The sequence below is a fragment of the Scardinius erythrophthalmus genome, assembly GCF_964197995.2.
Source record: "Scardinius erythrophthalmus genome assembly, chromosome: 6".
Taxonomy (NCBI): Eukaryota; Metazoa; Chordata; class Actinopteri; order Cypriniformes; family Leuciscidae; genus Scardinius; species Scardinius erythrophthalmus.
The window spans coordinates 46,881,200-46,953,288 of record NC_138226.1 but is presented as its reverse complement, the minus strand read 5'-3'; the positions used below and the strand labels follow the sequence as shown (position 1 = coordinate 46,953,288).

General features: G+C 40.2%; 2 protein-coding genes and 1 pseudogene across 3 annotated transcripts; 1 reads left to right on the top strand and 2 right to left on the bottom strand.

The window, feature by feature from the left end:
- Window positions 1–30,533: 30,533 nt before the first annotated feature.
- Window positions 30,534–32,161, top strand: LOC308692991 (fish-egg lectin-like). Its single transcript, XM_081369671.1, has 6 exons — window positions 30,534–30,614; window positions 30,712–30,773; window positions 30,926–31,153; window positions 31,271–31,482; window positions 31,692–31,816; window positions 31,916–32,161. Exons 2-6 carry the CDS (start codon window positions 30,716–30,718, stop codon window positions 32,058–32,060), a joined length of 768 nt encoding a protein of 255 aa, XP_081225797.1. The 5' UTR covers window positions 30,534–30,614; window positions 30,712–30,715; the 3' UTR covers window positions 32,061–32,161.
- A 2,434-nt stretch (window positions 32,162–34,595) lies between these two features.
- On the bottom strand, window positions 34,596–57,614 carry LOC308692126 (V-type proton ATPase 116 kDa subunit a 2-like). The gene is made up of 12 exons (XM_081367884.1): window positions 57,372–57,614; window positions 56,923–57,099; window positions 54,732–54,810; window positions 54,242–54,339; window positions 52,951–53,088; window positions 51,469–51,566; window positions 51,213–51,339; window positions 50,901–50,983; window positions 47,109–47,202; window positions 46,707–46,919; window positions 46,421–46,571; window positions 34,596–34,917 (listed from the first exon to the last, which is right to left on the bottom strand). Exons 2-12 carry the CDS (start codon window positions 57,037–57,039, stop codon window positions 34,796–34,798), a joined length of 1,320 nt encoding a protein of 439 aa, XP_081224010.1. The 5' UTR covers window positions 57,040–57,099; window positions 57,372–57,614; the 3' UTR covers window positions 34,596–34,795.
- Window positions 57,615–60,184: 2,570 nt separating this feature from the next.
- On the bottom strand, window positions 60,185–62,849 carry LOC308691895 (NF-kappa-B inhibitor-like protein 1; annotated as a pseudogene). The gene is made up of 4 exons: window positions 62,576–62,849; window positions 62,385–62,497; window positions 62,142–62,250; window positions 60,185–60,773 (listed from the first exon to the last, which is right to left on the bottom strand). The product of its transcript is annotated as an NF-kappa-B inhibitor-like protein 1 (transcript).
- Between the last annotated feature and the right edge of the window lie 9,240 nt (window positions 62,850–72,089).

The following is a 72,089-nucleotide window of genomic DNA, read 5'->3' as shown; positions in this document are numbered from 1 at the left end:
TTTAAAGGTCCCGTTGCATGCGATTCCATGTTTCAAACTTTAGTTAGTGTGTAATGTTGCTGTTAGAGCATAAATAATATCTGTAAAATTATAAAGCTCAAAGTTCAATGCTAAGCGAGATATTTTATTTAACCCTCTGGAGTCTGAGCGGTTTTCTGGGCCCTTGAGATGTTCTGACATGCCCTGACATTTGTGCTTTTTTCAGTTGCTTATAAACATATTAATGGCAAAGGTGTAAATTCACTCTATAAAGCACAAACAGGGCTACCATAATATGTGAGCCACGTGTATGTACATGTTTTAATTTTTGAGAGAATAATGTTTATGCGTGGATATTGAAAAAACTAAAAACTAAAATTTCTGAAATAAGGCCACAAAACACATAGTAAATATGTGTCAATAAGACTTTTGACCAATGGATGTCGTCGCCTATAGTTTTTTCTTCAAAATTATGTGAAAATAGTCTTGCTTTATCGTTCAAATAAAACCATACATTGATTTAAATTGATGTAAAACAGGTTTTGCTTGGAAAGCCAATATGCGAGGAGGCGTGAACGAGGAGTGGTTTTCACCTGAATTACCACTCACTCTGCATAATGACTCTGTATAATGATGAGCCATTCACACAGGTGTGAAACTGGCTGAGCCACAATGCTTGGACAAAAGATATTTAGAAGAAGACTTATATTGACCATTTAAGATTTTGCTTACATCTATCTTGTACATATGTTGTGCTATTTTATTAAAAAGGTAATAAAAAACAATAATTACAATTTCAACAATATTTCAAGTGTACTCTTTCTTTGTAAAAAAAGAGAAAGATTATAGGCCTACATTTTATCTATGTATTCATTACTTTGAAAATAGCCAACATTGGAACAGCTAACATCTTAGTTGATGACTTTATTTTTGACAAAAATATTAGGCTATTTTATATATAGAAATTGCTAAACAAAAGCTTATTTGACGAGGCAGTATATTCTACAGTAAAAACTGTACCCAAATCTACTAAACAAAATGTTGTCTTTCATATTTCGCCTGACTGTAAAGTTGTTTTCATGAAATATTAGGGCATATAAATGTTAATTTGCAGTTTACGTTGCTTATACAAATAGCCAACATTTTATTTCAACATATTTCAGTCGATTTTTACTCATCTCAGTATAGCAATACAGTTTGCTAAAACATCATTATTCGTTGACGATAGGCTTATTTACTTTAAATCCAGGAAAGTTGTTAATGAAAAAAATATTAAAATTAAGATACAATTGATACAAAACGAAATTCGTTTTAAAGAAAGGATTTGTACTTTTTGTTTTGAGGTCTCTGTGAAAGTTTGAAAGTCTTTTAGTGTTTTTTTTTAGAGCTCGCGTCCATAATGGAGAAAAAACAGAGCGCATGCCGTTCATTCGTCAATAAACAGAAACCCGAGAAGGAAAAACTTACTAGTATTCCTCAGCTCGTATTCCTCGTATTCCTCATTATTCCTCACAGCGCTGCAAGACGGTGTAAGCAAGTAATGTTCTGAATAAACTTGTGTTTTGGTTTTCTCGAGCTGATGGGGGCGTTCACAGGATTGCGCGGATTACCTCAGCCATTTGCGTTTGAATAGCGCGCGCTCTCCGTGGGCGGAGTCACATTACATTTGAATTAGCTCTAATTAGGTCGACTGGAATCGCTCTCTTTTAATACAGATTTCACAAGATGAGAATATTTGTTTTTTATATAAATTACTTCATTTAAAAGAAGAGATTTCAAGCTGCATAAAGACATATATCACGTGTATGTGTGAGAAGTATTCACTGAGTTATGGTTCATTTTCGGACGCGTTTCAGAATGGACTACACGGACAGAGAGAAGGCAGAACTCGCTTCGTGTTTATTTTTCTTTATTTGTCGAAAAGCACAACACTATGTTTTTATTGTGAGTATACACAAAAATAATACACATTTAACAGAATCGATTGATGTATAGAACTCCTGTGGAAAATCAAAGTCAACAGAGTATTCATGAGTTTCTTTTACACTGATAAAAAAAAAGCGAGCTGGTATCGCCGGCGATACCGTCGACCTCAGGGGGTTAACAGAAGTTGACTACAAAAAACGGCTCGATTGGACTACACCCCTCTACATCCTGCTTTAGTGATGTCACCAGAACCGTTTCTTGACTAACCTCCGCCCACAGGAATGCTCCCTCAACTCTACTGGCTACTTGCGCACTTCTTATAACTTAGGCTACTGTGTTTACTCAGCTCTTACGGTGATTTTCTGAAGTAAAACTGACGCTTCATCTTTTGTGTGATGTACAATAAACTTTATTAAACTCATCAGTACATGTTTGATCATCATTCGGACCTGGTCTGAAACAGCAGACTTGTAGGCTATTAATAAATAATGGATACATAGCCTACAAGCAGATGACAAATACGTTATAATAACCGTAATTTAACTACTAAACCATACCTGTTTCATCTCTATACAGCACTCTGACTCTGTAGGCATTATTGTCCGACTCGAAATGAACGCCGTTACTGAGAGTTTCTGATATTATCATCATTCCGTGAGATGAATTTTTCCTGACAGACTGAGCGCGAGCTCTTGAAGCTCCGCCCCCTGTGTCGTCCAGCAGCACCTCATTTGCATTTAAAGGGCACACACTGGAACAGCTCGTTTTTCTGAGCCCCCAAAAAATGTCAATTTAAACATGCTGTAAAAAATTATCTGTTGGGTATTTTGAGCTCAAACTTCACATACACACTCTGGGGACATCAGAGACTTATTTTACATCTTGTGAAAAGGGGCATAAAACGGGACCTTTAAGCTTTTGGATACTGCGTGTTTGGATACGACGGATAGGCAGTTGGCTCTAACTGCATGCACTGACTTAACTTATGTCTCGATGAAGTCCGCTCTGAAGAGAATATTTGGCGGAAAAACTAGCGCGGCAGCACAAAGTATTAGCCAGGAGTCCGTGTTTGTGACAGAGCAGCGACGGCAAAAAAGTAAGTCCTGGCAGCAAAGCGCTCATCAGAAAACTCCACAGCCCAGTACAAACCCGCTAGATAAGTACGGACGGCGATCGAAATGTGCAGTGTGCCAAAGTACATATCACTGGGTCAAAGATTGTCCGCATAAAGGTGAGAGTGTTAAGATTACAGAAGATAAAACTGACATGGAAGAGTGTAATATTACTCTGTACACCAAAGAATCACCGACAGATGCAGAAATATTCATGACCGAATGTTTTGGCTCAGCAATAATAGACACTGCTTGTACTAGGACAGTCTGTGGACAAGAGTGGCTTGACAACTACAGTACTGTGTTACAGAAGAAAAGTGTAAAGATGATGAAAGAAACAGAAGCAGAAAGTCACAGGCCTTTCAAGTTTGGAGATGGAAAAGTAGTTTACTCAGGAAAAAGAGTCAAGATTCCTGCAAAGATTGGCAACATGAAGTGTAATATTGAAACAGAAGTGGTACCTGTAAACATCCCCCTGCTTTTGAGTAAGACATCATTAAAAAGGGCAGGGACCGTTCTGGACATGGAAAATGACAGCGCAGTAATGTTCAACCAGCCGGTCAAACTAGATTTTACAAGCTCTGGACATTATTGTGTGAATATTGTGGACAATGACAATAAAAATCCTGCTCACTCTGATCAGATATTAACGGTTGAAGATGAAATATTGTCAATCACAGACAAGATGAACACAAGTGAGAAGATGAAAGTTTTGGAAAAGCTTCATAAACAGTTCAGGCATGCCTCTGCAGACAAACTACTAAGACTGATGAATAATTCTGGCAACAAGGACGCAGAATGCCCCAGCCTGTTGCAAAAGACCATAAACCAATGTGAAGCGTGTCAGAAATACTGTAGAACCAAACCAAAACCTGCTGTCGGATTACCACTGGCATCTACGTATAATGAAACAGTTGCTCTAGATTTGCACGAGCTTGAGCCAGGGGTCTGGTACCTACACATTATTGACCAGTTTACTCGTTTTAGTGCTGGTAGTGTCCTCACCACCAAGAGGGCTTCTGAAATTGTCAAGCGTTTTATCCACGATTGGATCAGTGTACATGGCCCACCGCAAAAGCTATTCAGTGACCATGGTGGCGAGTTTAATAATGAAGAAGTGAGAGACATGGCCGAGAACTTTAATATTGAAGTCAAGACAACACCTGCCTACAGCCCCTGGAGCAATGGACTGTTGGAGCGCCATAATCAAACCCTAACTGAGATCATAATGAAAGTGAAAGCTAGTACTGAATGTGACTGGAGCACTGCAATGGACTGGGCCTTGATGGCAAAGAACTGTATGCAAAGTGTCCATGAGTACAGTCCACATCAGCTGGTGTTCGGGCAGAATCCTAATCTGCCCTCAGTGTTAATTGACAAAGCACCGGCTCTAGAGGGGACTACCAAGAGTGAATGGGTTGCTAAGCACATTTCAGCCCTGCATGCTGCAAAAAAGGCTTTTACAGAAGCTGAATGTTCTGAGAGGATACGGAGAGCTCTAAAGAAACAGTTACGGCCCACTGACGAGCGATACGAACCTGGAGATAAGGTTTATTACAAACGAGTGGACTGTCCAGAATGGAAAGGGCCTGGAGTGGTCATTGGACAGGATAGTGCAGTTGTTTTTGTCAGACATGGAGGCACCTGTGTCAGAGTGCACCAACTTAGGTTAAGAAAAGTTACTCACGAAAATGAAGAGCCTCAGATTGTCTCTGAGGAGAATAATCAAGGACAACGTACAGTGGACATCATTGAAGAAGAGACAAATGTAGAAAATGCAGAGAATGATCCTTTACCTGCTTTTGAAAATGCAGAAGCAGAGAGACCAGACATTGGAAACGTTAACATAAAGACTGGACAAATTGTGACATTTAGAAACCAAGCAAGTGGTGTTTCACAAACAGCAAAGGTGCTAGGACGTGCTGGAAAAGCCACTGGAAAATATAAGAACTGGTATAACTTGGAGCTACTTGAGCCTGCAGAGGTAGCTGGTAACAGTGAATCAGCAGATCTGTCACAATTAGAGGATCTTCGTGTCCAGAAAGAGGTTCCAAATTCGGATACACATGAGGATGTTTTTGTGACTAAGGATGTGTCTTTTGATGAAGCAAAAGAAAAGGAAATACAAAATTGGAGACAGAACGATGTGTTTGAAGAAGTTGAGGACAAAGGACAAAAGTGCGTCTCCAATCGATGGGTGTGCACTTTGAAAGAGACTGAAAATGGATTAGTTCCCAAAGCAAGACTTGTTGCACGAGGATTTGAGGAGCTACAAGTTTCTGAGCTGCAAAAGGACTCACCGACTTGTGCCTCAGAGTCACTGAGACTTCTAGTGGCAGTGTTATGTCAAAGACAATGGGAACTTCACTCAATGGACATAAAATCTGCCTTCCTACAAGGCATGGAGCTGTCCAGAGACACTTTTATCAAACCACCACTGGAGGCCAATGGCACAGGGACACTTTGGAAACTAAGAAAATGTGTGTATGGTTTAGCTGATGCCTCATTGTATTGGTATAACAGAGTTAAAAGCATTATGACTGAAGCAGGAGGTATTGTGTCTAAGGTTGACCCTGCAGTTTTTTACTGGCTTGATGAGGACGCGAAGGTAACTGGTGTACTTGCTTGTCACGTTGATGATTTCATATGGGGAGGTTCACAGCTGTTTTCAGAGTGTCATACCTTACCTTAGGTTAAAGTTCAATGTAGGTTGTGAAGCTCACAATAACTTTTCCTATGTGGGTGTGGATTTTGTGACTTTGGGCAAGAAGGTACAAATACACCAAATGACATACATTCAGCACCTGCAGCCCATACATATCACGCCTTCACGAGCAGCAGAGTCCGCTTCACCTCTCACAGAAGAGGAGAGAGAACAACTTAGGTCAAAGATAGGTCTACTTCTGTGGGTTGCGAGACAGAGCAGGCCTGATGTCATGTTTGATGCAAGTAATTTGGCATCTTGTCTCAAACAAGCTACAGTACAGAACATTAATGAAGCTAACAGGGTAGTCTGTAAACTCAAGACCAAGTCAGTTCAGTTGAATTTTCAACAGCTTGGGAAAGACAGTAACTTAAAGATGGTTACATTCACTGATGCATCGTTTGCAAATCTTTCATATGGGGGTACTCAAGGTGGGTACCTCATCGTTTTGATGGGTGAAAATGGGCAGTTCTCTCCAGGCCCGGTTCTAGAACCAAATCACTGAGGGTGCTTCTGAATATAGTGAGGGTGCTGCTTACATAATCGTAGGAAATAACTCAGTCATCAGTCTGAAACATAGTATCTCAAAATTGGGGATGTTATATACAACAATACTGCTGTAATTGCTGTTATGTTAAACAGTATACGATCTGGCAGTAAATTATAAAATAGCATGTAAGCAAGCAGTAATCTTCACTTTGCAAAACATTAGAACATGCCACACACATAGTCTACCTACACTGTGATAATACCATTGTTGTAATCAGCTTCAAGGTCAATTGAACACTCACAGAATGGCCAAAAGTCACTGCCTTACACACGTCTCTCTCCATGACGGTGAGAGACACATTTTTACATAACAAGGCAGAAAATGTACCAAGAACATCCAACCTAACTTGAACATAAACACACGTAACTTTACTAACACAAACCCCAACCATATTCCTGTAATAACGCATAAATCAACTCCCAACAAACAATTACCCATAATGCACTAGCGCTGACTGCCGGGTCTGTACAATATGACAACCATGACAACACATCAACACCCAATCAGTCATTCATTGTTAGCGTTATGCATAAACATATTGATAAAGCACTTCTGCAGTAACGTTATTACACCAAGGTATTGCTGCTATATTCTTTATGACAACTCCAATAACAACGACAAGCAGTTCAAAACAATTGACAGCAAAAGACCAAGAAGCTGCGCTAGCTTAACGTTACACAACACACATAACGTTACACAAAATACTTATTGAGCATGCTACAATTATTAATAATAATACTTACAGGTTGTGATTCGGAGGAGGAGGAAGAAGCTAATCCAAATATATTCAGTACTGTAACCTTCCTTCAAACGGCTTGCTTGAGCCATTTTCTTATGTCCATGATGATTAAAAATGGATCGACACTCATTTTTACGTTACCTAAAGCCCCGTCTCAGAAAGTCAGCTAACAAAATTTCTGAGCGGGAAGCACGCACGCAAGCAAAGTGGGCAATTAAAGAGACAGCTTCACCTTTTGCGTATCGCGATCACGAAAGTACAACTACTACAATGCATTAAACATGAAAGCATAACGAAATAATTTATTTAATATATATATATATTTGTTTAATTTTATTAATTAATTTATTTTGTGTAGGCTATCCTATTATAGGCAAGAGTGTGAAATCCGTCTGTGTTTTATTTTCGGCAAAATCTCGTTTATGTGTGCTATTAATAATTTTTCATCTGAGGGTGCTTTCACTTTTATTTGAGGGTGCTTAGCACCCTCAAGCACCCCCGTAGAACCGGGCCTGGTTCTCTCCTATTTCATGGCAATCTAAGAGAATTAAGAGAGCTGTCAGAAGCACTCTTGCAGGTGAAACGCTTGCTATGTCTGAGGGGATTGATAATGCAATTTTTTTGTCAACTCTGTTTTCTGAACTGAATGCTGGTTGTACTGCTTCTCCTGTACCCATAATCTGTGTCACCGATAATTTCTCTCTTGTTGATGCACTGAAGTCTACTAAGTTTGTTGCTGAGAAAAGACTGCGTTTGGAAATCAGTTCGATAAAAGAACTGATCCAAACTAAGAGGGTTGATCAAGTGTTATGGTCTGAAACAAAAGATCAACTTGCAGACTGTCTTACAAAAAAGGGAGCTTCCTCATACTCACTTCTTAGGGCTCTCTATGAAGGATGCTGGACTGTTAAATGAACTCAAGCATGAGTCCCCCCCCCCCCCCTTACTAATAACCTTTTATGTTATATTGTTGTTCTTATTTAATACACTATGACAGGTTAGCTGGTCGTTTTTTTTTCTCTTTAGAGAGAGGGAGATTGTTACTCCTGTGTGTTATGTTAACGGCATATCTTGCCATAAGGGGGCACTGTTGCGGGGGAAGTGTGGGGTGTTTTCCCCTCTTCGGGGGAGCGAAGAAGAGTTACTTGTGTTTTGGTTGTTCCTGTGTGTGCATTGACTGTTCCTGTGTGTGCATGGAAGTGATGGAATAAAAATGTGATTGAACTAAATGTGAAGATATCTTTTGAGCTAACAGCGGAGACGGTTATGGATTTTATAAAATTTTGTGTGGACAATGTTATACCTCAAAAAGAAATAATTATGTATCCTAACAATAAACCATATATAACTAAGGAGGTTAAAGACTGTATCAACCGTAAGAAACTGGCATTTAAGAACCAGGACAGAGCACAACTGAAAATCGTGCAAGCTGAGCTAAATCGTTTGCTCAGGAAAGCCAAGAGGAGACATAAAGAACTAATCGAACAGAGTTTTAGAGAAAAGAAATCAAAAAATCTATGGGACACGATGAAGGCAATCATGAATATGACACCGGCTCAAAAACGTATCAGCACTTCAGATGACCTGCAAAGAGCAAATGAACTGAATGACTTTTATCTGAGATTTGAAACTCGGGACTTCTCTTTGGAAGGGAAGAATATTTTAGAGACAATTTCTGTCACAGAGCAGGATGTAAGGCTGGTGATAGAACCCAAGGCGGTGAGATTGCATTTTAAAAACTTGTGTACTAAGAAGGCAACGGGACCGGATGGAATATCCACATTTTTGTTAAAGACGTGCAGATGAGCTGACAGCTGCATGGTTTCCAATCTTTCAAAAATCAGTACTGTAGATTCGCACGTCATACCCACTCTGTGGAAGAAATCAGTAATTACACCGGTACCTAAAAAACCATGCCCAAAGGTGAATAATGATTTCAGGCCTGTGGCGCTAACTTCTATTGTTATGAAATGTTTTGAGAGGATAATGGTGTCATTCCTTAAACAAGATGTTGGTGCATTTTTGGATCCGTATCAGTTTGCTTATAGGCCGGGGAGCGGCATAAGCGATGCTATCAATAGCATTTCACATCTGGTCAGTAAACACCCCGAAGACCCCAAAGCCTATGCACGTATTTTATTTGTTGATTTTAGTTCGGCTTTTAACACTCTACAGCCTTATATGCTTATTCAGAAACTGAAACACATGAATGTTAATTCTTTTTATTCTTAACTGGTATTTTTCATTTTTAACAAACCGTACTCAACAGGTTAAAGTGAATAATGCTCTTACGGAGCCCAGGCCAATCAGCACTGGTGTCCCGCCGAGCTGTGTCACCTTGCCAGCCCTTTTTACATTATATACTAACGATTGCCTTAGACTCATACTGATAATTACATTATTAAATTTTCAGATGATACAGCAATCCTTGGCCTCATGCATAAATATAAAAGTCCAGCCACGTATCATACAGAAATTGAGGAATTTGTTCAGTGGTGCGATGATAATTATCTTGTGCTAAACGTAACTAAGACTCAGGAGATGGTGTTTGACCCAAAAGCCATAGGCGATACCAGGCCTGTAGTAATTAACAATGTACCTATTACTCAGGTTAGCTCTTACAAGTACCTGGGTGTACATATTGATAATGCACTGACCTGGAAGGACCATGTAAATACTGTTTGTTTCAGACTCCAGCAGAGGATGCATTTTTTACGGAGACTTCGATTGTATGGAGTAGAACAAAAATGTATGTTGTTGTATTTTAAAGTACGGTGTTACAAGCTGGTATGGTAACCTGACAGTACAATAAATCACAGATCGCTCGTCAAGTAAAGACAGCTATGAAGATTATGGGTGTCAAAAACTATCTGCCCCCCCCCCCCCCCCCCCAGAAAATCTATGAGCAGTCGGTTATCAGACAGGCACAAAAAAAAAAAAAGTTTCTGACCCGACCCACATCCTTCATCCAGAATTTCAGCTTTTACCATCTGGTAGAAGATTTAGAGTTCCTAAATGTAGGCTAAACCGTTATAAAAATTATTTTTTACCTATGTCTATTAAGCTCATTAACTCTAATATGTAGGTGTGTGTAATATGTTCTTCTTGCAATCTGTAGGCTTTTTTGGGGTGTGCAATATGTTGGTTCTTGAGGTGTGTGATTTGTGCGATTTGTAGGCCATAGAAAATGTGCAATATGTTAATTGAGTCTGTAGGCCAGATAGAGTGTGCAATACATAAGTTGTGTATCTTAGGGGTACTATGAGTGTGCAGTATGCCAATTGTGTATTATATAGGCCTTGTGGAATATATTAGTTGTGTATTTATGGGTACTATGGAGTGGGCAGTATGCCAGTTGTGTATTTTATGGCCTTAGGGAGAGTGCAATATGTTGGTTGTGTATTTTTTTGGGTGCTATGGAGTATGCAATATGTCAATTTTGTATTTTTGTAGGCCATATGGAGAGTGTGCAATATATCAGTTGTGTGTTTTTGTGTGCAATATGGCAGTTTTTAATTAAGTAACAGTTTTAAAGTTTTATAAGTGCCAATGGAAGGCGTTAATGTGTCTACTACTATACATACGTACCTATTTAAACGTATATGAGAGAATGCTTGGGAGAGGATGCGCTAAGGAAATGTTCATTCTTTTTTGTACAGTGTCTTTTTGTGTTGTCTTTGTAAAGCTACGGAACGGACAGAGTCCAAAACAAATTTCCCTTCGGGGACAATAAAGTATATCTCATCATCTCATCTCATCTCATCTCATCATAAATAGGAGAAGGATCTACCGCCAGCAGTCGATTTTGATATTCTAGGTATTATCAACTGGCCGGAATTTTGAGATCGCAATAGACGTGAAGGACTATAATGCGTTAAGAGCTCGCTCAAGTACTGCGGAGCTAAACCATTTAGTGCTTTGTAAGTGATCAGCAATATTTAAAAATGTATGCGATGTTTAATAGGCAGCCAGTGCAGTTTTGACAGAACCGGGCTAATATGGTCATACTTCCTGGTTCTGGTAAGAACTCGAGCTGCTGCGTTTTGGACCAGCTGTAGTTTGTTTATTAAGCGTGCAGGGCAACCACCCAGTAGAGCATTACAATAATCTAGCCTTGAGGTCATGAACGCATGAACTAATTGTTCCGCATTTGTCAATGAGAGCATATGGCGTAATTTAGATATATTTTTAAGATGGAAAAATGCGGTTTTACAGATACTAGACACGTGACTTTCAAATGAAAGATTGGTATCAAAGAGCACACCCAGGTTCCTAACCGACGACGAAGACTTAACAGAGCAGCCATCAAGTGTTAGACAGTATTCTAGGTTATTACGTGAGGAAGTTTTTTGTCCAATAATTAGAATCTCTGTTTTTTCAGAATTAAGTAGTAAGAAATTATGAGTCATCCAATTTTTTATATCAGCTATGCATTCCATTAATTTTGTGAATTGGTAAGTTTCGTTAGGTTTTGAAGAAATATACAGCTGAGTATCGTCGGCATAACAGTGAAAGCTAATGCCATGTTTCCTAATGATATCTCCTAGTGGTAGCATGTACAGAGTGAACAGCAACGGTCCTAGTACTGAGCCTTGTGGTACGCCATACTGAACTTGTGATCGATGAGACATCTCTTCATTTACTGCTACAAACTGATAACGGTCAGATAAGTATGATTTAAACCATGCTAGTGCAATTCCACTAATGCCAACATCATTTTCGAGTCTATTTAAAAGAATGTTGTGGTCGATAGTGTCAAATGCAGAACTAAGATCGAGTAACACTAATAGAGAGACACAACCACAATCGGATGATAAGAGCAAATCATTTGTGACTCTAACGAGAGTAGTCTCAGTACTATGGTACGGTCTAAATCCTGACTGGAAATCTTTGCAGATATCATTTCTTTCAAGAAAGGAACACAGTTGTGAAGACACTGCTTTTTCTAATATCTTTGACAGAAAAGCTAGATTCGAGATCGGCCTGTAATTGACTAATTCTGTAGGATCAAGTTGCATTTTTTTAACAAGCGGTTTAATCATAGCCAGCTTAAAGGTTTTTGGTACGTATCCTAGAGACAAAGATGAATTAATGATATTAAGAAGAGGATCTATGACCTCTGGAAGCATCTCTTTCAGTAGCTTAGTCGGTATAGGCAGTGGTTAAAGTGGGATTTGGCAGGTGGGGGAACCCTCAAATTTTGTGCAGGTGCAACAGGGAAAAATTACTCACCGTGGGACTACATATTGAGTATCGTGGTATAGCAATACTTTTTGGGACAAGAATGTCATGTGGCACTGGCACCGGCACCGAGTATCACAATACTTATTTAATACTTATTTTAATGTTTTTATTTTGGTCCATCTATACATCTACACTGATATGATGACGATACTATGTTAAAATTGCTGAACACGACGATATTGAACACAAACTTGTTTTTCACAATGTAAATTTAAACCTAAAAATGGGAAGTCCAAAACTGACTGAAATGTGCGGTAGTTAGGGAGGTTCGGGGGCATGCTCCCCCGAGAAAATTTGGATTTCTCTGACCAACATATGTGCAATTTAGGGCTTCTTAAGGCCAAAAAAAAAAAAACAATTGGATAAGAAATAGCTTAAAACTTGGTCATTAGATTATTTGTCAATACCTGCTCTCTCCTCATCTTCATCTTTCTTTTTCTCTCAGTCTCCTTCTGCCCTAATTCTTCCCCTCCTAAAGCTGAACTTTGACTGATTCGTTTGTGTCAGTGAAGAAAGTAAACAGGCTCAACTGATATTTATATGTTTTATGAATAATTTTCTGAGACAAGTTAATTTACTCAATTCTACCAGGAAAGCTGTAGCCTAGCCTAAGCCAGTATTGCCAATAGGAACCTTCTACAAGCTTTGGAGTTTGAAAACGTCTGTTTTTAAATGTTAAAAGTAATTTTAAATAATACAAATTATAGTCTACGTTTAATGCAGTTGGTGGAATTGGCAGACGTTCCCTTAAGCATCATGCGCTGTGGAAACGCGTCATAGCATTCTCGGTTATAAATATAATATGTAATATAATAATAAAATATATTACAAGGGAAAACAAATGTCCGGCGAATATCGAACCTAAAACTAACTTTACCGCGCTCAACCCCCGTGAGTGCATTCACGCATTAGTAACCGCTGGCGTTCAGGGGGGAGGGGAGGCGTGAACCGGTGTAGATGCACTTAAATCAGACAGGAGAACCGTGAGAATATAACGTCGGGAAGCGTGTTTGTGAATGCGGGGCCAGGCGGTGATATTCAGTTTTGATATGATGAATAATGAGAATCATTGAATTTGCTTAGAATGATTGATTTGATTTGATTTGAATCTATTTATTTATTAATTTATCTGTGGTGCCGGAACGCAGTTCCGGACCGTTCCGGCCCACTTTAACCCCTGGGTATAGGGTCTAACATACATGTTGTAGATTTAGATGATTTAACGAGTTTAGTAAATTCTTTCTCTTCTATAAAAACGAACGAATCAAATTTTCCCTCAGGGAGACTACAATGCACTGCCTGATGCGATACTGTAGTAGACGGTTGCATAGTTATAATTTTCTCCCTGATATTATCAATCTTATAAGTGAAGAAGTTCATAAAGTCATTACTGCTGTGTTGCTTGGAAACTTCTGGGCTTGAAGCTTTCTTTTTCGTTAGTTTAGCCACCGTTTCAAATAAATACCTAGGATTATGTTTATTTTCTTCTAATAGGTTTGAAAAATAATCAGATCTAGCAGCTTTTAAGGCCTCTCTGTAAGCAATCGAGCTCTCTTTCCATGAAATGCGAAATACCTCTAGTTTTGTTTTCTTCCAGTTGCGCTCCATTTTTCTGGCTGCTCTCTTAAGGGCCTGAGTGTGCTCGTTGTACCACGGCGTTGGACTATTTTCTTTAATCTTCTTTAAGCGCAAGGAGCAACTGTGTCTAAAGTGCTGGAAAAGAGAGAGTTAAAAGTTTCTGTTGCAATATCGAGTTCATCTAAGCTATCTGGGATGCTGAGATGATGAAACTGATCAGGAAGATTATTGATAAAGCAATCTTTAGTGGCAGAAGTGATAGGTCTAACATATTTGAAACACGGAGTCGGCTTTGCAGCCTTGGCTAAATGAAGTTTACACGAGACTAGATAATGATCTGAGATGTCATCGCTCTGCTGCAGAATTTCAACGGCATCAACATCCATTCCATGTGATAATATTAGATCTAGGGTATGATTACGACAATGAGTAGGTCCTGACACGTGTTGTCTAACTCCAACAGAGTTTACAATGTCTTTAAATGCCAATCCCAATGCATCTTTTTCATTATCGATGTGTATATTAAAATCACCAACAATTAGTACTTTATCTGCAGTCAATATTAATTCTGATAGAAAGTCAGATAAAATCTTTATGGTACCCTGGTGGCCTGTTTACAGTAGCCAGCACAAATCTCAAATGTGATTTATCATTTATACTATATATTTTTACATTAAGTACTAACCCTTCAAAAGAATTATATTTAAAACTTGATTTCTTAGTGGTTTTGAAAACATTACTATAAATTACAGCAACTCCTCCCCCTTTGCGTTTCAGACGAGGCTCATGTTTATAACAGTAATCTTGCGGGGTGGACTCATTTAAAGTAATGTAATCGTTTGGTTTTAGCCAGGTTTCTGTCAAACACAGCACATCTAGGTTATTATCTGAAATCATATCATTAACAATGAGTGCTTTTGAAGTAAGCGATCGAATATTCAGCAACCCAAGCTTTAGCATTTGCTCATCTGTATTATAGCTGTTTTTTATTTGTTGAACATCAATTCAATATTTAACCTTAGAGGGGTTAAAACGTTTTTTTTTGGATTTCCAAATTCGGGGAACAGACACAGTCTCTATATGATGATATCTAGGTGAAAGAGGCTCGATGTGATGGGATTTATCTGACCTGGGTAACGCGAGGCTGCTAGCAGACGGTCGGTTTAGCCAGTCTGTCTGCTTCCTGACCTGAGCCCCAGATTGTCATGTTTGAGCTCTAAGACTATGTGCCATATTACTAGAGAGAAGAGCAGCTCCATCCCAGGAGGGATGAATACCATCTCTTTTCAACAGGTCAGGTTTGCCCCAAAAACTTTTCCAATTGTCTATAAATTCTATATTATTTTGCGGACGCCACTTAGACAGCCAACCGTTAAGTGAACACAATCTACTAACTATCTCATCACTCCTGCGAACAGGAAGGGGGCCAGAGCAAATTACAGTGCCTGACATCGTACTTGCGAGTTCACACACCTCTTTAATATTAATTTTGGTGATCTCCGACTGGCGGAGTCGAACATCATTAGTGCCGACGTGAATAATGATCTTAGAGAATTTACGATTAGCATTAGCCAGCACTTTTAAATTTGCTTTGATGTCAGGCGCTCTGGCTCCCGGCAAACATGTGACTATGGTGGTTGGTGTCTCTATTTTCACGTTCCGTGTAATAGAATCGCCAATTACTAGGGCACAATCAACAGAACTCTCAGTGGGTGTTTCACTGAGCAGGGCAAATCTGTTTGTTATGGTAATCAGAACGGAAGAGTGTTTTTTTGATCCGCGACTAGAGCGATCCCTCACTGTCACCCATTTGCCCGGCTGCGCAGGCACTAATTCAGCTGGAACCGAATCATGTAAAGAGTTCACTATGCTAGGCGCATCCAAAATAGTATCTAAAGCTCTAGCACTCTTACTATCCTCAATTAAAGTTTGGATGCGTGTTTCTAGTTCTGAAATCTTCAGTCTCTGTCAGCCTAACTTTCTCCTTGCATTTATCACATATAAATCCTATATTGTCGACAGAGAAGGCTATGCTAAACATGTGACATGAAGTGCAGGTGACAATAACAGGACAAGACATTACTCACCGTGTTTGTTGACTGATTCTTACTCACCTGAGCTTTTTATGAACTCAAAGAGAAAAATAAATAAATAAAAATAGCTGAGCGCACGGATGGCGCGTTAACAGGCTAGCGAATTACTAGCGTGTTGTGCTAGTAGTAACGGAAGCTAGAGATGTCAGGTTAATCTGAGATGTTGGGTAAGCTGTATTTAGTAGTAGTAGTATAAACAACTAGAAATTGTAGAAAATGATGGTTCAAAACAAGGAAATACGAGGCTAAGACGGAGCTTACAGCACCGAGGCAAACACACTCACAGCAGGCAACGAGGCAGACAGGAGCAATCGATCAGCGATCAGCAGACAGGAGCAATCGATGAATCGTTAGAAAGATCGTCAGCAGCGCTAGGAAAGCGCTATGTTTGCTAGGAAAAAATTTCTTCATGGAAGTTTTGTGTTTGGTGAGCTATATTTTGTGTACAGTTATTTAATTATGTCACCCAGAATCGTGGACTCGCTCTCTCTTGTTTCATACAAATGCAACTGCTGCATTTTGCAACTATTGTTCCCTTTTGAGAACGTTCAGCCAGCACAATGCAGAGCTGACTAGCGCGCTGATTGGCTGGGCTGCAGGAACTGCACGAACCTATGGTGAAGCAGAGAGGACGTGTGAACCTATCAGGGCGCTTCGCGGCCCATTTCGCCATAGGAATCAGATTTAATCTCCTTCAGCGACCGACTACATCTTCGCTGTCTGTCTATCCTGAACCTTCGCCTCGCCGTCGACTAACCCAGCAGCGGAACGAGCCTTTGCAGCTCAGTGGACGGCGACCCGCAGCTTTCAGCAACTCGGTGCCGCTCTCCTGATTCGCCGTTTCCCTGCAGCCATCCGGCAAATGATACCCTTTACAGCCTTCAAGTGCTCGCTGCTACAGCGCTTATAAAAGAGCAAATTTTCACTCGTGACGTTGTTGCAAATGTCACGCGCCGACTGTGCGGCAAGCAGGGCCCCCCTGCATCCCTCAGATGGCCATGATGAGTGTCATGGCCAGGGGTGCGTTTCCCGAAAGCATCGTTGGCCAACTATGGTCGCAAGTTCCGTCGTTACCAATAGAGTTCAAAGGACATTGCGATGAACTTGCGACCATAGTTGGCCAACGATGCTTTCGGGAAACGCAACCCAGATGGCCATGATGAGTGTCATGGCCATCTGAATCAGTGCGCTTCCTGCCTGGGCCTAGGACACGCGGAAGCTAAGCTAAAATTCTCGCACAAAGTTTGCCCAGGGGATTGGTTTTTCTCAGTGGATCTGAAAGATGCTTACTTTCACATCCAAATAGTCCCCCATCACAGGCCATTATTGAGATTCACATTCGAGGGACACGCTTATTAATATACGGTCCTGCCATTTGGACTATCCCTGGCTCCTTGCACATTCACAAAGTGCATAGACGCAGCTCTTTCCCCCCTGAGACAGTGGGGAATGCGCATTTTGAATTACCTCGACGACTGGCTCATTCTAGCTCAGTCGGAGGCCAAATTAATAACAGATTTCATGATTTCAACAGATGCCTCCAACCTAGGTTGGGGAGCTCTGTGCGAGGGCAGGCCTGTCTCCGGCCTCTGGTTGAGCTCGGAGAAGCGCCTACATATCAACTGCCTCAAAATGAGAGCGGTCTTTCTAGCTCTGAAAACTTTCCCCCCAGACTTGGCGGGTCACCATGTCTTGGTTCGTTCGGACAGACAACATGTCAGTGGTGTCCTACTGTATATAAATCGCCAAGACAGTACCAGGTCCTTCAACCTGTACACCATGGCCAAACACCTGCTTTTATGTGCTCACGCCAACCTGCGCTCAATGAGAGCGGCGCATGTGCCAGGTATACTGAACCAGGGTGCAGATATGCTATCACGAGGCAATGTTCCCCCAGAGTGTGGTATATTGAAATACATGTATGAACAGTAGGTGTCACTAAGATACCAGTTGCCTAGTAGGACATAAATGCCACAAAGAAGGTTGCGAGAATGTTGTAATAAAAGTATATAGATCAACATCGAGTTCTCTGAAGTTTATTACTGTTAAATATACAACATATTGGTGACGAGTATGGCCCTACTTGCTCTCTCTCCCCCTCCTGCATTTTTGGAAACTCCGGGTGAGCCGACGATATCGTTTAATTCATGGATTCGTATGTTTGATAACTAACCAGGGCCGCATTAAGGCCTCACTGGGCCCCGGGGCTACGAGTTACTGCATACCCCCCCCAATCACTTTATGTCAGTATGACTTGATAATAGTGGATATAGGGGTGGATAATGAGCAAAATGTTGTCATTATACAAGTAATATTATCTTACATAAATGATGAGGAACTCTTTTCCGAAACGCGATAAATCCATTTCAATAGTTTGCAGGAATTTTTTTTTTTTTACCTAGACCCACACTTTTGTGGATATTCAATTTATCCTGTTAAAATGTTTTTTTTTTGTTTTGTTTTTTTGTTTTTTTGTTTTTTCATTTCAAAATGCTATAAATCCATCCATTTGTTTCCCCAAAACGTTATAAATCCATCCATTTTTTTTCCAAAACGCTATAAATCCATAATTTTTTTCCAAAAAATGATGGTTTGTCTTTTAAAAAAGTCTTTTGTTTTTTATTTTTCGTTTTCGTATTTATGAGGAAAAAAACAATGTTAGGCTGACAGTTCTCCAGAAGCGGTACTAAAAGACTTTAAAACTTTAAAAAGACCTCAAACAGAAAGCACAAAGCCTTTCTTTAAATCGAATTTCATTTTGTATTAATTGTATCTTAATTTTAATACATTTTCCATTAACCAATTTCCTGTATTTAATAGCCTAAATAAAAAGTAGGCTAAATAGCCTATATAATCCAACCGGCGATTGAACTGGAGCTTAAGAACATCCCGAAACTCAGCGTATAAAAGGTAGCCTACTCACCTCACAGACCTATTTTTAAAAAAAATATTATCTATTATCTACAGAAAGCTTGAAATCTTTACTTTTAAACAGAACCATTCAAAACAAAATAAAACTATGTAATCGAAATGTGCATTTCTCTCCAGCCCAGCGCATTAATACTGAAGATTGCGATTCAGTAGCCTATCGTCAACTTAATCTTTGCAATAAACAATTAAAATGTCTCATTGCAATATTTTACATATTCATAATCATTACTTGCTGGTTCTTTGTGACAGCTTTTAGGTGCCGTTTATGAACGCGTCACTACTGCATCAGCACCGAAAACTCTGTGTGAGTAAGATGTGTGGTGTGACTCGTGAGTAACTAAAGAAGGGTCTTTTGCAATTAATAATATTAATAATGATACCATGATAATGCATGTAATTTACGGCAAAGCGCCACCAAGTAACAGGGCTGATTTGTGTGGGGCGTGGTAAGACTTTGGCAATCAGCGTTACCGATGGCTAGTCATATGCTCCACAGCCAATCACGGGCCCCCTCCTTGCTCGGGCCCCGGGGCTTTAGCCCCGCCTAGCCCTATGGTTAATACGGCCCTGTAACTAACGTGACTGCACTGTCGGCAGAGGACATAACGGAGAAGAGAAAGCGTGCTTTGCTTATTCATTGCTTGGGTACGGAGGGACAGAGAATTTTTTATACACTCACTGTGGCTGATGATAGGTTTGGTGTTTTAAGCCCCCAACGGCGCCTTCCAGGCAGCGAGGGGATGAGTAGGTTTAAGGTTGAGGAAAGGGTTAGCTGCCTCTAAGGAGCCATTGGGGGCTTAAAACAACATCGAGCGCTGACTGCTTTACGATCATTTTTTGTTCTGAAAGTGAACGTGATTGCTGAGAGGAATAAATTTCGCCAGCGCGCTCAGAGACTCGGTGAACCTATCTTGCAATATTTGGCTGCTCTGCGTGAACTGCTTGTGAACTGTGACTTCGGCGCACTCACAGATGACATGATTAGAGACCAGATTGTAGAAAAGACATGCACTCCACGTATTCGGGATCGTCTGCTTTTGGAAACGGACCTCACTCTTCAAAAGGCAATTACTATCGCCAAATTAAGTCTGCAGTAGCGGAAGCTAAAGCTATGGAGCGCACTGAAGCTTCAGTTAAAGTGGTGCATACTGGCTCACGTGACTGTGCAAAACCGTGGTGGCGACAGATCTACCCCACGTAAGTCTACAATTTCTCATTCGATGCCATCAAATGATTCACAGAAAAAGATGATGGATGCAAAAACATGCTTCCGTTGCGGAGTTACTTCACATCTTGCAAACTACCCCAAATGCCCAGCCAAACAGTCTAAATTCAGACAGTGTGGTAAAGTTGGACATTTTGCCAGAGTTTGTCGCAGTTCTGCATCCACGTGCAATGTACAAGAAGTTTCTGCACCTGAGTTAACTGTCTTAAGCATTGAAACGCCACTGCCGATGAAACAGAAACACAATCTTACTGTAACGAGGTTTGTTGGTACGGGAAGAAGGAGGCGGGAACCGGCGAACATTCAACATATTTTAATAAATAAATCCACAAATACAAAAATGAAAGTAAAAGCCAGCAGCCCCTCACGGACGACTGCTGGCAACACAAACAGAAACAAAACATGAACTAAAACACAGGCCTGTCCTCTCTCGCTCTTCACTGTCGTCGCTCCTCCTTTATGCCTCCGCTCCTCCGTGAGAGATGCGAGACTGGTGCGTCTCACAGGTGTAGCTCATCACAATTACGCCACCGATCTCGCGCCGTCCTCCCACGGCCCTCGACCTCGTCCTGCTCGCCACATACCCCCATCGCCCCTCGCAGGCCGGGGGGTACCACCGAGGCTGCGCCTACTCCCCCTCCCCCCCTCCCCGGGGGGACCGATCACGGCGGCTGCGGTACCTGGGGGTATGGACAGACGAGGCGAGAGTACAGGAGACGGAAGCATGAGGAGCGACAGAGACGAGAGAGGGGAGAGAGGAAAAAAAAAATTCTTGATCCGGTTCCCGGACACACTGCCGCTCGGTCCTCAACCAGCTGAGAGTCACTCGCGGTGCCATGCGATGGTACTGGACATTCGTTGGGGGACGGCTCGACGCCCTTCCGCCTCCTGGCGGCCGGCGGTGACTCCTCTCGAGGGCAGCCGGCAGCGAGTTTCCCGTTCCCTGCTCCGCCCCCATCATGGCCGACGGCAACAGGCTCCGGCCCACGGCGAACGGGAGCGACTCCTCCGCTCCCTCTTGACGGCAGCCACCCCTCCTCGATCCAGGAGCACGGTGTCGAGCTCTCTGTCCCACCAGATCTTCCATCGCTCCAGCACCATCGCCTCGGGCAGCAATCGGCGGCCGACGCTCCCTCGTGCTGCCCGACCTCCTCAGCACCGCGATTCCTCCCAGCAGCGAGGGCTCTCCGACAGCGTGTCCCTCCCTCTTCCCGGGTTTCGGCACCAGTGTAACGAGGTTTGTTGGTACGGGAAGAAGGAGGCGGGAACCGGCGAACATTCAACATATTTTAATAAATAAATCCACAAATACAAAAATGAAAGTAAAAGCCAGCAGCCCCTCACGGACGACTGCTGGCAACACAAACAGAAACAAAACATGAACTAAAACACAGGCCTGTCCTCTCTCGCTCTTCACTGTCGTCGCTCCTCCTTTATGCCTCCGCTCCTCCGTGAGAGATGCGAGACCGGTGCGTCTCACAGGTGTAGCTCATCACAATTACGCCACCGATCTCGCGCCGTCCTCCCACGGCCCTCGACCTCGTCCTGCTCGCCACACTTACATGTAATGTTTCCTTGCACACTGATTGTGGGAAATCGGTCGATGTTGAACTACAGGTGGACACTGGCTCAGCTGTTTCCATCCTCCCAGAGCATCTGTACCGCCAACACTTTGCAGATCTCTCCCTTGCTGTTCCTAATGTTCCTTTGGTGACATATTTGAAAAAGACCATTCCAGTTTTAGGGTGCCTTGCCATTACAGTTAGATATGAGTGTCACCATACGCAGGCTTCTTTCTACATTGTACCTGGCGGAACACCATTACTTGGCATGGATCTCTTTACTGCTTTGCATCTGGAGATAAGGAATGGATCTATTGCATCTTTCGCAGAGGACGGCCAAACTACTGTTAACTTCACTGAGCCAGTGGGTGTGGCTGCTGGTTTTGTACATAAAGTAAATGTGCATTCAGATGTGCGGCCAATACAACAGAAATTGCGCAGATTGCCATTTGCAGTGAGAGATGCAGTCTTGCAAGAGTTACAGAGGCTAGAATCTGAAGGGATCATAGAAAAAGTGGTGTCATCACCTTGGGTGTCGCCGCTGGTGGTCATTCAAAAGAAATCTGGAGGAATTCGACTTTGTGTTGATTTAAGAGAGCCAAACAAAGCTGTCGTCATAGATAGTCACCCTTTGCCACATATTGAGGAAGTTTTTACAGAACTACGTGGGGCTTCTATGTTCTCTACAATAGATCTCCAGAATGGATACCACCAAGTGACTTTGCATCAAGATAGTAGGGATCTGACAGCTTTCGTTACCCATGATTTACTCTATCGTTTCACACGGGTCCCTTAAGGTCTTGCCCCAACACCAAGTGCTTTTCAAAGAATGATGTCTCAAATTTTGGCTGGTCAGGATGGTGTGCAATGTTATTTAGATAACATCATTGTCTATGGTGAGAATCCGGAAGTACATGAGAAACGACTTCAAGCTGTACTTCGGCATTTGCAAAGCAGTGGTTTGAAGCTTAATGAGGAAAAGTGCCACTTCAGGAAAACTGATCTACCTTTTCTTGGCCATGTTATTTCAGATTCAGGCTTGCATCCAAATCCAGATCATGTTCTGGCTATACAACAAGCACCAGCTCCTCATGATGCACAGTCCTTGCGTTCTTTTTTGTGTCTTGCAGGCTGGTATTCCAAATTCATTCCCAATTTTGCGACATTGGTGGACCCTCTCCGTGCACTGCTCCGAAGGTCTACTGGTTTTTGCTGGACTGAGGAGGCTCAGGAACATTTCAGCCGTGTGAAAAGTCTTATCACTGCTAGCCCAGCTCTTGCATTAATTGATCCTTCTTTACCGACGACAGTCACAACGGATGCTTCAGATTATGGCATTGGTGCTGTGCTTACCCAGTGTCATGGCAGTACTGAAAGAACAGTTGCTTTTGCATCTAGGTCATTGTCTGACTATGAAAGGAAGTATTCGACAACAGAAAAAGAGGCTTTGGCATGTGTTTGGGCAACAGAAAAATGGCGCACCTACCTATGGGGCCGCCATTTCACTCTTTGCACTGACCACAGCCCCTTATCTACGTTGCTTTCCATAAAAGGCCTTGGACGTGCAGGTATGAGAATTGCCCAATAGTCTGCACGTCTTCTGTGTTTTAATTACAGCGTGGAATACAAACCTGGCCGAGACAATGTCACAGCTGACTGTTTGTCCAGACTTCCGCTTCCATCAAATGAATACAGCCAATACCAAGAGTCTGAAATGGTGGCTCTACTGTCTCCTGAATTTGCAGCTGTTACTGTACAGGAGCTGAGGTCTACTTGTGATGCCTGTCCTATCCTTCAACCGGTAAAGACTTGCATTGAAAAGGGGTGACCTCGTAGTGCAAAAAGCTTGAATTCTGCTATAGCTCCATATCAGCGTATCCGGAATGAGCTGGCTGTACAAGATGGATATGTAATTCGTGGTACACATCGAGTGATAATTCCGGAAGCTTTGCAATCAAAGTTCATCTAGCTGGCGCATGCCACTCATCAAGGGATAGTGCGCACAAGAGACTGAGGGACTGGTGGCCTGGCATGGACTGTCAAGTGGAAAATGCTATCAAATCCTGTTCCACCTGTCTCCAGCATGACAAGACTGCAATTACCCATGCAGCTCCACTCTGTCCAGTGCCTACTCCAACAACTGCTTGGGAGAAACTGGCTATTGATGTAGTTGGGCCTTTGAATAATGCTCCCCAAGGTTGTCGTTTTGCAATGACACTCATTGATTACTACAGTTAATGGCCAGATATTGCGTTTGCATCTGAGGTCACTTCTGCGATTGTTGTGAAGTTTCTGTATGCTGTGTTTAGGTGTGAAGGAAATCCACTTGAACTTGTGACTGATAATGGTTCACAATTTGTGTCGGCTGAGTTTGAGGCATTCCTTGCAGACAGAGATATTAAACACTACCGTATCTCTGTCTATTATCCACAAGCAAATGGAGAGATTGAACGCTTCAATCAAGTGTTCAAAGACTGTTTGCAGACTGCTAGCATTGAAGGCAAAGAGTGGAAAGCTTTTGTGACAGAGTTTCTACATACATACAGAGCAACTCCTCATGCCGTGACAAAAATGTCTCCTGCTGAACTTTTGCATGGCCGTCAAATTAAGACAAAATTGCATGTGGCTGGTCTTCCATTTGTGGGCCCGCCAAAGGACAAAAAGAACTTGAAACAAATCATCCGACAGTCACAAAACAAAATGAAAGAGTACATAGATCGGCACCGTAGTGCACAATCTCCAAAGATTCAAGTTAGTTCGTTTGTGCGCATTAGGAAACCAGGAATCGTCAAGAATAGAACATTCCAAGTTTTCTCAGCCTTTTAAGGTTGTAGCTCAGAAAGGCCCTGCAACATATCTCCTCTCCGATGGAAAAGCTTGGAATGCTATTCACTTGGCTCCATCTTCATACTGTGTTACCACTTCTGGTACACCTTCTCTAGCAGAAGACTCCTTCAGGCCTTTTCAAGCACCCCAGACATCTCAAATGTCAATCTCTCCTCCTGGTACTTCACGTCCTCGTAAAGTGTGTTGTGCCCCAGTGTGGTTTAAGGACTAGTAATATATAAGAGGGAAAGATACAAGGTATTCAATATTGACCATAGTCTAGAAAAGGTATTTGAGACATTTATGTTGTTAAAGTTTGTTTTGTTTTGAAAAAAAAAACAGAGAAAAAAAAAAGAAAAGAAAAGAAATATGAGTGAAAATACTTGTTCACCCTTTTCCACAGACTGGAAGCAGGTTAAACATTTGAGTTATTTAATCGCATACTTTTTGAAATATTCAGTGATATAATGCTATTCATGTTGTTGGCATTCAGAACTATTGGTTTTCTTGTGTTCTGTGCTTTGTTATATTTTTTTAGTTTAAGTCAAATCTGTTTTTTAAAGAAAGGGGAATATGTGGTATATTGAAATACATGTATGAACAGTAGGTGTCACTAATGTACCAGTTGCCTAGTAGGACATAAATGCCACAAAGAAAGTTGCGAGAATATTGTAATAAAAGTATATAGATCAACGTCGAGTTCTCTGAAGTTTATTACTGTTAAATATACAACACAGAGAAATGGTCTCTCCACCCTCAGATGGTTCAACTGATCTGGAGTGTCTTCGGCAGGGCAGAGGTAGACCTCAAAAGACAACTCTCACTGGCCAACATTCTTCTCAAAGGACAGGGATGCGCTAGCTCACGATTGGCCCAGCATCCCCCTTTACGCATTTCCTCAAGTCTCGATGCTCTCTCAGGTCATCGAACGGATCAGGGAGCACAAGTGTGCAGTCGTGCTGATAGCCCCTCTCTGGAAGACCCCGAAATGGTTCCCCGAGTTGGCGCGGCTGCTAGAGACCGTTTTTGAGCTTTACTGTCTTTCTTCTTACGCAACACAACAAGATTAAATTAACCCCCTGAGGTCGGCTATCGCGCCGGCGAGATGTCAGTCGTTCTCATCTCAGCTAATTAAGTTTTAATGTGCTCCGCCCACGGAGAGCGTGCACTATTCAAACGCAAATGTGAGGCGATCCAAACAAACCTGTGAAACGCCCACATCAGCTGGATAACACACACCGCGAGTTCACTTTCAGACTTATGTACTTTACGATGCTGTGAGGAATAATACTATCTTGATAATAATCCTGCAAAAATTTACCTCAGAAGTTCTGGAAGTATCATTTCGAGGAGCAAACGGATCCCGCTGAGGAATTAGGTCAGTTCTGTTTGCTTTGTTCTAATCGGAATGAACGAACGCACAGATGCGCGCTGTTGTGGAGCTACTACAGCTGGCAAAAATACTGTTTTAATATGAATCGCGTTTCTATGAATGAATGAACGCACAGATGCGCGCTGTTGTGGAGCTACTACAGCTGGCAAAAATACTGTTTAAATATGAATCGCGCTTCTATGAATAAATGAACGCACAGATGCGCGCTGTTGTGGAGCTACTACAGCTGGCAAAAATACTGTTTTAATATGAATCGCGAATACAAAGAAAGATTACACTGGAAATATTGTTACATTTTAAATGTTGTTGTAATTGTATAACCTTAAAAAAATATATATATATATATATTATTATTTTATATAACCTACAAAGCGGGAACATACGAATCCTATATTCTACTTGGGAAAACAATTTTAGAGTCAGTCAGAATAAAATCAAATGTTTACAATTTATTGACCAGGTAATAGAACAATAATTCAAAATCCAATTCATATAATAAAATGTTCGGTCGCTCAAAAATAATAACAACAATTCGGAAATCGAGGAATTAAAGAAATATTTACCTGGCAACGAAAAACTACACACAGCGATCATGTGGGAAGTCTACCTACAGACTTCCTGAACCTTTTTCCATTTTCCTTATAAACCCAGATAATTCTAGCCTGGATGCCAGCCGAACTTAGCCCCGCCCACAACTTTTGATGTCGGGAAGTTCAGTCTGGACTTGATCCGTTGTGGAGCAACTATGCTCGAACCAGAGCTGTTCAGACCAATCAAATTGTCAGGATGGGCTTTATACGATGATGGACAGATGATCAACAGTAACGTAATCATCCACGTCATCAAAGAGCGCTTGGGTTGCGCTAAGATTTATTTTCTGTATTGTAGAGTTCCAATCCTAAACAGAGAACTTGTTCGTATATGCATTCACCTTTACTATTTCTCTCAAAAATTCTTTTTACAACACCGGCAAAGATCGTTTACACTCATCTTCTTCTACTCCCAGCGTGCGTGCAGTTGAGTTCCGTTAACAACTATGCATCGCCCAACATACGTCACAGGTCTATCCAATTGAGTGCAGAGGCATTTTCTTTCCTGGTTCGGTTGAAATAAGCCCCATAATCACATCCCAATGGAGCAGTAGCAGACTCATATTCTGACTAGAATCGGAGTATGATGACGTCAGGCTAAGATAATAGGGGTTATGCGCAACATTCTTCCGGGTTCTACAAAACAGGTTTAACTACTTCCAGCCGTCAGCTACTGAGGTAAACACAGTGTAGTAATGGCGACCTTCTATAGCCGGTGTTCACAGGAGCTACCCCTAATATCAATTTCCGGTGGACACCGTATTGCCAAACGGACGTCCAAAGCCCCGTACTCTGTTAGACAAGGGATTTAAGTTTTACGCCTCCTCATTTATTCATAACTATGAAGGTATGTAAGGTATATACTTGTAATGGCACCCGATATAGCGTTAGCTGAATATCAGTAAACAGTTAGTTTAGAATTGTATGCTATCAGTAGTTTAGCCTTTTATTTTTGCTCGCAGACGATTAAAACAATCAAATGAAGACTGCATTTTAGAGATGGGGTTATTGTACCAACAGTATAATTACAATGATGTCCTGTGTGTTTATGCTGGTCAACCTTCAATTATGTATTACTGACCCGCGACGCCCCTTTCCGTTCTCGTTCGATGTCTCGTTGTGGCCGGGTGTGCTCGGTCCCTCTCCTGCGCCGTTCGGCGGGCTCCCTCGGGGACCAGGCGAATCCGACTGTTTAATTAAAACAAAGCATCGAGAAGGCCAGCGGTGGGTGTTGACGCGATGTGATTTCTGCCCAGTGCTCTGAATGTCTAAGTGAAGAAATTCAATGAAGCACGCGTTAACGGCAGGAGTAACTATGACTCTCTTAATTTTTCCCCGACACAGAGCAGATCGGCACACCAAAAACTGCTGTTCGGATGTTCCCATTTCTGATATTTCAACATTTGTGACATTTTAATTAAAACAAATACACTAAAGTTTGATCAGAAATAAGAATTTTATTATAATAAGCTAAAATTAACAGTTACCTCAGAGATCACCTACCTCTGCAGATGTCTACGTAAGTGAAAAGCGGAAATGCTTAGATCTGTTTTCAGGTTCGAAATGCTGGGCGCTCCGCATAACCCCTATTCAGTATTCTTACCAAATGGTGGTGTCTGTCATTATAATTAGATTTTGGTCCCCAATTGAGGGGTTCATAACTGTGTATTTGTAATTGAATGGGTTCTTGTTTTACATACAGGAGGTAGTTTGAATGGAGGATCTGGGGGAGGGAACACCTTTAAGGGACACATCACTTTTCTCATATTTTATAACTTCATTTAGCTTTTCATTATGGTTGGGAGAATGAGACCATTTTACCAGGTGCACTGAGACACTTTAAATGATACCAAACATGTATAGTTACTTTTTGTACATACTTAACATTGCATAGGTTTTCAGAGTTTTAGGTGAGGAGGAGAAGGGGGGAGAGGGGGAGAGCGGGAGAAGGGGGAGAAGGGGGAGATGGTGAGACTGTAAAAGTGAGGTGTGAGCTGCACTTTGTGGTGCGTCTCAGATGTTGCTGTTATGCAAGAGAGAGTTCAAATGTTAATTCTCAAGAGGGTCGCACACCGGACGAGAAGTGCAGCGCCGCATCGCGTTGCGTCTAGGACAACTCTCACCTGAAAATCCGATAACATCAGCAATTTTCATTCAAGCAGCTGATTTCTGTAAATTAATATAAATCTAAATATATATTGCAGCACAGGGTGAAGTCAGTATATATATTAACTACGATTTGAGATGAATAAAAATAAATTTAATATAAAACTATGTAAATGGCGCTATGTGGCGCGGGAGGATTTTGAACAAGGTCCTGAGCTGTTGCTGTGCGCCGCGGACAGACGCCGAATGGCGCCGCCGGTGTGTGTACACTCATAGAGAATAATGTGTTCGAATTTTAAAGACGTGGTGCTGCGCTGTGCGTCCGGTGTGCGACCCCCTTCAGGAGAGTCTTTTGTTTTCTCGAGGGGTCGCTCAGACTTGCTGGCACCCACCTTACACCGTTGGACTCTGACTTTAGTTCTACTATGAGCCTCAGGCCACGTAGCCCCATGGCCTCTCAGGGAACTGAGCTTACATTAGTAACCGAGTACGTTTTGAACACTGTTGGGTTATAGGATAACTGTCACAGGATGTTTTGGTTTCATGTTGTTTCATTATGTTATGTTATGTTATGTTATGTTATGTTATGTTATGTTATGTTATGTTATGTTATGTTATGTTAACTGCACTTGGGTTTGTCAAGCTTGCCTCCAGTGGAATGTTACAGTTATTTTCTTGTGTGAATTTGAAAAAGGTTTAATATTTATGAATTTGTTATGATTGAACAAAGTTTGTTGTTAAAATAATAATAAAAAATCATACACATTAAGCTCTCATAACATACACATGCATACACTATATTGCCAAAAGTTTTGGAATGCCTGCCTTTACATTCACATGTAGCAGACTTCAAACGGTAACCTCCGGATACCATGGAAACACGACCACACAATGAATGGGATGATGGACACGTGGAATTTATTCACCTTTAACAGAGTAGTGAGGTAAGATTAGTATATAGACATCAGAAGGCCTACTCTCTCATTCTTCTGCTTCCCTGTCCGCATACATCATGCATTTGCCTGCCATAGAGGAGCTTTTAGTTGCAGCATGAGTGGCTTGGTCTACATGCAAGAAGTTGTTTACCACAAATTTCCATGGCTTATGTTGCTGGATGGCCATTTGGACAGTGTGTTTGAGAACATGGTTGAACCTCTCTACAGCACCATTAGCTGCCGGGTTGTAGAGAGAAGATATGGCCTAAAGGTTAGAGTATCAGACTTGTAACCCGAAGGTCGCAGGTTCGATTCACAATGACGGAAACGACTGAGGTGCCCTTGAGCAAGACACCTAACTCCCAATTGCTCCCCCGGAGCCACAGTGAATGGTTGCCCACTGCTCCTAGTGTGTGTTCACGATTTGCAGTGTGTGTGTGGATGGGGTTAAATGCAGAGGACAAATTCCGAGTATAGGTAGCCATACTTGGCCTTCACGTCATTTCACTTTACATCTAGAAATGCAGCGAAAGCAGAAAAATCAACACCATTATCAAAACCAAAACTAAACAGAGCGGAGAATCAGGAACTGAAGGAAACAAAACAGAATGTCAAAAAAAAAGTTCACAGAACACAACCGTAACAGTTGCTTTAAAAAAAAATGTATTCCATTTTTTTTTTTTTTATAGCCAGGTGCCACTACTGTCATAGAAGCTACATACTTCACCTTCACCTGATAGAGTATAATGTACTACAGGAAATTATCCAATGGAATGAAGATTTGTAGACAAAGGGAAATAAGTTAACAAGTTATATTGACTGATTATAATGTCTATATTGACTTTCCTCGTCTCTAAAACATCACACCCAAACAAGTTGTGTTTGATGTATAAAGACTGTATTGTCTTATTTTCTTATGATTGTATTTGCTTATATCTACAATTCAGTTGGATATTTTCCTTGTAGAAGGAACCCCCCCCCCCCCCCCCCCCCCAACATATTTCAGCTATTTAAATGACCCCTCAACAGCATTTGTCACCATTGGATGCAAATTTCTAGTACCTGTCTCGCAGAAGAGAAGAATCCACACTGACTGCTGAATTCTGATCTATCAAGAGAAGGTTGTCATCATTTAATTAATGTTAATTTAATATTCATTATGTTTTATCCTTACTCATATTGAACTCACTTATATAAATGATTTATGGTTATAAACAGAGCAATGAAGGTTTTTCAGAGCGTCCTGCTACTCGTCAGCTGCCAGTTCCTTCCTACTCTGGGTAAGCTATAATGTGATTTGGTAACATAAATATAAACATATATTAAAAATCCATTTAAAAATAAATATTTTTTGCTAGTTTTTTTATATAACAGTATGTAATTCACTTGTGAAAGTGTCTATTTGTACTCATTTTGCACCGTGTTTTCACAGCTTTATTCTGTGAAGTGATGAGTGGCTCCCTGAAGCAGATAGACGCTGGATCTGGTTCAGTGGTTGGAGTGAACGATCAAAATGAAGCATTAGTCCTAAATGATAATGCCTTCACAAAGATTGGCATTTCTCTAAAGCACCTCAGTGTTGGTCCTGCTGGTCTGCTCGGGGTGAATGCAGCTGACAAGATCTTCAAGTTTCAGGGTGGCAGCTTTGTGCAGATTCCAGGTGAAAAGAGAAATTACAGAACTCAATACATGCTTAATCGGTCATTAATTTGTTTTAAGACATGATCTTGTTGTTCTCAAATTAATCTTTCATCCAACCTGTTGATTGTACTGTTAGGCCTTCTCAAACAGGTGGATGCTGGAGGTGATGAAATCATTTCAGGTGTCAATATGAATGATGACATATTCTGCTTAAATATGGATGCTAACAACAAATGGCCATCCAGCACTTTTCCTTGGGTTACAATTAATGGAAAGCTGAAGTATTTCAGCTGTGGCCCGTACAGCTGTTGGGGAGTGAACAGCGCTGACCAAATCTACATCTTGAAGGTAATGTCATAATGTTAAATACAAGGGCATGAGTTCAAGTTTAAATGCACCAGGTTTTTAACAATAACAATAAAGTAGACATCACGCACACATTTGATTTTCTGACATAACTAAAGAAATAAAGAAACTGGTGTGGAAGCAGCAATCACAGTTATTTCATGTGACTTTATTATGGTTGACTGGTTTGTGTCTCTTTGGGTCTGGTGCAGGATGTGACTAGTAATGCCTGTTCCGGGTCCGGCTTTGTGAATATTCCTGGACTTCTGTCCATGATTGAAGTAGCAACTGATGGCAGTGTCTTTGGTGTCAACTATCAAGGGTCCTTATTCCAAAGGTGAACAGAACCTTCATCATATTAAACATTGTATGAACAAAAGTGATTATTAATTTTCTGATATAAATCAAATGCATTAAAGAAACAATAATTTTGCAGAACTGGCGTCACTCGATCCAACCCCGCTGGCACAGACTGGATCTCAATGGTTGTCTGTCCTAAAGGCCATAAGCATGTGAGCTTTGACCTGGGATTTCTGTGGGTCGTCTGTGTTGACGGCTCTATCCGTAGATGTACTTTATAGTCTGTTATGAGTCACTGCAGCAACAGAGGAGCTCAATCATTAACAGAAACCTCAAAGTAATCAGTCATTATTAACAAGACTAAAAGTTTGATTAATCTCTCTTCTCCTCTCTTCTCTTGAATCAATAAAGCATTATGATAGCATCTTATCAATGTTTCTTTTGTGTATCATTTTGTTCAGTGGTTCTCCAACTGAGAAAAAAAAGCATTTTAATTATACAGCCCGGAAAGTACTGCGTAATTACGCCAAAATTACAGCGTACCTTTCAGTAAGTATAGTGTACTTATAAAGTACGTATGTGTAATTATAAGGGAACAATTTTTAATATTTGGGGAATAAAGGGGTAACAACCAGGAAAAATACAAATAATATGCAGTATTTCATAAGGGCTAACTATTTTAATATTACATGGTATGTATGACCTATATGCTAAAACATGGAAAATTACAAATGATTTATACAGTAAGTAATTCATAACTTCGGGCTAACTATTCAAATATTACATGATATGGCCTATAAGCTACATGCAAAACAACAATCTTATGTTTGAGAGCAATTTAGCGAGAACACACATTCACTGAATTGGCTCGATCACACTCCTCTCCACATATAGCTGGGGTGTGGTGATCGCACTGGCGTCATAGTACCATGGCTGCCGTCGCGTCATCCAAATGGATTCTGCAAACTGTGGTGATTCAGAAGAGACCTCTGAAATGGTTGTAAAGTGTGCTGGGTCTTCATTCAATCATAATCATACAACATATCTTTTTGGAATAATACATAGGTATTAAAGGTCCCATTCCATGGATTATTTTTATTATTTTATAATGTTTCCTGGGGTGCCCTTATAATGTTAGTATGTTTTTTAGATCAAAAATTGTTATAATTTAGAAATAAAAGGCATATTTCCTAGCCTGATTTCATTGCCTGGGTTGAACACTCTGTTTGAAGGGGCGTGTCTGCTGTGAGACTTCAGCGTAAACGCCCTCTGCTGTGATTGGCTGACATGCTTGCATATGAAATATCTGGCATTACATGTGGAACTATCTGGAAAACTTTTACTATTACAGCTATCATACGTTTTTACTATTACAGCTATCTGGATTAACGAATCGCGAGAAGTTTTTTTAATTATTTAGATCTATTCCCATCACATAAAAGGTTGCAGTGATGAGCATTGAGCAGATGACAGTCTGTTGATCACGTGAAAGATCTTATCATTGCAACGCAGTTTCTGCACTCTCTAATGATTTCACCAATGCAAACATGAGGCATATAAATACAGTAAGAGCTTCGTTGTGCAGTGTAACAGCGTCATTGATTTCATAACGAGTTTTGGCAAGTGTCCAGATAAACTCGTGCTGTGTGATTGACAGCTTGGGCGATTGGAAAGGGATTGTTCTTTGATCGCTTTCTGTATATTAATCACAGTTTAAGTAAGATTATTTTCATCCTACTAAGAGAAACGAACGATGTGAAGAGTGATCGCTACTTCCATTTTAAATCACTACTTACCGCTTGCTGGAATATAGTTGAAATAGTCCCCTTCGTCAGTATGAAACGCTGAGAGAAGCCCGCTTGATATTATCACAGGTTAGAGAAACAGTCCGTGGTGAAATGGACAGAGCAAACTAACAACTTCGAATTGAACTTTTGCGGAATCCAATTATAGATAAACATCAACCACGTCTGTTGACATTTCGCCATCAATACGCCTGTGTTCCTGTGGGCGGAGGTTAGTCTAAACACGGTTCTGGTGATGTCACTAAAGCAGGATGTAGAGGGGTGTAGTCCAATCGAGCCGTTTTTTGTAGTCAACTTCTGTTAAATAAAATATCTCGCTTGGCATTGAACTTTGAGCTTTATAATTTTACAGATATTATTTATACTCTAACAACAACATTACACACTAACTCAAGTTTGAAACATGGGATCACATAGAACGGGACCTTTAAAATATATTTAGGCCTAGGTATTTTTTTTAACCACGAGGTACATATTCTATCATTTCATGATGCATGATGGAGATTACTGAACAAAACTTGAAATTCAGGGGAATGAGTTAATGAGTTTCTGCTATGGTTTTATTTAAAAATTTCAATATAGGTTACTTAGCCTACCTTAAGAAATAAAAACAGGAGTACAGGATTTTTGTTGGGTCATCAAGCAAAATTAATGTGGTGAAAACAAGGCAAGCAAAACTAGAACTATTTTCACAGTGTAAATATACCATTGTTTTGTGTTGTTACAGTGTGTCAAACTTGTTACCCCCTTGTTTCGCGTAGTTACAGATTAATTACTACATCTACGGGCTGTAAATTAAAGTGGCACTTGTTACCCCCTTGTTTCACGTAGTTACAGAGTAATTACAACATCTGCAGGCTGTAAATTAAAGTGGCACTTGTTACACCCTTGTTTTGTATAGTTCTAGGGCAAGTTTAATATTAAAGTAATGGTGCAGATAAACCTAACTTCAGCCAAAAGTTATCAACAAAGAAATAAAATACAAATTTAAAAGCATAGTAGAAAGACCTTAATTTAACCCAAAACAAGTTTATTTAAAACAAATATTTATCCGAACAGTATTAAAAGAACAAGAAACTGTAAAAACAAATAACGAACAATTCAACAAAAGAACATCAATTTAAGGATTAAGTATTTAATTAAAAAAAAATTAACACCTAAATTTATTTTTTAAAGGTAACAGCTTGTTTGCTGCCTTCATTTTTTCAATTTTAATTTTGAGCTGGGGGCAGGAAGAAAGGAATTGCTGCAAATCTTTTCCATAAGACTGCAAGGTTGTCCCTGCAGTATAGGGAGGCACAGTCAGGGCGTCTCCCTCTGATTCTATTGCCACCTGTAATCACACAAGTAGAGAAATATATAATTTTTTTAGCAGAATGTCAAAAAAATGTGTTAAAAATGCATTTTTATTGAACTTTAATGTTAAGTTCTCTCATGCGGATTGCACTAATCTGCCTTCAAAAATGTGATTTACAAAACCTAGTCTCTATATTAATCTGAAATACTGCATTAATTGAAAAATGTATTTAAAAAAAAAAAATCATTTTCAGGTGTCCAGTCACTTTGGACCGCAAAGAACACAAGTGTGACTCCCAAATGAGGAACAGGAAAGAATAGAAATTGATCAGCAAAAAATATATGTAAATTTCATCTGGACTTAAAGGAGAACTCGGCAACTCCACCGAACTCTAGTCACTTCTTCGCTGATTTTTCCTTTTGTTGTCGCATGTTTTCCCCACGAGCTCCCCCTACAGCTGTGGGGGGGGGGCGTATATTTCACAACACGGTCGTAAAAAACTCACTTGCGGCGGCCTCCTCCCCCTCTCTACCGCTGCTCATGTGCGTTTGTTTTGATCGGAGCAAGCCAACTGTATCGTGTGGAGCTATGTCTACCGAGGTGGGTAATCTGGTAATACATCATACATGCGTGTGTGTTTATGTCGAATTGCCGTAAAGCAATTCGTGTTTCGCGCTCGTTCTAGTTCTCGCTTCTCACGAGACTTCCAATTTCTATCTTGCCGGGACGGTAGTCCTCAAGTTGCAAGGTTGGTTTTCCGCCTGGGAACGCTGGGGGGAGCGGGGAAAGTCACCAATATCACCAGAACAGGTTGTTTAACCATCCAAATGATTTCCAGACAGTTTTATTAAGTTAAAAAAGTTACCAAGTTCTCCTTTAAGTAAAACATATCCAAAGGAATATTTAAAATATTTGATGTAGTTTGTATTTTATAAGTTGTACCTCCTAGGATATATTGCCCTATTAAGGTATTAAAAAGGCCAAAGTCATTAATATTCCTATGATTTATTTATTTTATGATACAACAATTTTCAAAGTAATCCTGAAGACTTTGGTAAGATTTTTCTGTTGTGTTTGATCAGGGTTGGACCCAAACTCTGCAGGACGGAGCAGGATTTGACACCCCTGTTCTACCATAAAATAAGCTGTGTGAAACGCTGCAAGAAAAAAAAAATCTTGTTTAAAATGCAAAGATGTAATCAACTTAACATAATATATATATTTTTTACAGTTAAATATTACCATTTGCACAATTTTTAACTCAAAATACTTAGATTGAGAAGGGGACCTGAGGCCAGGAGGGCCTACAAGGATCTTCTCAAAAATGTCCCGGCCCTGGAACGAGATTTCTACTGCCCCCCAAAACAATAGGGAAGCCTTTTAGCATAACACTATAATTCAGTGTGATTCATAACACAAATCGAGTGTTTTGTGTACTTCGCTGTGTAAAGTTATGTTCCATGATAATAAAAAGAGGAGAGAGAGAGAGAGAGATTTTGATTTTTAAAATCCGTTTTATTACAATTCCGTTTTTTAATTCACACAAGAGGATACATACAGCTGAGCTTAAAAAAAAACTCACAATATACTGTTAAATGTCAAAAAATTATTGATTATACTACACAGAACACCTTTTATACACCATCTTTGCTCAAACAACATTAGATTCTTTGTTGCATTGTAATAACAAAAATCTATTTGGATTCTTGATTTCAACAACTTTGACAAGAGCAATACTACATCTGCATCAGAATCTGTTTCAATTTTGCTTCTTCTGCTTACATAAATCGCCATTTTTGCTTGGCCCAAAAAAAGTTGAACATCTGGCATTCATAAGAGCGTTTTCTTGAATACTTAAAACCACAGATAAAAATCTCCAAAGAGAATACTTCATCAAACAGTTTAAATAAATCTTGTAAAAAAGTAAACAAGGGCTTTAATCTTATACACTGCATAAAAGTATGAAACACGGTTTCCCTTTGTGAACAGAAAGGACATTCCTGAGTAACTTCATGATTTATCACTGAAACAAACGCATTAACGGCTATAGCACCGTGCAGAACTCTCCATTGCAAATCCCCCGTTTTCTTAGGCAAAGGTGACTTATAAAGTGCCCCCCAATTAGGTCTTGTACTCTCGCTTAAATGTAAAACATTGCGCCATGGTGTATCTATTTTGCCATCAAGACTCTTCTTGTTGAACGCTTTAACACAACACTCATACATAACTTTGCTAGATGCTTTCCCTTTCCCCAACAAACTTAAATTATTAGACTTTATTAAAAAACCATCACACATTTCAAAATCAGGAGCTAAAGACAAATTCGGAAAAGGATCATCATCCTTTGGCTGAATCCACCCTTCTTCGAAGTCCTTTATCATTATTAACTCTTCTTTGGTGATGACTCCTTTCCACTTAGACAATAGCCGAGTTACCACCCGTGTCGACCTCATCTTCAACCTTTCTTCCATCGCTTTGGAGTCAGATAGATCATGTCCAGTAATACGAACTAGACTTCCGAGAGTAATGATGCGAGATTTAATGAGTAAGTCCGTCAAAGCAGGAAAACCTCCTTCATTGGACACATCCAAACGTGATCCACCAATCAACGGTTCTTGAAGAGTCCAGTACAAAGAGTCTGTTTTTTCACTTCTCAAAACCCTAAAAAGTGTCCATACTTTGAATAAATTGCAATAAAAAATCGGTAACTTAGACACAGAGAACTTCTTAAGGTTCATCCAGAACAAAGACTTGTCTAAACCCAAACCTTCAAAATTCCTCAAAATAATGGAAGAGACCAAGTTCCAGTTCTCATTTAGAGAACTCTCAAGAAACCTTTGTACATACTTAAGCCGAAACGCTGCCACTCGACTCTGTAGATGAATCAAGCCCTGTCCCCCTTCATTCTTTGACAGATATAGGACACTTTGTGGCACCCAATGTAAATTGTCCCAGAAGAAATTGACTAATATAGATTGGATTTTTTTCAAAAGAAGTGCTGGGGGGTCAATACATACTAACCAATGCCAAAGAGTAGAGGCTGCTAAATTATTAATAATTAAAACACGTCCTCTATAAGACATATTAGAAAGTAAGAACCTCCACTTATTCAAACGCCCCACAATTTTTTCTTCTACCCCCTCAAAATTCTTCCTTACAGTTATATCATCTCCCAAATAAACACCTAGATATTTAAACCCATCTCTGCTCCATTTTAACCCCCCAGGGAGAATGGGCTGTCCATGAGGCCACCTTCCAACTAAGATAGCCTCACTTTTGTGCCAATTTACCTTGGCAGAGGAAACAACCGTAAAATCATTCAAAATCTCTGTTAACTTTGACACATCACTTTGTTCTTTGATAAAAATAACAATGTCGTCAGCATAAGCTGATAATTTAACAACTTTCTCACATTTTGGAATAATTACACCCTTTAAATCTGCTCTAAATTTCCGTAACAAGGGTTCAATTGTTAAGCTATATCAATGACTTTTCAACACATTCAGCGATCGCCTGGTAAACCAAATAGCAATGCTTAATCAATCATAAAGATAACTATAGATCAATGTTGTTCCAATATTGTTGCCATCAACATTAATAACATCAGGTTTTCATCGATATGGTAATGGTGATTCAACATTTATTTTGCATTGAAATTTCAATATCAACCATGATGATTCAGATGGAAAAACAATGTTTATTCAATGTTGGCTTGCTGTCTGGGTTCATACTCCCTGAGACAGGATAGCGCTGATGTGCCTAAAAATGTTCCACCACCCATGGATGAAGAGGAGGAAATGGCTACACAATTTATGGTTTACTTATTTTATGAAAATAAAGATGTTTACTACAACTCTTGCTGTAAGGTTTCTGTGGCTCAGTGATTAGAGCATTTTGTTAACTGTGCAAAAGGTTGCGAGTTCAATTCCCAGAGAACACGATATGTATAGCCCGGATGCACTGTAAGTCGCCTGTCTGACAAATACCAAGAATTAAATGTTAAACTATTGTATACTACTTGTATAGCCTACTATTGTAACTACACTCCAGTCAGCTCACAGTAATGTGAATGTGAGATAAAATTTACTACACTGGCTCTCACATTGGGGCTTGTGGATTACCAGGTAAAAATATATAGAAAATGTTAACAAAATGAGTATATATGGTTTATTTAGGGAACATATATGGTTTAATTATAATATATTATTATAAGCATTTGTTGATGCTATTGGACAATTCTCTTTAAATTCAACATATATAATTATATACAAGTTAATACAACTATTATATTCAATGTTTGGAATTTAACTGTGTTATGCTTGTTCAGAGATTATTTGTATAGTTATCTTAAATACATAGAACACTATTATAACTCCTCTATCTCTCCCTAGTTTTACTTACCGAGACTCGATAAACCTTGTCCCTCATGCTGGCCCATACAATACCGGCAAGTAAACCAGCATCTAAGCTGCACTGTTCTACATGTCCAGATTTATAGTGGTTCTCTCCTCGATCTATTGTTTTTCTAGCGTCTAAGAAAAAGGGCATAAGATTGGAAATTGATACGGCCATAGCTAACGTTAGTGCTTCTGAGATGGTAAAAGCGTGTTTTTTTTCTGGCGAATTAGCAAATGGTATGCAAAAATACAGTCAAACATGATACAGTGAAAGATAATCTTTAAAGTTTATTTGGGGCACAATGATCAGGCATAATAATCTTAACCCTCTGATGGTCCTCGGTCATTTCTGACCGAATAATTTTCTGTTTTGAAATTTTAAAAATCACAGCTTCATCGGAAGGTTATGAAACTTGGTGACTTTTCTGGCATTAGGTATGTGAATACAAAAAAAAATTGAGGTCATGATCTGAGCATGCTAAGTGGTCGTAAACAAAAAGAGTCACACTCGTGGTCTTCGGTCAAAAATGACCGACCCATAGGAAATGAATGGGAAATTTACAAAAACACAAAAATTCTCAGAATTTTTGTCTGTACAATCTACAAATCGGACACGATTCTAAAAAAAAGTACACCGCAGTAAAGGGGTGACACTCTACAACATCAAGAGTGCAAAAAATTCACACCCACCCACACACATACAAACACACGTTTATACACATTCACACCAATAAATTCAGATTACAAAAATCTGTTTTGAATTTTTAAAAATCACAGCTTCATCAGAATGTTACGAAACTTGGTGACTTTTCTGGCATTAGGTATGTGAACACACAAAAAAATTGAGTTCATGATCCGAGCATGCTAAGTGGTCATAAAAAAAAATAGTCACACTCGTGGTCTTAGGTCAAAAATGACCCCCATAGGAAATGAATGGGAAATTGACAAAAACACAAAAATTCTCTACAAATCAGCCACGATGCAGAAAAAAAGTGCTCAGCAATGAAGGGGTGAAGCTCTAAAACATCAAGAGTGAAAAACATAACATAATTAATAATTATAATTAATATATGTATTATAATTAATATAATAATAATTAAATTTATTCAAATAATAATTAATAAAATGTTATAAACCTTGGCAAAAAGTATTATTTGAGAATTTCTAAAAAAATACATTCAATCCACATCTTAAAAGTAAATAATTTGGTCCAAAAACAACTAGAATTCACAAACATCTCCATTTAGAGCTATACAGACATCTAGTGGTAAACCCATGCAATAACATGTTTTATTTAATTTTATGTTTAATAAATTGATAAAAAAAAATCTTTTTTTTTTTTCTGAAAGCCTAGTCTCTATTTTACCCGAAAATACTGCATAGATTTAAAAAAATATATCATTATTTTCAATGGCAAAAAATGGACTATAAATATTGCATAAATATTAATAAGTTCAATCAAATTGTCTCAAAGTTCTAAATTAAAAAGAATAAATATTATAGAACAAAAATAAATTGCATTGGTTTTTACTGGGATGGAGGAAGTTTCATTTTTAGGTGTCCGGTCATTTATAGTGTGATTGCTAAATGAAGACCATCAGAGGGTTAATCACAAAGAAAATATTATTAAGGTTTATATAAACTAACAAAATAATAAACGAATAAATAAAACATTAACAAAAGATAAAAAAAAAAAAAATCTCAGAGAGGCACACATAATCAAAATTAGTTTCTAACATTTTTGGAAAAAACGAATGGGCAATATTTCTCATGAAAAAGTGGATAAGTGTTCATACCATAGACTGTAAAAATAGGTTCATACACAGCGCAGATCATAATGAGCGAGCGTGTGAGTTTTTAAAAATAAAGTTTGAGGAAGCTTGATGATGACGTTGATCCGCGACCATGGTGTGCTGTAGTCCGTTTATAGCCTACCGATAGCATTTTATATCTGACGGCTTTATTTAGGCTTCAAAATGTATACATTTTGGATTAACTTGTAAAGATTATCTTGATAAACAAATCGTGTAAGGGTCACAACTCTTTGTTGAACACAGATCTTATGTCACAGGGTGACGATTAAGCGGATTCCTTCTCCATTCTTGTTTCCGGAGGGAGCGAGTTTAATGTAACACCAGAACGGTTCCGGGTCTTTCCGTGTAAACAGTCTGACGAAGCTTGCTAATGAGGGAATGAGCGGCAGCTGGGCGATGAGCAGAGATTGAGCAACGAGGGATATGGATTTGTGAGGGATTATAAAAGGATCCGGTTGATGTGCAGCAAGAGAAGTACTTTTGGTGAAGAATCGTATCGTGACGATCGTTGTGGAGAAGTATCTGATGCAGACTGGAAGAAATCTTTTGTTGTTGATCTGTTGATTACGGCGAGCAGTACACGAGAGGGCAGACCTTTAAAGGACGGGAAAGACTGCATGTACAGAAGGAAGAGCTGGAGCAGCGGTACGATCGAACTGTGTTATCTCATCGAACAGATAATCTGCCAGTCCTAATGGAAAGTTAATGCCTGTAGTGCCTGTTATCCACCATGATTCGGTGAGACCGCCCCGGCGTTCAGTGAAGTTGTTTGGAAGTCTTTCAATGTCAGTTGTGTCTCCATAGTCAACCACTTATGCAGCATTGGACGTACAGTTTGTCAGTTGAGCGGAGAGAGTCGGCTGGGACTACGAGAAGAGACCTTATTCACTGTGAGTTGATGTGAGTTGCAGTGTCTAATGTGAAGTGAACACGTGTGATCATTTGAAGTGACTGAATTGTGCACTGGTGTGGAAACTAAGTTTATGTCTGCCCGTTTCCCAGTTGGCATATCCGTGGGTCTTGAAGACCAAACTGAAATTAATTAACTGCTGTGTGTTGAGCATATGCCATGCAGGAATACAGCTTTATCCTGTCTGAGTTGAAGAGGATTTATGAGAGAAATTGCCCTCTACTATTGAATGCTGCCATCACCGCTCTGTGGTAAGAAGACCCAGCTGTTGACTGTTGAAACCTGTACTCACCGCTGTTGTTCTGTGAACATAGAGAAATTGCCCTCTGCTATTGAATGCTGCCATCACCGCTCTGTGGTAAGAAGATCCAGCTGCTGATTGTTGAAACCTGTACTCACCGCTGTTGTTCTGTGAACATAGAGAAATCGCCCTCTGCCATTGAATGCTGCCATCATCGCTCTGTGGTAAGAAGACCCAGCTGCTGATTGTTGAAACCTGTATTCACCATTGTTGTTCTGTGAACATAGAGAAACTGCTCTTTGCCATTGAATGCTGACACTACTGTCCCGTGGAAAGAAGGCCCAGCTGTTGACTGTTGAAACCTGTACTCCCTGCTGCTGTTCTGTGAACAGAGAAATTGGCCTCTGCCATTGAATGCTGCCATCACTGCTCTGTGGTAAGAAGACCCAGCTGCTGATTGTTGAAACCTGTATTCACCATTGTTGTTCTGTGAACATAGAGAAACTGCTCTTTGCCATTGAATGCTGACACTACTGTCCTGTGGAAAGAAGGCTCAGCTGTCGACTGTTGAGATCTGTACTCGCCACTGCTGTTCTGTGAACGTAGAGAAATTGTCCTCAGCTATTGAACGCTGCCATCACTCACGCTGCCATACCCAGCTGTTGATTGTTGAAATCTTTGCTCACCATTGTTGTTCTGTGAACGTAGAGAAATTGTCCTCTGCCAGCGGAGGCGGCCGCCACTGTTCTGTGGGGAAGTTACTGGCCGTCGCTGCATTTTCAACTGTCGTCGGCTTGTGGAAAGAGAGTGGCCCCCAGCTAGCGGGCGCGTCTCGTGGAGGGAAGGAGAGAGCCCCCGGTTGCCATCTGTGATGGACCACTACATCGTGTTGGAGGATCCCCTGCCCTACCCTCCCCCCTATCCCAAAAAGAGGTGACACTCAAACGATTGATGCTGTCCTGTGAGAAGAGTAACCCCTTCCCTTGTTGTCTAACTCCCATTAGTGCCTGCCGCAACACCTACCTCCGGCTGAAGGGGATTGTTGTGCGAATCCGTACCAGCGTCCGTCTCACTATCAGGGGTGTCCCACGGAGGAAGAGTGAGGGAACCCCCGGCTGCTATCTACGACGGACCACTATACTGCGGCGGAAAACCCCCTGTTCCAGACAGAGGTGACACTTAAATGGTTGATGCTGTCCTGTGAGAAGAGTAACTCTTTCCCTTGTTGGAAATTTCCTGCCAGTGTCTGCTCCATTACTTAGGGCTGGCCGAAGAGGAGTTGCTGTGGGAATCCTGGCCAGCGCCTGCCCCTTTACTTACTTCCGGCCGAAGAGGAACCGCTGTGTAAATCCTTAGCAGTGTCTGCTCTATTACTTGCCTTTGGCCGAAGAGGAGTTGCTGTGCGAATCCTTGCCTGTGTCTGTTCATTACTTACTGCCGGCTGAAGAGGAACTGTTGCTGGGACTCTTACCTGTGTCTGCTCCATTGTCTGCTTCTGCCTGTCCGAAGAGGGATCGTTGTGCGAACTTCCCACGCAACCTGGTAGAAGAGAGAGGAGGATCAGCCGGTGGATTTTAGATTGAGATTGAACTTATTTTAACTAAATAAAATACAAGTTTTTGATAATTATCTTGTCTGTTCTTTGGTGTCTCTGGGTAACTCCTCGAGGTGGTACGTTTAGAAGAAGAGGAAAGGCCACCCCGGCCTGTGACAGATTTGGCGTAGTCGGCAAAATTCCACCTCGAGTTGAGCGACCAGAGATCCCTTATGGCGGACGAAGAAGTGCCTGTGGCCCGACCCCAAGTTATGCCCATCTTCATGGGAGCCCCGTGGGCCCAACGATATGGAGGACCCGGGTCGGAATTGAGCTTATCGGAGTGGAAGGCTCAGGTTGAGTATCTGGCGGGACTCCAGGGATTGAGTGCCCCACAGAGATTGCAGTTCGTGTTGAATTCACTTGAAGGAGAAGCCAGGAGAGAGGTGCAGGCCGCACCAGAAGCGACTCGAGTTACGACACAAGCTGTGTTTAATTTCTTGACCGGGCAGTATGGTGACGCCACTCCGGTGGCAGTCCTCCGGACTCAGTTCTTTAACTGCAAACAAGGACCCAAGCAACCCTTACGGGCCTTTGCGCTACGATTGCGGGAGCAGTTTACTAGGCTGAAGGAGAGGTGTGACCATGGCCTGGGTGGTGAAGAGACTTTGTTACGAGACCAATTTCTCCTGGGTCTCCGGGAGGGCCCTGTCCGTCAGAGCTTGCGGTTACAGCTCCGCCGAGATCCTGAGCTGACGTTCGAGGATTTGCGAAGGGAGGCCTTGGCCCCCTCCGTTTGTATGGCTGCCAGTCGAACGGTCGATTCCACGCTTCCTGGGCCATCCGATTGGAAGCAGACCCTACGTGTAGAACTCATGAAGGAGGTACGGGAACAAATGACCGAGATGTCCAAGACCTTTCTGGAGGAGTTTCGCCGGGAGCGGCCGAATCCGTTGTCTTTGCCTCGAGAGCGTTCTTACTCGGACAGGAGTCGAGACCCAGGGAGGCGCCCAATGCGGCCTGCTGGCCCCAGATTCCAATGGGACGCGCAGGGTCGTCCGATTTGTAATGGCTGTGGAGAGCCGGGACACTATAGTCGCCAGTGTGGCTCTCACCGAAGTTCGCAGGGGGGTTTTTAGAGTTACCGGCCACTGTGGGTCAAGTGGTTGGGACCCCTTTGATTGACCCTTCTTTGTCCACTGTCCCCAGGGACCACTTAGTTGGATGTTGCCCCACGGTGGAGATTCAGGTGAACGGTGTCAAAGTCCGATGTCTAGTGGATACCGGGTCGCAAGTTACTCTATTCTCCGAGAGTTTGTCTAAAGAACTGTTCAATGCTCAATGTCTACAGGAGGTGGAGGCCCCTTGGCTCACCTTGCGAGGAGCAAACGGTCTAGACATTCCTTATGTCGGATACTTGGTCACGGACCTGGAGATTCATGGGATTACGGTACCACAGAAAGGAGTTGTAGTCGTCCGGGACCCTTGTTTGGGGACGCATCGAGCCCTTTTGGGCATGAACGTCATCTCAGAGTGTTGGGAGGAATTGTTCCAAACCAGGCCTATTCGAACTGCCCCGCCAGCTGAGAAACGTGAGTGGGAATGCATTGTGGCGGATTGTCGCCGGGTTCATATTGCTAGTTCACAAGAAGATCGTGAAGGCACAGGCCGGGTCACTTGCCGATATGCTCTTTCTGTCCCGGCCCGGAGTGAGGCTGCGAGTCTATGGAGAGTCTTATGTTTGTTGGTACATCCAATAACAGAACATTTGGCAAAGTTTTTTTTTTTTTTTTGTGGCGCAGACATTGTAAATCTCTAGCTGATACAGCGACTGCTATAGCTCACTCAGGGCGGGATCTATGCTAAAAGGGCAGATCGTCACCAGTCAGGGGCGGGGCTTCCACCTACTCTTACGTAAGAGTTAGGGGGAAATCTGAAACCGCTCGTTTGGAGAGACTGTTTATGATTTATGGGATTATAAAAAAAGGAGTGGGTGGATTTTTACCATTATAGGCTGCTTGTTTACACACACTGCAGACACACATCTGTGTTCAAACACCTTATAAAAGTGAATTTTGCATAATAAGTCCCCTTTAAATTGATTAAATGGACAGTAAAGACTTTTATAATGTTACAAAAGATTTCTATCTCAAATAAATGTTCTTTTGAACTTTCTATTCATCAATTACTAATCCTGAAAAAATGTATCACAGTTTCCACAGAAATATAGCACAGCACAACTGTTTTCAACATTGATAATATTCACAATATTCTTGAGCATCTAATCAGCATATTATAATAATTTCTGAAGGATCATGAGACACTGAAGACTGTAGTAATGATGCTGAAAATTCAGCTTTGATCAAAGGAATAAATTACATTTTAAAATATTTCAAAATATTACTGTATACAATATATTACTGGTAGTATGGCTAATGACAAGCAATATTTTGATAAGCAAAAACCCTTTTTATGGATCATGACAGCCACTAGTCACTACATGCTTTCATGAACATTCTTAAAAAAAATATCTTCAACATGAGGGTGAGTAAATACATTTTTATTTTAGGGTGAAGTATTGCTTTAATTCCTAGTGTAAGCCTTCTCAATCAAGCTGATGAACAGTTGGTGGTCTGCACTTACCCGGGCTTGCCTCCCTGTAGTCGCCCACTCCATAAGCTTCCACTATACTCTGGAATCCCGAGGTAAACTTGTTGCTCCTCAAAAGTGTCGGCGGAGTGTCGCTGCTTGGGATACGGTTCACGAAAGATGGGACAGTGGCGTCACCTTTTCTCTATTAAGAAAGTCAAAAGAGGCAGCAGTTACAGCACTTATCAGTAGAATTGTCTAGAGGCGACATTAACACTTCTCGTACGTCAATAGGTTGAATAGAATCAGACTACCGTTACATAAGAACAATTGTACTCACTGAGCCCTCTTCCAGCGCCCGCCTCAGGTTCGCCAGGTCACTGACCGGACACCACACCTCAGCGATGAGACACTTGTTGGTGACGTCAAAGCTGCAGAGGTTGAGGATGTGATAGATTGCTTTCATCTTCTTCACTTGGAGCACCCATGAGTGCGCTGACTCAGACGCCTTATGCAAGACCTGCTTCAAGTAATCCTCGGTGCGGTGCAAAACCTAATGAGCAAAGATCGCTTCATTAAATTTTCATTTATGAGATCCCAGGTTAAATATAATTACGCTAATCCTCTGGTGGAAGAGATAACGTCAGCATTATTTTGCAGAGGACAAACCAATAACAGCATGAAATAATCAACCCTCCCCCCAAGGAGACACTGAAGGTACTTGGTAATGCAGAAGACGTACATTTTGTAAGTCTTGGATGCGTGTCCTCAAGCTGTCCATCACATCGGCTCTTTCCTCGTCCGTTTCAGGGTGGGGGTAAAGATGGCAGTGGTAACTGGTGTACACAAGCAAAATCATACAGCAAAATCCAACAGGACGGTGGCAGGCTTAAGAGCACAACATGCTCTATAATACCATCTGCAAAAATACTTTCATTTTTTCACTAATGTTCAGACACATACTTCAAATAGATGTCTTTAACTATTGTGTAGTGTCTCACTGTTTTCAGGGTTTCGCACCACAAGCGCCACGTTTAATGATGGTAGGTCAAGTTAAAAACAGTTCCATTTTTAGGTCAGTGACAAATTGGGTCAGTGTTCATGACGCAGAAAAGATCTTGAATAAATCTTTGAAAAATCTAAAAACATATGTGCCAAGTTCTTGGAAATGTACTACTTGTATTTATGATCGTTTTATGTTTTTCCCATAACATTTTTTAAAAAGTACATATTTCCATATATAAATATATATATATATATATATATATATATATATATATATATATATATATATATATATATATAATATATATATATATACAGGAATTAATCGTTACACGATTAATCGTTAAAAGATCTTAATATCGATTCAAACAATTATGCAATCTTATTCCTAAATGACAACAATTCAGCTCTGTCTATTAAACCTTTGAGAGGTACGATCACAGCAACATTCAAATCTGCGTCGCCGCTGCTATCATGTATGAAACAGCTTCACAAACAGTCTTTTCAACCACAGAGTATCATTAGTTTTGTTACAGTAATTCATATTACCACACACGTACTGGGATAAAACTTTATAGTTCAGATATAAACACTGATGCCTACGGTCGCGGTCAAAATAAAGCAAATCACCTTTTGAAAGTAACTTGACAAGATTGTATCGATTACATTGTTACACCAGTAGGTGGCGACAAGTGACTGTTAAAAAATGTATTTGTCCTTGAATCACTCAAGATATTTCTTCAAAAACACTGATTCATCCAGTAACAAAACAAGTAAAATCTTTAAGATTGAGTCATCGAATCATTCATTCAAACAGAATTTTTACCCAATTTATCCAGGTAAAACTTTTTTCTTCCCTTCCTTTCCTTTTTTTTTATTTTTACAAATATCATGATTTTTTCATTCCTAATAATTACAATTAAAGTTTTTTGGGCGTGATAGGATATTTTATAACCTGAACTAATCTTGCCTTGTCATAAAAATGATCTTATATTTTAAGTGACTTAATGACTTATTTTTTTCACAATGTTAGTCGCACCACATGACGATGATTTGGCAGACAACATTTTTTCAAATATAAATAAACAAAGCACATTTGGTAAAATATTTCTAACAAAGAAATAATCATAAAAGATGATGCCAAACTACTTAAGGTTTTCTTTAAGAATTTCATCCTTTTAATGAGGCATTATAATTTCAGCATGGTTGTATCACCCTGAAATGTGAGGCTTTATGCCACAAAAAAAAAAAAAAAAAAAATCTATCAAAATGAATTTTAATTCAGAAATTAAAACATGCTCATGACAGAAAATATGTATTCAAGTCACAGTATGTATGAGTTTAATTTTTAATATAATTTAGAAGAAAAAGAGTTCAGGAGACAATGCTTTCATTTTTAATGCCTTTTTTGTTGAAATAATCACTTAAATTACTTCAAATAAATGAAAGTGAATTGTTTAATTGACAGCCCTAACATTAAAGGGCACCTATTATGCCCCTTTTTACAAGATGTAATATTGGTCTTGGGTGTCCCCAGAATGTATTTGTGAAGTTTCAGCACAAAATCCCCCACAGTTAATTTATTATAACCATTTGAAAATGTCATTTTTGGGGCCTGTTTTAAAAAGAGCTGTTTTGGTCTATACCACTTTAAATGTAAAAGAGCTGCATATCCCCGCCCAGCTGGACCCAGATGATGAAGAGAGTCCGGCACAGAATAAACACGAATGAGAATGGACTAAAGGTCTCGGAATGGTTGTTTGATACATTTATGTACTTACAAAGTTTTAATCGCGTCCCCTTTGCAATTATGGATGTGCAACACACACACACAAAAACTTTCGCGCATTTTTTTTTAAACTAACTTACAAACACGCTTATGTGGCAAATATTAGAAGATGGCTAATGTTACAGAACCAGAAAACAAATGCTGTAGGGAGATAGACGTTTATGAGAGGTATTCATTTTACATTTGTTATTGCTGTAAAAAATAATGTAACGTTACGTGACATAAAACAGTCTGATGTTGTTTGGTGAGACATCCTATGACGACGACAATAAATAGCTTTAGACGCATTTGTTGTTGAACTGGCTGACATCGATTGAAATGACTATTTGCTCAAAAATAATAAAATACACTTACTTCTGGAGGTGACGTTGGATCGCGAACAGTATGAGCAAAAACCATACACATGCACACTTGAGGATTAACTTTGACCCTCGTTCACTAAACAGTCAGTCAGAACATGATTCTCGTATTTAGGAAGTTTAAGTGGCGCCTTTTCTTCATAAATAAAATCCATCCGCTGCGTTTTCAGTGGCTCTGATGTCAGTGAAGACTAGTATGTCCATTCTTACATCCCACAACGGAAGACCTACACTTCTTAGGAGACATTACCGGCTGTCGTTGAAACAATGGAGGATGCAGATCACCGAGGGCGGGGTCTATGCCAAAACCAGATGTCAATCAAATCACGTCGGTGGGGCTTAGCTCATTTCTACGTCACAATGAGGAAAATCTAGAACAGGGTGTTCTGAGACAGTGCTTATGATTTATTGAGATAGTAAAAAAACTACTGGGTGGATTTTTATCATTCTAGGGTGGTTTTGCTCACACACTGCCAACACACATTTATGTTCAAACACCATGTAAAAGTGAATTTTGCATAATAGGTGCCCTTTAATAATAAATTAAATATAAAGGGCGAATAAAAAAAAAAGACCTAAAAAGTCGCAAAAAGTGCATTCGTTGCGTTCAAACCATAGGACTGTAAAAAAAGATGGATGACGCCCCTTCGCTCTCTTCCATTGGTGAGAACTGAAGCCGCCAGTGTCCCGATATGGCGCTGACATCTTGGAACTTGAGTCTGCGCAGTAGCGATCTCGGGACCAGACCTGCGCAGTAGTGAGCAGGAAGTAAAGCCGCGAAATCAACGCTCCGCCCTCACTCTTGCAGAATGCACTCTCCCTGAGTGCACTTTTTTAAAAATTGATTGCAGTACGACAAGAGGCTTGTTAAAATCCTCCGAAGATCCCGAAAAAAATGTCCGTTGGTGCTTCAGTGACTACTTCGCTCAGAAAACCTGTCAATCACAGCTGTCAATCATGACGTTACACCACCGTTTTTATAGCATCACGTAACTAACTAAAAACCAACTTATTTTTGAAACAGACACTTGAACTTACATCAGCGTGATAAAAACGACAGCAAATGAAAGAAACCACCTTTGGAAAAAAGATATTTGAAGTGTAATTTAATTGTTTAGTTGGTCTCACGTCCCGTTGAATAACACGGGGAGGCGGGGCTTATGACCTATACTAGGACCAGTCACCGGCGGGCGATCGAGACGTTTTGGCTTCACTTTTCAGGGCTTGTGCGGCACGCTTGGTTCAAACTTACATACTGTCTGACGTATGTGTCCAAAGACCAACAACTAACAGATAGTGCAGATGATATGCAAGAACGTGCCATGTGTGAATGACCCCTAAAAAGGTGAAATAAGAAGTCTCCATCTGGGCCTTAACTTACCAGTCGCAAATTTTTTGAACCTTCTGCCCAATCTGGTCGCCCCAAAAGGAGATGAGGAACACTACATTCTTATTGATCTCCCCCTGAAACACGTAAACACCAGACAGAGCCTCCGTAAACAAACTGCTTCATCACTCTGAATACATTAGCACGCTTTGGCTGTGGCAGATGGGTATGATCTAAAACTGTGAAACAAACACAGAGGCACGTTTGCACCATGCAGCATATTCTGTTAAACCAAATCATTTGGATATAACTACAGCCATTCAGATGCACTTTGTTGGTGGACCTCAGCGTTCTAAGTTTGCATACCGTGTCAAGATCAACCAGGCTCTCGTCCACCTCTGCGTAGCTGAGGATGGTGTAACCTTTGCAGACCCGCCAGAGCATGCGCTCAAACGCCTCCACCTTCACCCGCTGAATCAGTCCTGAGATAAACCTGCAGCACACAAACATCACACACACGTAAAACACAGGCAGCTGTGTGGATCTAAACGGAGACACAATGATCTTTTTCAAGGATTTAAGAGTGCGTACTATGACGAGTGAGACGCTTTTTGTGACTCACCCGAGTTTGGCGCCCAGTCTCTGCATACCGGTGCAGCCTGTCACTGATTCAGTGTCCAGAGACGGGAACTCTTCATACTGCGGGCCCAGGGCTTCATGCTAAACACACACATGCACATTCACACATTCAATTAAAATCTGACAGCTACAGATCATTTAAATTGTGATCGACCAATATATATTAGTTAAACCAATTAATCAGCCAAAATATGGCCATTCAAAAATTATTAGTATTGCTTGATAAATGTGTCCACTTGACTTTTTAACAGGATTGTGTTTTATCTCAAAATGTACAGCCATGCAAATGGTTTTAAATGTTCATATTTATTTATACTAGTGCTGTCAAATCTATTAATCAAACTTTGTAAAAATCTATATATAAATTGATTAATCACATCTAACATAAGAGTTTGTATATATATATATACATATTTACAAACGGTTATGTTAGATGTGATTAATCAATTTGACCACTAATTTATACATATATAAATTAAAATATCTCAAATAACTCATGCTTTTAAGTTGTACTTTAATTATATCATATTTTATTTTATTTCTGTAAAATATTACAGAAAATATTGTAAAACAAGTCATTTTTAATTGCTTATTAAAATGCATCAAGTAATTTTTGTTAATCTCATTTGCTTTTAATAAACTGTATTCTACATTAAAATAATGAAAGTATTTATTTAAAAAATATATATTTATATTTTATTTTCAAATGTTCAGCAATTTTTTCATTATATATATATATATATATATATATATATATATACACACATATACAGTGCAATGCATAAGTGAATACACCCATGCTAAAGTTGACTAAAAAGAGGAATAAAAATTGTAATTGGCATGGAGTACTTTCCATAAGATCATCTCTCAATGCAAATCAAACTAGCTTTTAGGCTAACTGAAATAAAACCATGCCAATCTCTAGGTATGGTGAAGGCTATGTGATGATGTGGGGCTATTTTAATTCCAAAGGCCAAGGGAACTTTATCAGGATGCATAATATCCTAAAAATTAATAAAAAAAAAATACTTAAAAATAAAAATCTGCCTGGCTCTATGGGAATTTAACATAGGGGTGTCCAAACTTATGCACCATGTATTTTAAGGAAGAACATTTATTTATTTACGATACATTATTCATTCACAAAGAAAATTGGTGTCCTAAAAGGTTGAATTTTTCCTATTTTTTTAAATTAAGGCATTAAGTTCAATTTCCAAAATATGATTTTTTATTCCTCTTTTTAGTCAACTTTAGCATGGGTGTCTAAACTTATGCATTGCACTGTATATATATATATATATACCTGTATATATGGGCTTGTTATATTTTTTTCCAACATATCCAAACATCACGTGACTCTCAGGCTGTGTCTGCTCACCGTAGACTCACAACAACAGGACTTTAAGTCACTGAACATGTCGAATAGGCCACATTAGTGAGTGTTAAACGAGTGAACGGGACGCACCCTGGAGCGGCTGTGCATGAACGTGTGTGTGATCCTCAGCATGTGTGTGTACTCCGTCAGCTCCAGCAGGTTCCTCTGGAGCTTCTCTTTATTCTTGGCCACCTCGCTGAGCTCCACCTCCAGCCGCTGCAGTTGCTCCTGACAACAGCCAATGACTCTCCATCAGTCATGTTAAAACACATCATGCTTGCACAATCAATATTTATAAAGGTCTCCGAAACAAGACAGAAATCAATAAAACTCAGCACATAATACTACCCAAAACAATACTTAGTGCACTAAACAGGCCATTATAAAAAGTCATGGGTATATTACTATAAATAAACACTGATGAATCTGCCATGCATAAACAATTCCCTCCATTCACCGGAAGCTTTCTCTCACCACATCGCACACAATCAATCACTCTTGGCAACTTGACACGGTCAATTACCAGCACTGGGTCTTGATGCTCTCATATACAATCAATTACTACAAACCACTGACCACATGGCCATTTAACCAAAATTATACGCTCTATAATTCAACAAAACTGTATGGAAAAAACTGTCCTTCCTTTTTAGGGGTCTATAATCTTAAATGCCTTAAACATTGTGATATATGATGCAATATTTATATGATTTTTCAAGCAGCATCACAATAGCGAAATTTACACTCACGGCAGACGACCATCAAAGTGCATTATGGGTATTATCTAGCCGTTGAGTGTACATCAGTTGTATACTCGTTATTGCATTTCATTATGGGATTTAATGAGTGCACTCAATAACGTCCACTATGGTTTTGGACACCATTTCAAATGACTGACCCCTAAGGGGAAATTTCGAGGGCGATTTCAGACACAGCCAACAGAATGATACCAACACAGCACCAACACAGATTTGAATGTTCCGGTGTGATTATTTTCAAAGGTTTAATAGAATTGTTGTCATTTAGGAATAAGATCGTGTTGATGTTTGAATCGAGATCACAATCTTTTATCAACTCATTAAAAATGGCAACTGTCTACTGTCAGTAGTGTATTGATGTATGAAGCACTGCTCACACAGAAGTCACTTTCAAACCAAGCAGCTTTCTGTTGGTGAACGTGGCGAAATCTGGCCGTTGCAAAATCTGCATGGGGAAACCTTTCGTCCTCATGCGAAATTCCTGCATTTCGCCAGTGAAAATTCAACTTAACGGTATTGACTGAACTCAGACCCAAGATAATATTTATGAAATAGAAAAGGCCTGTTTGGCACATTCACCTTGTCTACTAAAACAGTCAATATCTGTATATCTCAGCACCTACCATGATCTCTAAGACATTTTTGGGTGCAGGAGCAACAGGAGGGACTTCAGCCTCTGGCACTGCAATATTAGCCTTCCTAATTTCTCTCAGCAGATACCCTATAGGCGACAAAAACAAAGAAATGGTGTTTTAAACACACATTACATTCTGTTACAACAACAAAAAAGCACACTAAACCATTTACCATTTTTATAGGAGCACAATTCAGATCAAAAAAGCTAAATTCAGAACAAAGTCTGTTCTAATGTACAAAAATAGTCTGTTCTGTGTCTGTTTCTTGTGTTACTCCAGCAGAACTGCAGTGTAATTATACTATTTTTGATCTTCTTCATTTTAACTTGGCTAAGATGGAAGGAAATGTATCGCAAAATAAAGGAAAGTAATTGTACCCTATTTGTTAGCACTCTAACAGATATATTTTGAAGTTCAAAGATCCTCTGCACGAGAGGTTGAGGCTTGATCTAAAATGTACTCAATAAAGATCCCTTACCCAGAATCCTCTCCATCTCCTCACATCTCTTGATCTCACTGACGAAGCGGCGCTGGAAGGAGCTGACGCTGGGGTTGAGCTGGAACAGGTCAGATTATGATTTATGTGTTTGACATTACAAAATATTACAATCTAGAGGCAACAAGACAAGGCTGTGAGCATTACATTAATCAAATGATATTTGGTCATTTAGAGATTGCAGCATTGGGTGATAATCAGGTCCCATATGCGGATTAACAGGAGTTAAATTGACTGACAGCTTCATTGCGATGGATTGAGGATTGGAGATTTTCAAAAAGGACAGAAATCAACATAATATCATCATGAATGTGGTTTATACAACTCATGAACTATATTTCAAGTCTTCTGAAGACATATGATAGTTTTGTGTTACACTCTAGTGAGCTGGTAACCAACCAGATCCACTGAATCAGTGAGATTTGTGAATGAATCAATCAGACCGGTTATGAGTCGGATCGATCGATTCACTGAGTAGTTCTGATTCAAAGGAATTGATTCATTCACATATTAGCTGAGATTAGATAAAATGATATCTTACATGGTTTGTTCCTCACAGAAAGCTATCAGAAGACTGTGTACTTTTGGATGATTCATTTATTTATTTATTGTCATTTTGGCACTTTACAGCCCCCATCCTCTCTCATTTTTATTGAAAAATTATTAAAAATAATAATAATTTTTTGTATCACAGAAGAAAATAACTCATATGATTTTGGAAAAACATAAAGATGATGACAAAAAAATTACGTTTAAGGACGAAAAAACTAAAAACAACGAATTTCATAAGTTCTTGGACTATCAACATCCACATTTTAGATTCAAATTCATTCAACTGCATAAAAGAATGTTATGTCTCAGAACTAGTGATATTTTAGTATTAATAATATAATATTAAAATATTTATTAATCATTTTAATTAGGTTTCATTTTTATATTTTCATTTTAATTATAGTTTAAGTTTAGTAAGCCTGTTCATCATATAAAGAGATCGAGTCTCTTCAGAAAATTTGGACTAAGCCTCTCAATTCATATGGATTAGTTTTACGATCTCTTTATGAACTATTTGAAGCGTCAAAGTGGTAGTTGTGTAGCTGTCAATGGAGAGACAGAAATCTCTCATTTGTGATCCGAAGATGAACGACAGCCTTATGGCTTTGGAACAACATGAGTTAGTGATGATGACAGATTTTTCATTTTAGGGGGAAGTAACTCCAATTATTGTTATGTGCCTTTAATATTCCTAATTAGATTCGGTTTAACTGTATTTCAATTTTAGTTTATGCAATTTTAGTACTTATTATCTTATTTCAGTTAAAGGTGCCAAGGCAATATTTCTATTATGTATTTTTCGAATAATTTATATTTTATTTTAGCTTTATTTAAATTATTTTTAATAGGTTTAGTTAACAGCAACAACACACTTAATTTTAAATTTAACAAATATATAAGCTGAATGCATAATTAAAGAATTACCACAATTTTATTTAAAACAAAATAGTCCAAAAAAAAATCTCAAATTATTTTATGCAGACTACCCTGTCTGTTGCCAACAAAACAGTAGGTCACACACATACATGACCAAAACACAGCCTACATGAAGTTGTTAATGAGTGTCAAACACCCTCGGGCTGAATAGAAAACACAGGCTTTTATAACCAGACTTGCTCTGTTTTTTAGCAAGTAATTGATCCAGCTCATCAGCTGTAACCAGGACATTAAAGGGATAGTTCACCCAAAAATGAAAATCCTGGCATCATTTACTCACCCTCATGTTGTTCCAAACCTGTATGAGTTTCTTTCCTCTGTTGAACACAAAAGAAGATATTTTGAAGAATGTTGGTAACCAGACAGTTGACAGTAGCCATTGACTTACATAGTAAGTCCTCATGGCTACCTGTTTGGTTACAGACATTCTTCAAGATATCTTCTTTTGTGTTCAGCAGAAGAAATTCATACAGGTTTGGAACAACATGAGGGTGAGTAAATGATGACATTTTGGGGTGAACTAACCATTTAACCTGGCTGACACACATCGGCCTCTGTCTGACCATTCACTCAAATCTGTCTGCTCTTGAGAATAAAGGCTGTGGCTCAGAGTCTACCAAGACAGCATTTTTGGAATCCAAAAGGTAGGCAGCTCACTAGGTTTTGACACACAGTCCAAACTTACATCTCGAAATTCGACCAGTCCCATTTCTTCCAGTTCGCTGATGCAGTCGTACGCCGAGCCGGACTGCAGGAACAGCTGCGCCAAGCACATCTCCTCACTGCGAAAGCCCGAGCCCATCTTCTCTCTCCTCTCTCGGCCACCTTGAGCAGTCAATCCGCCTCTGGCCTTTGCGATTCACTTTGAGACCGTCAAGTGTTCAACTCAAATCGCATTCAATCCCAATAAATCTGACTAAACTGACTTGCTAAGCACGCATTCTGAATAACGTTAACTGAAGATTTTATGTCTGACCGAGCCGGGATGGGATTAAATTGTACCTAAAATGATTAACCTATAAATACTATTTTTAGCAACCTAGTGAAGATTCTCGGCATTCTCATGAAAAGTGTGCATAACGTTACACTAAAAATTAAACCGCAGATGTAAATAATATTCAAAAAGTGTCTTACCTAGCTGGCTGGACAATAATAATCGATTGGCGTCTGTACCTTTAATTGTCGTCTTGCCATTGAAACGACAGAAATAGCGTGAGAGATTTGAGGCTAATGAAGGAGTGTGGACATACAAACAACTAAACACTATCTAGATTTAAAATGAACGAATGGAAGGAAGCCTTGATGTTGAAATAAATCGCATAATAAAAAGATCACTCCGGTAAAGCACAAACCCTGCCGGTGTTACAGATTGCGCCCATGGGTTGCCAGATATTTCGTTAACAAATCCCCTCCTTCGATTAACGAAAACATTTTAAACTTTGAAAACGAATTATTTATTGTTTTGAAAAATAGAAACATAGCATAAATATATAGTTATATATTACTATATTATTTAGAAAACTGTTCTCTTTCAAAAACCTTTAAAGTCTTTAAAATGTACGGTATAGATAAGAATACTATGGTGTGATTTAACGGACTGAATTAAATTAATTAATATAAATTAAATAAATATATTAAAATACCTGTATTTCACACCTTATTAATGCTAATTTAATTGTACTTTAATTATTGCAACATTCCATGATGTGTCTAGCTTTCATCAAGTGTAACTATATTTAATACAATTATAATGACTTAATTATGAAATGCCACTGTAGGCTATTGAATATTTAAAAACGTGAACAGTTGTTCAATTTATTCTCCCAGTGATCCCATGGCTTGATTTCATCTGTTTAAAGGGCCACTCAGTATTTTTTTGTGTGTTGCACTGGCTGTTTGAAAAAGAAAAAAAAAGAGTTAGAAAAATGTATGTGACAGATCTATTAATAATATATCCTAAATTGTGCACTTCATATCTTCTAATATCTTGATTGTTTGCCATGCAGGTTAGGGTTTTTCTGCAATCTGGCAACCACATTATCATTTAATATATTCTGTGGCGTATTCTTGACCAAAGGCACGCCATCTGCCAGTCCTTTGTTTAAATGCCTGAAAATGAGAAGATTTATAGGGCAAAACAAACCCTTGTTTATAGTTCTCAGGTAATAAACCCCAACAGTGCGATATGATGAACAAGTTAAAGATGCGTTGAGATTGTAAAGGTCCTGACGTGACAGTAACGTCATTCAGTCCACTGTACTCCACCTCATATACCCCTTTTCCACCAAGGCAGAACTGGTGCTGGTTCGGAGCCAGAACCTAGTTTCAAATCGATTCTTTGTTTTTCCACCGCCAAAGCACCAGCTCCGAACCAGTGAAACTGGTTCTTAAGTAGCACCAAATCATTGCAGGGTTTAGAACGGAGCCAAGAAAGAACCGCTTGCGTCAGGGGCTGGGGGCGGGGTTACCGTGACCAACAAGACGAATAGAAACTTGTGACCGCCATTTTTAAATAGCAGCTAGTCGAGCTAATAGCAGCTCGATTATAATATCCGTCTATGTAAGTTACGGCGAGCTGCACGAACGCGTTGGATTCCGATGTATTTTTGCAAACCCATGAGCATCCATAGTATTGCAACGTCCGTTATTGTTGATGGCTTGTTCGAGATGCATCGGAGCGGCGAGGACCGATCGGAGCTGCGGGAGTGTTTGGAGAGCATACGACTCCTTGTGCTTTTAGATCGCTATCGCAGTGCTTTGATGTCATGCGGCGATCGATCTGCGAGAAGCCGATGCATCTCGAACAAGCCTGGAGTGTTTGTGTTTGGCGCTACCGCACTAGCGGTTGCTGGGCAACATGAGACGTATACAGTGACGTAAGATCTGGCTCTGTTGTGGCTCTCTAGCCGGTGGAAAGGCAAACCGGTTCTTAGTAAGCTCGTCAGTCGAACCAACTCTGAACCAGCTCTGGCTCTGGCTCTGAACCAGCACCCGGTTCTTGTTGGTGGAAAAGGGGTAATAGTAAATACTTGCACCATGAAGTACACCACAAATTTACTTACTCTCTTATGTTCCAAGTGGTATTAGCTGATAGTCAGTTTAATATAGTAATAATAGTTTTGTTATACTACATGCAACTTGTACTGACATTATTAGTTTGAAATATGGTGCAACCCTCATTACTTTCTATCATATAATAAATATAATAAAATAACTATATCAATTATATTTTACAAAAGAGCATAAATTATCAGCATCTTTTTAGGTCAAAACAGTTCATATTATAAACCAGGTTTAGATTAAAGTGTAGATTAAAAGAATAGTTATCATGAACATTAAAATTGATATTATAATTAATGCTCAGGTTTTTCAACTATGGATCAGAGTAAATTTAGTTATTAATATTTTGAATTGGCTTTTTATATTCTTAGTTATGTTAATAATTGTAGCTTAATTCGCAGTAATTTCATTGTGTTTTTGTCATTTTATTTTTCTATTAAATTTCATATACATTTTTTTGGCTTTATTTCAATTAACAAAGGTTTTTAAATGGTTATAAAAAAAACTTTAATTTATACCAATCTCGAGACAAATCATGATCAGTAAATATTTAGAAAAATATCCATTGTATTTGCTTCTATAAAAAATGAATGAATTTTCAATAAAAAAAATGAATAGGTTTAATATTGAAATTTCAAGATTTTTTTGTGAGACTTTAAACCATGATGAATTTAGTTTACCGATCTTGCATGATATTTTCACAATATCTGTTTGCGATATTATTTTTCAAATAATGAATTACAGTAGAAAACATCCCTCCTCGCTCAGCCACCCTTACATCAATAAAGCAACTATTACAGAACTGAATTTATTTTTCATTGGTTCAAAAGGTGTCTTAATCACATGCACGCTCGAAAATGAAACTGATTGGAAGCAGTGAATCGACGTCATCTGAGGTTTTGTGCGAGTCTGTTGAGCTCCTGTGAGAGGCCAGTGACTGTGTCCAGGATCTTTTTCCTATCAGAGTCCACCAGACGGCTTCCACAGCGCTGGAAAAACTTATCCGGGTGCCAGAGGGCCTGCTGCCGACGGAGCACCTTCCGGAAAGTGGATAAATCGGACCGGTCAGCACCGTGCAACATAACGCCCACCATGTCCTCCAGCGACCCCCGAGGAGCGGGCCACGGGATGTCCTCATATCCCAGCAGTCCCTCGGGTGCCTTGCTGGAGGAGCTGTTGAACGTGGCGGCACAGCGCTCCTCATAGCACCTCTTCCTCCCCTGCCGCGTCTCCTCCTCCTTGCGAGTGGCCGCTGCAGGTACTCCTCGTGCTCGCGCTCCAGACGGGCTTGCAGATCCTTACGGCTCTTCTCATCTTCCTCCGTCTCCTTACGCCCCTTTGACCTCTTGCTCTTGTGTCCTACGGAAGCCGCTTCTCTCTGTTCTCTGGCCCGTTGCTTAGTAAAATACTCTTGCCTGATCCGATCCGCCCAGCCCCCGAAGTCTTCATCTTCTTTGTCATCCCATAAGAAATCACCTGGATGGAACAGGGAGATATTCATACAATATTTCATCAGCCCAATCCGTTCACTTACTGTCTGATGCATATTGCTCACTTTATGTACATGAGACTACTTACTGTAAGGCAGAGTTGCCAGGTTTGCGTAACAAAACTAGCCAAATGGCCAATCAAAAGGAGCCCAATTACCATATTCCAAAATCTCAAATTTTACAGTCACTGTTATGCAAATGGCAAACCACTATATCATAGTGATCATAAACACAGTTCAAAGCCTCCACACCAGAGGCCCTGCTTCACAAAACTTTACATCCAGCATACGAGAATCAATTGATGTTGCTCATTTTTTATTAAATTAAAGTAATTAACAAATATTTATTAATTAACATTATTGCTAATTTTATTCAAAAGTACATTAAATATGCAATACATTCATGTATTGACTTAAATACACCTCATCTAAGATGAGCATGTTTTTAATTTCTGTATTAAAATTAGTTTTTTATTTTTTTATTTTTTGGGGGGTTACAGTAAAGTAAAAAATATCAAAGTGAAAAGGCATAATGACCAAAAAAAAGTCTCACTAATAGAATAAAATTATTAACAAGAAAATGTTAAGTAGTGTGGCATAATTGTTAAGAACCATTTCTTAGAAAAAACAACTGCTTATTAATATTTTAAAATATGTCCACAAAATGAAAGTCATGTGGTGCACACAAACTGTCTAAAAATAGGAAATGGTGTCATAGAGAAAACACCTGTAGACCTTCATGACTGTGTGTCAAGATCAATAAGTTCAGATCAGGGGTGCGTTTCCCGAAAGCATCGTTGGCCAACTATGGTCGCAAGTTACGTCGTTACCAATAGAGTTCAATGGACATTGCGACCATAGTTGGCCAACGATGCTTTCGGGAAACGCACCCCAGATCATTTCAGCAGGCTGCGAAGTGTCAAGCTGTCGACTCCGCAGAAATATTTATGAATTAATAATAAATTATATTATTTGTTAAATAGCACTTTTCTAAATACTTTTATTATATCCTAAATCTAATGTATTGTATCTAATGATTACGATGTGTACACTAACAATTATACATGTATTGAAGGTATAAGGAGAATGTGTTATTATTTTATAGATTGATGGTAATACCAAATTACAATTTTAGTCATTAAATTGAAAATTTTCTTCTTAAAAATAAAAAATAAAAAACATTTTCAAACAACATGAATTGACTCATGTCTCAAAATAAGTTTGTATAATACTTTTCATTTTCTTTAAGTTACACATCTATGTATTATTTTATAAATAACTGTGATATGTCCATAACCAGCCACTTAAAAAAATAATATGTATTAGTGCAGGATGTACAAGAACAAACAGCTTACCGTCATACTGTCCATATGTCTCAAAAAACTCTTCCTGGCATTCGCCTAACAGCTTCTCTCTCCATTGTTGCTCTGGATCAACACTTGAGGATTCATTTTTGACATTCTCCTGTTTCAATTAAATGAATATGGAACATGTTATGCACTTGCATGAAGATGCATAACTCAACATGACATCACAGTCTATTCTAAATATTCCTAAACCATTCGTTCATTAGTTTCGAGTCTATATTTTCACAGCACCTGCTCGGGCTTCATCTACTGGAGCAGGTCCTGAGGAGTCACTCCTGCTTTATTGGGAGTATCCATGGCTTCTGGGCAGTTTTTTCGTAATGGCACCACCAGGTCATCATAAGCTGCCATTGATAATGTGAACAGCATTAAACACAGATAAGAAAAAGAGGTTCTTGATATTACAGAGCACATTCTCATACCTCTTTTGCCATGTTTGAGGGCTCTTTTTGCGGCCAGATGTAGCGGTGTTTCTCCATTCCGGTCGGTTTGCAGGGGATCTGCTCCATGTTTCAGCAGCAGTCTGAAAATTGCATCATCCCCGTGAGAACAGACAATGTGTAAAGGACCTCTGTGCTTCTTCCCCTGGGTGAAGTTCAGCTCCAGATCTTTGTGTTTACGAAGGAATGACTTTAACTTCATCAAACTTCCCTCTTCCACATAGCGCAAAACTCTTCTCTGCTTTCTTTTCAACATCGAGACTACATGCAGATATTAAAATCTGGATAAAATTATCACTATGAACTATGGATATATGTATAATACCACATTTGATAATGAGAAGTCCTGTCTTATTACGGACATCAACAAACGTTACACGACACCACTGCAGTACGTCTGCGAAATCATTCCGGAGGAACCCAACAGTTCCAATAGTTCCGTGTTTGACACGAATGTTTGCATGGTGACCAGCAGCTGTCGCTGTTTCACAACAAATCTCAGTATACAGATGAAACTCGAAAAACTCGAATATTTTGCTGATAGTATCCATGCCACGCTGCATTGAGGCAGTAATTCATGCATTAAGGGGCCCAAACCAAGTACTGAGTATATGCATGCGCTTTTCAGAGGGCCGACATTTCTGTATTTAAAATCCTTTTTTTATTGATTTCATGTAATAGGCTATTCTAAGTTTGAATATGGGGTTTTCATAAACTGTAAGCCATAATCATCAAAATTAGAACAAATAAAGGCTTGAAATATCTCACTTTGCATGAGTCTATATAATATATTAGTTTAACCTTTTAAGTTGAATTAATGAAATAAATGAACTTTTGCACAATATTCAAATTTTTCGAGTTTCACCTGTATATTTCACTGCTAAATGTTCGGGATCGGGGATATAAGCTCAAATTAATTATCCAATAGGTTCATTACTTGTTTGGATATCAGACCAAACTTGAACTGGTTTTGACATGATCTTGACAGATCAGCTGAACTGGAGCAAACATTCATCGCCTGTCAGCTGGATCTAACACAGCATTGAGTATTAAACATATGTGGTATTAACCGTATTAACCAGGAGTGTGAAAAGCTTTTAAAGTAAAAATTATACTTAAGTGAAAGTACTGATATACTCAGTGAAAATTGTACTCAAGTATCTGGCCAAAAACATGCTTGAGTAAAAGTAAAATAAATAAATAAATAAAGGGTACAACTTTAAATTGTACTTAAAGTGATAGTTCAGCCAAAAATTATATTTAAACTGTTAATACTTTTGTCAAGGATGCATGCACATTTTGGGACTTGAAGGAGTGGACCCCATAACTTCACATTATAACCACTGAAAGATCTAAGACATTTTCTAAAATAACTGAAAATGTGTTCGTCTGAAAAAAGATTGACATATGCATCTCGAACGGCTTGAGGGTGAGTAAATCATGGGTTAAATATATTTTTTGGCCGATCTATCCCTCTAAAGGGGTCCTATGCTTTTTTCCTTTTTCAACTTTAAAAAAATCTAAAAGACTAAAAATCTTTCTTTGTGTTCAACAAACCAACAATTACTAAAAACACACACAAAAACTGATTTTGCACGGGCATTTTTTGCACACGTTTTGAAAATGTATCACAATCAGACTATTTTAAAAAGAAAAAGATCAGGAGGGATGAGAATAGAATAGTTTGTGCCATTCAGTACTCACCGGTAGCTAAAGCTATAGAGGGTACCATAAAACAACATTGGCACATTCTTAATACAGATCCAGCATTACAATCCTGTTTTCAAATTATCCTCCTCGAGTGGTATTTAAAAAAACAGCTAATCTACGCAATAGATTAGTACGAGCTGATGTACCTTCTTTGATTACACCTCATTTCTTAAACGATCTACCTACAGGTAACTACCCTTGTGGAAGATGCCAACAATGCCACTTTACTTACAAAACTAATACATTCAACCATCCGCGTAATGGCATTAAATACAAGATAAAAGAGATAATCACATGCTCTACTATGAATGTAATTTATATGTTGACATGCCCTTGTGGACTATCATACATAGGCAAGACCACTAGAGCATTAAAAACTAGAATCTCAGAACATCGTAGTGCGATTAGAAATGGTGTGACATCTAGCCCTGTGGCTGTACACTTCATGAATGCCAAACACAATGTATCTAGTTTAAAATATGTGGGAATTGAGAATATCAAATGTCCTAGAAGGGGTGGTAATGTGGATAATTTGCTTTTAAAAAGGGAACTTTTCTGGATTTACACATTAAACACTTAAGCTCCCAGAGGCCTCAATGAGGATTTTGATATTAGACCTTTTCTAAATTAATGGATGATTTAAATAACAATATGTTTTTTTTGATTCTCTACTTTGCTGTTTTCTCTACAGTCTCTTGATTTATAGGTATAGTCTCTTTGAATAACTTGGTCCTCTGTATATAAATAATGAAATGCTGAGTTTATAACAGATGCTTTTTTACTTGTCTGATCAAGTTTGAAAATTGTCCGAATCCCCATCTGACTTTTACCTTAATATGGATTTTTCAATAATGCTTTTTGATTCTCTATGTTTTTTGTCTTGACGTACGGATAGTCTTTATGAATGGTAATACATATAGTCTCTTTGAATTTCTTAGTTCTTTATGTACAAATAATGTAATAAGTGTGATGTACCATCTGATATGTTTTTACACTGGAATATGAGGGATGGTTAAAAAATATATATGTTAGACAATTTAACAGTGGGAATCAATATGTAAAAATGTAAATATATAACTCTTAAGCCTGTTTTATACTTCTGCGTCGAACTGCCGCCGTAGCTACGTCGTAGGCTGTGTGTAGCGCGCGTACCCTACGGCGTACCCTGACGTGCACCTCTCCAAAAATGTAACAACGCGTCAATTCTACGCGGACACAAGCGCGGTGATTGGTCTGCCAGAACCCCTCCCTCGGGGTTTCACATGCTCCCTAGGTGCGCGTCAACACGGACAACGACACAGAAGTATAAATTAAAACCAACACGTTGCCTACGGCGTATAGGCTCCGGCGTAGGTCCGACGCAGAAGTATAATGAGGCCTTTAATCCTTACTGGACACGATGTATAAATATGTAAATATCAATGTATGTTGATGGATGTATCCAATTTGTGTGATGGTGGGGTCACGTGATACAGACTTTAAAAGGGTAACTGTTTGTACACTTCCTGTTAGTCTGAGGAAGGGCCATGTGAGGCCCGAAACGTCACTAATAAAATTTTTTTGAATGGGAGCTTATTCTGTGTGCGGATCTGTTACTTACTACTACATAGATATAGGTGATTAACCCGTCAGCACAGAGGTTGCTAGGCAACGCTATTAAGCAATCACACCACGACAGCAACAGACAGACACGCAGAGATGAACACACAGAACTATGAACCGTGACAGTACCCCTCCCCTAAGAGCATTTCTTGGCGCTTTCAGGGGAGCTTACCTGGTGATTGTAATCATCGATAAGGGACTGATCCAACTTGTCTCCTGCAGGAACGCAACTCCTCTACTCCGGGTCATAACCTTCCCAGTCCACCAAGTACTGAAATCTACATCCCCTCTGCCTAGAGTCCAGAATACGTTTTACCAAATATGCAAGTTCCCCATCTATGAGTCGCAGCAGTGGGGGAATCGGGGCAGGCGGATTAATGGTGGAATGAAACTGGTTTTTATTTGGAAGCATGGAAGGGGGGATGGATTTTCCTGTACGCTGGATGAAGTTTGAGGCTGAATGCAACCGGACTAATAATCTTGGTGACAGGAAACGGGCCAATGAATTTAGGGGCAAGTTTATTACAGACGGTGTGAGGAGGAATATTATTGGATGAAAGCCACACTTTTTGACCAACAACATAGACAGGAGGCTTTGACCAGAGGCGATCAGCTTGGGCCTTGGTGCGCGAACCCACCTGGAGGAGATTCTGTCTGGTTCTGCTCCAAGTGTGGCGGCACCTCTGGACCGCGACTTCGGATTCCAGAATCTGGAAAATAAGTGGCTGGCAACCTAAGCTACACTCAAACGGAGACAGGCCCGTAGGCGACACTGGTAATAAGTTATGCGCATACTCAACCCATGAAAGTTGCTGACTCCAAGATGATGGGTTCTGAGACACCAAACACTGCAACAAACGTTCAAGATCTTGCTTGGCCCTCTCCATTTGACCATTACTCTGAGGATGAAACCCAGAAGAAAGACTAACACTCACCCCCAACAAATGACAAAATTCCTTCCAAAATTTGGAGACAAACTGAGGCCACGAGACTGTCAGAGACCACGTCCATCGGGAAGCCATGAATGTGAAAAATGTTATCAGTGATAGCAACCGCTGTTTTCTCTGGCTGATGGTATTTTGGGCAGGGGGATTAAATGAGTTGCCTTCGAGGACCGGTCCATCATGGCCAAAACCACTGTGTTACCCTATGAGGGCTGGAGACCCGTAACAAAATCTAGTGAACCAGTGTCTTCCAGCAGGAGTCCAGCAGGAGGTCAATTGGAGGTCTTAGCCGTGGCACAGACTGAGCAGGCCAAAATAAAAAGTAATATGTCACGGGCCATCGATTGCCACCAGAACCGTTGCTTGATAAGAAACGTGGTACAACTAACCCCGGATGATAAGCCACCTTGGAACAATGACCCCAATGGATGACGTTGAACCATAAACTCAGGCACAAACAAACGACCTAGTGGGCATCCGTACGGCCATACGGACCTTCGACTCGATCTCCCAAGTCACCATTGAAACCATGATTTTCTGTGGCAAGATGGACTTAGGAGACGACAGGCATTCAGATTGGTCAAAAACACGGGATAAAACATCAAACCTGATGCTTTTGGAACCCGGACAGTAGGAAATGGAAAAATCAAAACGACCGAAAAATAAAGCGCACCGAGCCTGCCTAGAGTTCAACCTTTTGGCAGACCTGATATAGGTTCTTATGATCGGTCCAGATGATAAAAGGTACCCCCAAAACCTGTCAACATATGATGCCATTCCTCCAAGGCGAGCTTGACAACCAGAAACTCTTTATTATCAATGTCATAATTGCGTTCGGTGGGTGATAAAGGATAAGAAAAAAAAAATGTGCAGGGATGCATCTAGCTGTCTGCGAAAGAGCGCTGGGAAAGAACTGTGCCAACCTCAACCTATGAAGCACTGACCTCCACTACAAACTGACGAGAAGAATTGGAGCTGAAACAAAGCAGCTTTTCAGTTTGGAGAATGCAGCATCAACCATGCTGGACCACCTGAATGTCGTTTTGGTGGAGGTCAAGGCAGTCAAAAGGACCACTAGCTGGCTGTAATTACGAATAAAACGTCTGTAAAAATTGGCAGAGCCCAGAAACCTCTGCAGGGCCTTACGGAATTTGGAGTTGGCCAATTTTCAATCACAGCCTGAACCTTTTCGGGATCCATGCACACTTCTTAAATGACACAATATATCCAAAAAAGGGAACTGACTGTGCATGAAAAACACATTTATCCACCTTGACATAAAGCCCATTGTCTAGTAACCTCTTGAAGGACTCGTCTGACGTGCTGAACATGTTCCTGGAGAGAGCGGGGAAAAATGTTATCCAGGTAGATATATATGGATCTATACTGGTCGACCATGTCTCTCAGCACCTCATTGACCAGTGCCTGGAACACCGCGGGAGCGTTGGACAGCCCAAACGACATAACAAGATATTCAAAATGCCCCCTGGGGGTATTGAAAGCGGTCTTCCACTCATCCCCCTCCCTTATGCAAACCAAAGGATAGGCGTTGCGGAGATCCAACTTTGTGAAAAAGGAAGCACCCTGCAGTTGTTCGAAAGCTGAAGACATCAGCAGCAAAGCATAAGTATTCTTTAACGTGATGCTGTTCAGCCCTCTGTAGTCAATACAGGGACACAGGAAACCATCTTTTACACAAAAAAGAAACCCGCACCTGCAAGGGAAGAAGGGCGGATGAGTTTGGCTGCCAGAGAATCCGAAATATTTTTCTACAAAGCCTCCCTTTCCGGTGCGGAAAGCTAGTATAATCTACCTTCAGGCTGAGAATCCCATTGTCTGAGATGGTTCTCTGTGTCCCACACCCATTCCCATTCTACAATTGGTGACCATTTGCTCAGGATGTAATCAACCCAAATGGTGACTTCCTTCATCTCTATGGTAACTGAGAAATTTTGGGGATGAGCTCATTCTAAAATATATTTTGGAGTGGAATCTGGGTCGAGGCAGACTACAATTTATTACAAAACACTATCCCTGGGTCCTGCATCTCTCTTTCTCCTCCCGGGAAAGACGTGTTCTGCCCACCTGCATGGGCTCATGCAGACAATTGACAATTGATCCTCAGTATTAGCAATCGGGCTCTGACTCGTTGATCTCGACGTTGCAATCTAGCATCAAGTCGGATCGCCAGATCGATCAATCCGTCTAGGGTGGTGGGTAGTTCCAATGCATAGAGTGTGTAGATCTCGTTGTGGATGCGGTCGGCCAACCCATGCAAAAACATATCCCACTGCGCTTCTATGTCCCAGTTGCAGTCCGCTGCCAAAGTGCAAAATTTGATGGAGTAATCAGTGACCGTCCGATTCCCTTGACGTAAATCATCCAATATCCACGCCGCCTCTCTGCCAGCAACCACCTGATCGAACACATTCTCAAGTTCCTCAGTGAAAGACTGATACGATGAGCAACGCTTGTCTTTTTGTTCCCAAACAGCTGTTCCCCAGAGAGCAGCTCGACTGGATAACAGTATAACCACCAAGGTTACTTTGGGAAAAGACGAAGGCGATATACAAAGAACACCTTGTCAGAAAAGAGCGGCACAACTGGGGCTCACTGGAGTATGCAGCTGGAGGTGGCAGGCAGGGCTCAGCATTGTGAATGAGATGGCCTACAGGTTGAACAGCAGGAGGGCTGGAGCTCAGTAAACTTCTGAAGTTGGGTGGTTTGGTCTGAAAACTGTGCTGGCTTGGACTGCACAACCAGTAGCCATAATCTACTCGTCCTGTCGTTCCATGCGTGCATTGCTGCTTGTCAAAATGTATTGTAATTACGATACACTCACTGGATCCATTGTGGTCAGATCATCCTGTCAGAAAAGAAACTCAAGGTCCAATTGCGAGTGCAACAAATAAGGTTTATTTATAGTGACGAAAAATAAAGCAAGGCAAATGATCAGAAGTTGTCATGCAAACCAATCAGATTTAATATGGTATTAGCAGACTTCATATCAAAGTGAAACTTTCTTGTTCAGTAAACTCACGTTACACAATCCCCTGATATACAGCATGTCACAGAAAATGAGAAGAATGTTTTCCACCAAATAAAAACTAATTTACTGACATTAGCTTTACAGCAATCAGATAATTCTCAGTGAACATACACAAACTGTATACAAGCACTTTAAGTAGGCCTAGCCTAGCTATTTAACACTGTATGACTAAACTCTCTTCAACAGCATGGTAATTTCACCAAACAATAACAAAATTGTAAAGGACACAAACGCCTTAATACACAAATGCTACTAAACTCTTATTACAAACTTTGAGCGCATTGTTCAATCTCTGACGATTTCAAATCCATTAGCTGACAAGCCTGCAACCTTTAGCCAAAAAAGCGTAATGGCTAATGCTAACGCTGGTACACCGGAAAGGAGAGCAGAGGCCGTTTTTTATGAATGGATGTCAATGGAGAGGAGGCTTCACTACACTGAATAAACCACTGTTGTGAGGAAACACTTTATCATTTAAGTAATCGACAGCCTGTATGCTAATCTTCAACGTGTTTTACGCTAAACAATACTTCTGTTGGGAACAATAAGTAGATTTTACTATGATAAAAATGTTATTTTATAAGGGAAGGCAGAGAAGGTAATGTCGCAACAGGCAAGTCTCATTTACGGCATTACCATATTTAGTATTTAATAGTAATATTGAGCTATATTGTATATTATCTAAAGAAAGTAAAAAGTACTGATGTTTTCTTTCTTTTGGCTTTCAGGTATTTCCGGTAATAAGACTTGAATTGTAATGACTATTATAACTGCATGTATGCATATGAAATGACGCTTAAATTATGCACTTTAATGCATAAAGACAAAATGATTAATTTAATTATAATTAAATTGTTATATTGTATGTTGTTTAATTAAATTAAACTCTTTTTAACTCTTTTTTAATATTTATGGTAAAAAAATACATATAATTTTAATGAATTAAAAATAAATTACAATTAAGTTTTTAGTGTAATCTTAAAGCCCGCGTGAACCGGAAGTTGCAAACGACTTTTCTCCAGTGTTGTGATGCATTTCCCAGTGAAAAGGAATATTGAACAGAGGGCAGGGTTTTACTCTAGCGCTCCTCCTCTCCATCTCTGCTCATAGCAGACTAACGGTTTGAGGGGAGTGGTTAAGCGTTGCCCAAACCAATTCCTCAAACCTACGTCATCAGAGAAGGTCCTCCAATGCAGAGGGGAGGGGCATTTTCAGATTTTGATTAAAGATTACGAAGCCAAAAATAGTTTTTGTGTGGATTGACTTGCATGGATGAATTGTTCACCACAAAACGATCAATTTAGGCAAACAAAGTAAATATGGTCAATTTTGATTTTATGTGGACTTTAAATGTAGTTTTGTTTGCGCCCTGCAGTGACTAGTACTTTGTAGCTAATAGACATATTCTTGCTTTTTTCCGCAGTAAAGCATATTCCACAAACAATGCAGTCCTACTGTAACTTTACTAGCGAGTAAAGTCCCCCTGATGTCGAGCCGCAGGTCAGCCCTCCGTCCGCAGCGCCCGTGCTTGAGGATCCCGCGGCTCCGCCTCCAGCCTCGGCCCTCTGCACTCCATCTCGGCCTGTCGACCTGCTGGCTCCGTCTTTGCTCCTCCCACCCGCGCCTCCGCCGGAGACCCTCAGACTGACGGCTACATCGGGTTCCCTCATCCTGCCGGCTCCCCCTTGGTCAGTCGTCACTCTACCTCCGCCACGGACTTACGGTCCGTCAGCTACTCTCCGTCCCTCCACCCCTTCGGCTAATGCGGGCTCCTCCTTCCCCTCGGCGTCACCTCTGTCCTCCCTCACTCTGACTCCTCCTCAGCTCTCGGGTACTCCGGCTCCACCTCCAGCGTTCCTTGCCGCGACGTCACCTAGATCTCTCAGTCCAGCGATTGTCGTTTGTGTCCACCGGCTCTCCATCTGCGCGGATGGATCCACCCGCCGAGTCTCCGTCGATCGTTCCCCAGCTGCCGTCAGCCACTTCACCACCTGGTCTCCTCCCTACCTCTACTCCGTCGTGGGCTGTCGGTACTGGACTGCTCTGGGTCTGCACCACCAGGCCCCTTCCATCAGTGCCGCCAGGGAATCGTCGTCATCCCTTCACCATCCCGTCACTCCAGCCTCTCTCCTTCACTTCACCATCACCTTGTCCACCTCCAGAACCCCCTCCGGTCCTCCCTCCGTTGTTC

Excerpts from the sequence above, each read along its gene's own strand:
- LOC308692991 (XM_081369671.1), top strand. The coding sequence starts at position 30,716 with ATGAAGGTTTTTCAGAGCGTCCTGCTACTCGTCAGCTGCCAGTTCCTT. Across the intron at positions 30,774-30,925 it reads CCAGTTCCTTCCTACTCTGG|CTTTATTCTGTGAAGTGATG; the intron begins GTAAGCTATAAT and ends GTGTTTTCACAG. Across the intron at positions 31,154-31,270 it reads CAGCTTTGTGCAGATTCCAG|GCCTTCTCAAACAGGTGGAT; the intron begins GTGAAAAGAGAA and ends TTGTACTGTTAG.
- LOC308692126 (XM_081367884.1), bottom strand. The coding sequence starts at position 57,039 with ATGGGCTCGGGCTTTCGCAGTGAGGAGATGTGCTTGGCGCAGCTGTTC. Across the intron at positions 51,340-51,468 it reads AGACTGGGCGCCAAACTCGG|GTTTATCTCAGGACTGATTC; the intron begins GTGAGTCACAAA and ends TGTGTGCTGCAG. Across the intron at positions 50,984-51,212 it reads GCCTGGTTGATCTTGACACG|GGGGAGATCAATAAGAATGT; the intron begins GTATGCAAACTT and ends TACGTGTTTCAG.